Source organism: Stenella coeruleoalba (assembly GCF_951394435.1).
Source record: "Stenella coeruleoalba genome assembly, chromosome: 4".
In the NCBI taxonomy this organism is placed as follows: Eukaryota; Metazoa; Chordata; class Mammalia; order Artiodactyla; family Delphinidae; genus Stenella; species Stenella coeruleoalba.
The window spans coordinates 67742896-67809981 of NC_137149.1; the positions used below are offsets into that span (position 1 = coordinate 67742896).

The 67086-nt window shown below is 37.2% G+C and overlaps 1 protein-coding gene and 1 long non-coding RNA gene across 2 annotated transcripts; both read right to left on the minus strand.

Moving 5' to 3' along the window:
• Window positions 1-5248: 5248 nt before the first annotated feature.
• On the minus strand, window positions 5249-13531 carry LOC307185662. The gene is made up of 3 exons (XR_013828136.1): window positions 13481-13531; window positions 8775-8894; window positions 5249-6464 (listed from the first exon to the last, which is right to left on the minus strand). It is a non-coding gene; the product is annotated as an uncharacterized lncRNA (long non-coding RNA).
• A 17044-nt stretch (window positions 13532-30575) lies between these two features.
• On the minus strand, window positions 30576-50847 carry YIPF7 (Yip1 domain family member 7; the record flags this gene model as incomplete). The annotated part of the gene is made up of 5 exons (XM_079920526.1): window positions 30576-30841; window positions 33383-33564; window positions 37975-38120; window positions 44796-44956; window positions 50732-50847. The coding sequence occupies 5 exons, from the start codon at window positions 50845-50847 to the stop codon at window positions 30679-30681; spliced, it is 768 nt and encodes a 255-aa protein (XP_079776652.1). The 3' UTR covers window positions 30576-30678.
• Between the last annotated feature and the right edge of the window lie 16239 nt (window positions 50848-67086).

Sequence of the window (67086 nt, forward strand, 5' to 3'; positions counted from 1 at the left end):
ATGACCAGCCCTTCCACTCTAAGACATAAAACTCTTAGTTAGGTGCCCCCAAGGGAATCTCTCTGTTCCAGATCTGGTCCAGATATGCTTCTACTATTTTTACCTTCTTTTTTTTTTTTTTTTAAAACCACCCACTAACCCTGTTCTGCTCCCAAACTGGTTCATGTCAGGCTAATTACTTCCTTTTTATAAGAGCTTCTATACAAATCTCAAAGACTTCTCAGTCTCTGCTATAATTGATCCAAGCTGACTTTAATGTAGAAACTTTCTCAACTCTATTCCTATAACCCTAACACAGATTTGTAAGTTGGCAAATTTTCCATAGATGTGATTCTTTTCCAAATCCACTTCTGTCAAATATTTTTCAGCAGCTGCCTGAGAATTCCCAGAGATAGTTTTTCTTTTTACTTCTGGAGGCCACTCTGATATTTAGGAGAAGACAATAACTTCTAAGCTAAATAAAACTCTTCTCCCAACATTAGAAAGAAGAAAAACTCTATAGTTACGTGGCATTTTAGCATCCAAAAATGCCTTATGTTTATTAATGTTCCAGGTACATTTATGCACATTGCAATTTGCAGTACCTACATAGTGTACACAACTCATTTACAATGAATCATAAGTCTCTATTTAGATATAAAATTTATTCAATATTGGAGTTTATTTTAATATGAGAATTTGGGATAAATTGTAGATATCAGCTAAAATAGGAGCCAACTCACATCATGCTTGAGTCTTCTGCAAACTTTTTCAAAACACAAAACCTTAAAAAATCTCATTTTTTTTTTTTTACAGAGACAGTAGTAGCAGCACTTAAAATAGCAATTACTTTCCACTTCCATCACAACTATTCATGTGGATATTCACAAGATATTGCTCTCAATGCACTGTAAGCAACAGTTAAAAGAAAGTATGTTCATGTCACATTCTAAAAGGCAAAGAGAAATGGAAAAGTATATGCACTAGAATATCTCAAAACAAACAGTAGAAAGATAATCTATAGGCAACTAAAGGAAGAAAAAAGTTAGAATTTTGAGGTGAGAATTTTATGTTAAAAAAACACATGATTAAAATAGGAAACAAAGATCTTTATGAAGCTTTATTTTTATTGGGGTAAAGCTCTTAGCCAGTTATATGTTCTTCTTTTAAAATGAACTCAAACTCTTGCATCAAATAAAAATAAATCTGTTAGATTGAATTTGCAAGTAAAACTATATTCAAGCACAGAGAATATTTGTCAGTAATAATATTGAGGAAATAACAACATTCATAATAATGGAAAAGCTAGGTTTCACACAATTTGATTTAAAGCTTTTCTGACTATAAAAATAATAGAAGCTTATTGTAGAAAATTTAAAAAGTCTCTAAATAAAAATACGTGTAATTCTATCTCTCAGAATTACATTTTCACATTTTTCTTTGCATACGCTTTACAACCTGAAATAATATTTGAAATTAAAAATTATGTGGCTTTTTACTATTTAATATTACTATTTAAGTATTATCTGTGTCTTTGATTTATTTGCAGAGAATTGAGACACAACTGAAAATGGCTTAAGCAAATAAAGGTAAATTTTAGCTGGTATGAATAAAAAGGTTACTGAAAAGGCCAGGAGTAAGCTTGCTTGGGCTTTTGTGCTCATATGAATTAATCAAAAATTCATCTGTATCCACCTCTTAGCAGTGGATTTTCCTGTGTTGATTTTATTCCCAATCAGTTCTTCCTACAAGATGGCAAAAGAATCCTGGAAGCTTTTCATTTAGAAACTCCCATGGAAATTTTCTGCCTCTTCAATAATACTCCCACGGAGGGTTCTCAATGGAGTCCTTCACTCTACCTAGGGGGATATAGCATTATTACTCAGCCCTTAATTGCCTGGGAAATTTGGGAGTCATTGGCATGAAGCTGAATCCAAAGTTCTGAGGCTGGATGATATGACTGCCGAGGGAACAAGTAGAGATCCAGAAGAGAAGAGTCCGCAAAATAAAACCTAGGTCACACAACTAGACTTGTAAGTAGATAAACATTTGATAAAGAGCAAGAGCAGTGGATTCTTTTTTGTATAAATTCCATAGTCTTGGTGAATAGTCAGAAAGGCCATGGACTAAAATGTTCATGTATTCTAACATATACCAATGTTAGTCCCAAGGTGACAGATTTTCAGAAGGAAGTATTTCAGTGAACATCACCAGAAAATCAATATCACAAAATCCAATTAAAATAGTACAATTAAAATTTACTACATGGGTTCAATGAAAGCCTACATTCAACTTTAAAGAAAAAATTCATTGCTCTGTACCTAACGACTATAAATTCCTTCATGGTCAAACAGTTGAATAAGACAGCCCAGCCTGCTCATCTTCCAAATCAAGTTCAACAATACCTGGGAAGCCATGACAAAAGACAAACTGTCACCCAAGATTAACATATATTTTTTCACTTGATGTAAAACTGCCACTTCTAAGGGTATTCAATGTCTTTGAAAATTTTATCATCAAGACCAAACTGCACAAGACTAGAATTTTTTAAAGTAATTTATACTCTATAACAATTTGCAAAGAATTTGGCATAACAGAAAATAAAATACGAAGCTTTACTACTATGTTACGCTCATGTTATAATGAATAATTTGTAATATTTCCTTTAGAATCTTTAAATAATATAAAGTAAACTACATTAAAATTTTTATATGATATAAGTATATATAAATATCCTTATTAGCTTTTGAACATAGCATGGTACATAATCTACATTATTGCTGGAGGAATCCTAAATTGTACAAAAGAAACTATATTTCAATGTTTTGTTAGATTTCTCTGTTAAAATAAGAAATTATGGAATAAAGATGCAGACGTAGGGCTTCCCTGGTGGCGCAGTGGTTGAGAGGCTGCCTGCCGATGCAGGGGACACGGGTTCGTGCCCTGGTCTGGGAAGATCCCACATGCCGCTGAGCGGCTAGGCCCATGAGCCATGGCCGCTGAGCCTGCGCGTCCAGAGCCTGTGCTCCGCAACGGGAGAGGCCACAACAGTGAGAGGCCCGCGTACCGAAAAGAAAAAAAAAAAAAAGATGCAGACGTAGAAAATGGGCTTGAGGACATGGGGAGGGGGAAGGGTAAGCTGGGATGAAGTGAGAGAGTAACATTGACATATATACACTACCAAATGTAAAATAGATAGCTAGTGGGAAGCAGCCGCATAGCACAGGGAGATCAGCTTGGTGCTTTGTGACCACCTAGAGGGGTGGGAGGGAGACACAAGAGGGAGGAGATATGCGGATATGTGTATATATATAGCCGATTCACTTTGTTATACAGCAGAAACTAACACAACATTATAAAGCAATTATACTCCAATAAAGATGTTAATTAAATTTAAAAAAAGAAATTATTACATAAGTTTACAAATTAATTCTTGGTCTACAAGGTCATATAGTTCTAATTTGTAAGACAATCAAAACTTCACTGTGATAGAAAGCATGTTCTGAATAACTCAAAGCAAACTTATTAATAATATTCTTTATCCGCAAAGAAGAAATTAGAATATAACGTTCACATTTATTCTATATACTTCTGTTTTATAGGACTTTTTCAGATAATAATCTCTTCTTATAATTATTTAAAAGCAATTTGTAGTCTTAATGAAGTACTAGAAAAATATATCAACTATGTCAAATTGTAATATGCACAAGGATCAACTCTCTTTCCTAATTAAAAAAAAAAATACAGATTATTTGGGCCTCACCCTGAAAAAAAATCTAATAAAATAAGTCTGGAGTGGGGCATCTGGTTTCTACATTTTAAATAAGCAAACCCAGGTGATTCTGCACAGGTGCTCTGTAGACTACAATTCAGAAAAACACGGATAACGAGGAATAATTTCGTAATGTTATAGAGGAAGAGAACGTTCTGAGCCTGTTAGCAAAAGCAAAATCTAGGAAGAGGAGATAGACAGATCTGACAAATAAAAATTTAAGACTAAACTGTATCAGAAAACACTGATCAAAATTTAAAAGCAAATAATAATTTGTTAAAACTATCTTAAAATAAAAAATCACAGTTAACTCTGATACACTAAAATGTTTAAAAATCAATTAAAACAATGCACATCCTAATAGAAAAGCCCTATAAGATTCTATATCTCAAGAATTTTATGTGTTAAATACCAAAAAAAAGAATTAAGCAATTAACTGAATATAGCTGTGAAGAAGAAGAAGCAGAAGAAGCCAGGAGGATTAGAAGGGGCCAAGAGGAGTTTAGGTTTGGGGGCACAAAGGGTCAGAGCAAGCTGAAGCTTTGAGGAAGTAGAGTTAGAAGGCAGAGTAGCGGAAAGACTACACAAGTCAATACAAAGAACACAGCACTGCTGTCAAGCTCCTGACAATTCATGAACCTCCGCTGCTGACATGATTAGTGCTTCCTTGGATCAGGTTCCATATGTATGATGGCCAGCTGTACTATGGTTTCCATTCTTGGAACCCTATTCCATCTCTGTCTCTCTAATTGCCCTAAATATTTCCTTACTATAAATCCCTCATTATTAAGACAACTTGAGTGAGTCTATGTTTCCTGCGACTAAAAGATTATAACTAGAACATCTGCTGAATTCTATCTAATGCAGCTATCTCGGTGAATATACTAATACACATTTGGCCTTGAAAGTCAGAAGAGTGTTCCTGATTTTTCCATAGTAACGGGTAGCAGCAAGGTCATGATACACTGTTATATTTCATACAACCAGCTAAATAATTACATTCTATATTTATAGGTAATCATCCATTACATAGATTGTAAGTCTTTTGTGGGGAGGAGCTGTGTGTTTTTCCTTTTAAGCCCCCAGCACATACATAGTACTGTATAGTCAACAGACTGTGTGCCTGGATTTATTGTGATCTCTCCATATTCTCTCTTGTCCTGTCTTCACTAGACTCAGAAACACACAAATTATGAAACTGAGATAAAAGATTTGTATAGTTACCTTTTCTCTTAAATAAACTACTGTTATTTCAAATTAATACTCTCATTTTAAAAATGTTTTTTAATGACATAATTAAAAGTAACTTGGTTCTATTACATCCATCTATTACATTGGTGACACTCTACTTCATAAACAATGTTCCAAAAAATTTCCAGCATGCCCATGTTTTCTTAAACAAGTTTAAAATATATATATATATTTTTTAACATACATTTATATTTTATATATACAAATTGCTATTGGTTGTTCATATCACATTATGTGGCTTTCACTCTGTTCTTCAGTATATGACCTGGTAAAAGGATGAAACATAGCAGACCGACTGATAGATAGATGATAGATAGATAGATAGATAGATAGATAGATAGATAGATAGATAGATGATAGGTAGACACACAGACTTTTACTTGCTGTTCTAAACAGTTGAACTCATATCCAGGAATTAAATCAGAAGCCACTTGAAAGTGTTATTTGAAGGAAGTGTTCAACTGACAAAAACAAAGAAACTGAAAGTTAACTGTACACAAGCTAGGACCCTCTCCTCATGAAAGCTCCTTTTAAGAATTATTTAAGGAAGTTTATAAAGTATTTTTCCCAAGTATTCCAAGTTAAATGCTTGGTGTAGTTTTATCTGCCTTAAAATCACTTGGTTGTTAAGATTTACTGATGAGGTTTATAGGGTAATGTTGATCCAGATAATCTTTTTTCTGATAATAAACATGATTTGGTCAAGTTCCACTATTAATTCACACAAACACAAACTTCTAGCAAGGAGAATAAAATCACATAAAAATAAAACTAGATTATAGAAAAAGATCAAACTGAATATTCTCTCCATTCTGGAATCTGAACAGAATCTGTGCTGAAAATAACAGTTTGGGGACATATTGAAGAGTTTAATATCAATTGATCTATTTCCTAAAATTCTATGTTAAGAGTCTCTCAGTCCATCTTAAGACAGATAGAATAAAAAACACTGAACAGAAACAAGCTGTTTTAATGTTTGTAGGTACAAGGTCCAAATATACATTGAGATTAGGCCTCATTACCATCTCTGCTTCATCTAGAACTGAAACTTTGATGCATACATGAACTATTGAAAGTATACTTCTTACCAGCACTATCTGGTATCAACAGTGTATAGACGATATGAGAATCCTTTGGCAGGGGAGCACCATGGACACCAAACTGCAAATTCTGGGGGAGATGGCACTCTGTATCATCTCAACAAAACACCACATATGACCAAGCCAAATCCCACATTTGTAATAGCCCCACTGAAATGCAACTCAAAAATTAGGGAAGCAGTTTCTCATATAAGTACTATTCATAATTCAAAAATAGGGATACCTTGTAAACAGGGTCATCAGGACACAGGAAATGCACTCTAAAAGGTGTGCTAATGCATACAGACACTTTAACTCTCATTCAGGCTTCAGAAGTTTCCATCAACATTCAGTTTGCTAACTCAGGGATATAGGTAGACATTCTGCATGAAAGAGAAACACCTAGACTGAATGTGGTAGTCAGAAAGTATCAATATAGCTTAAAAGTCAGAAAATATTATTGTTCACATAGCAGGGAAGTCCAGGAATTGATTGTTTTCAGAGAAGGGAAGATGGCTTAGGATATAATGGTATTTAAAATAGTGTTTACAGATAGTAATTACTGCAAAGTGGAGGTTGGTAGATGAATTTTTAAAATATTTCCTATAAATTTTAAGAATTTTTGTCAAAGTTGTTGAAACAAACTTTCTTTAAAATCACAACAATCGCAGAATTGATATTATTGTGAAATGTAATGTGGATTCAATTCCACTCAAAATAGGTTTATTGAGTCCTATTAAAGAAAACCCAGAACTGGACAGCAGTTAAAACAGTAAAAACATATTTTACTCAGGAACTACTGCAATAGAAGAAAGGAGACCTCATTTCCAAATACAACAAGAACAAGTAGGGATTGATAGCCAAGGATTGGGGTGGTGGTCAATGGATGGAAAATTACTGAGAGGAAACATCAGGGATAAGGAAGGATTCTGGCTAAACCAACTTAACAGGAATCTTGCTGAAGGCAGACCAGGCTGATCAGATATCACCTGGGAGATAGTGGGGGATGAGGAATTTGATCAGCTATTGAAGGTGATCAGATATGGAGGGTAAAGGTTCTGGCTAAACTGACAGCATGATTTTTGCTAAAACTTGGCAATGCAAAGAAAAACAAGGAAGCCCAAATGTTGGGACTAGTTGAGAAGATGACTCACAGGATCCTGTCTAAAATTTAGTCAAGGAGAGAATCTGTCAATACATACCAGATACAATATAATAAAACAATTGCAGTAAGAGGTAAGAAGAAGAATAAGTTACGATTGCTGTACAAAAGAATCTAACACTGAAGCAGGGGAGATATGTCACTTATTTAAATATGGTCATTAGCTCTGGACAAAACTATCATTAAAATCATGTTGCCATGATGGTATAAATCATGAAGGTCCTAAAACCCCACCAAGTTGGATGGCAAGCTTGAGCATGACCCTCCAAGGATTTCTTCACCATTGTCTCTAGTGAGTCTCTACTAGAGGTGGTCCCTGCAGTTCATGAATCTACAGAGCCCCAGCATCAAATCTTTTACTGATGGCCTCCAGTAGTTCTGAGAGCACGTGATCTTCTTCAAGCCTCTATTATGGTCACTACCTAGCTTGGGAGGGGTGTGAAGAGTCTACACTTATATTCCCAGAGCAGAGCTCAGCTTAACATTTCGTGAGACTTCAAGGAAGCTTTAATACCAAATGTAGATATTCTCAAGCCCGCAAGCCCAGTATTCACACAGCACTTCCAGGCTTGGCTAAAGGCTGACTCCATGTGGCAGGGACCAGTGTAATTCTACCCCAGGTACACCTGCATGTACTAACATCTTTAATGAAATGTCAGATCATACCTTCCACATTTATCCTTCCCACCTGAAGGTCTGCCTTCCAAGTCCTTATTTCTTCTCCTACCTTATGCTTTTTCCAGGAAAACTTACAGAGGACTTATTTGCTCTATTCAGGCAAAATTCCACCCCTCCCATCATCAGTAGTGTGTCCTGATTCTCTCTCTACAACTGGATAATTGCTTGAAAAAATGATTCAATTGTCCATTTTCCCAATGCTGATCTCCCTGTGCTATGCAGCTGCTTCCCACTAGCTATCTATTTTACATTTGGTAGTGTATATATGTCCCTGCCACTCTCTCACTTCGTTGAGGACACAGGGAGGGGAAAGGGTAAGCTGAGACTTAGGTTCTTAAACATGCCTGATATTAGCTGGTGTGGTATTTAATCCCTCTTAATATCCTTCACATCCCTGTGTTTTAATTTTGACATCATAACAGGCAAAAGTTGATTCTCATGGTTATCAGTGACTCAGGCACTGCCTGAATGGAAAACTATGGTCTCTCCCTCCCTATCTCAATCACACTGTATACCTTAGAACTGGAACTCAGGTCCACCAGACCCAAAATCCATTTGTTATTTCCATAACTACTTGTCATGTTACCTTGGCCTCATTTCCCAAAGATATTTCAGAAATATTCACAATGGGCCCATAGGATCCCAGGTACACTGTTCTTCCTTCAGTTGTCCAAGCTCGTCAAGCTCTTTTCAGCTTCTTGGGCTTAGGGCCTAATGTTTTTCTCTCCCTGGAAATGCTCATCTCCCTACTCTGCACATAGCCACCTCCTCGTGACCTTCAGGTTTTTATTAGTTTACTGTAACAAAATACCACAGCCTAGAAGACTTAAACAACAGACGTTTATCTACTCACAGTTCTGGAGGCTAGAAGTCCAAGATCAAGTTACCAGTAGGGTTGTTTTCTGGTAAAAAAAAAAAATTCTCCTCAGCTTGAAATGGTGTCTTCTTGCTATGTCCTTGCATGGTCTTTTCTCTGTGCACAGAGAGAAAACTTTGGTGTTTCTTTCTCTTTTTATAAGGACACCAATCCTATGCAGATAGGGCCCCTTTATGACCTCTTTTAACTTCAGTCACCACTTTAAAGGCCCTCTCTCCAAATACAGTCACATTAGAGGTCAGGGCTTCAACATATGAATGGGGGGTGGCACAGTTCTGTCCCTAACAAGATCTCCAGTTAAAACTTACCCGGCCAGAGATTGCTGACCTGCCCCTGCCTCTCTAAATTTAATCTCTTCTGTTTTTCTCTCACAGTTCCATGTTCATTTACTTCAGTGTGTTTGTGTGTGTCTCTGTGTGTATATACATATGTACACATATACATGTAGATTTTATACTGTTCATTTACTGAGTCTGTCTTCACCACGATAGTATAGACTATATCATAAGGGTAAGAGACAAGCCCACAATATTCAGGATTATATGTTCAGCATATTAGCATAAGGCCTGGTACATACAGGGCAGGTAATACATACTGTGTGGTTTTCTCACTCATTTATTTATTGCCTGAGAACATTTTAAATCAAAATGCAAAAGAAGAATGATTCCTAACATTTACTGAACTCCTCTATATCCTGGCAGTGTTACATGCATTCTTTAAGCACTATCTCAAGTATTCTTCACAGCAATATAAGCTGTTGCCATTTTATCTTCCAGTCGGTAATGATAAACATTATCTGCATTTATGATCCACAAGAGTGGAATGACTGGGTCAAAACATATGAGCATTTTAAGGCTCTTGACAAATGTTGTTAAACTGATTTTTAGAGAAATTTGTAGTAATTTACACTACTACCACTGCACACCCACACAACTGTTAACATTCATTTTTATCTTTGCTAATTTTAGGGGTAGATGTAGGACAGTATGGCTATTTTAATTTGTTAAATGTAATTTATTTGGTTACCAATGAGTCTGAAGGCAAGGTCCTTGGCTATCTTCCCTGCGCATGTCTTGTCTCATATGCCTCCATATGCCCCTGCTTCTTCGCAGGAAGTTGCCAAGAAGCCTCCAAGAATTCGTGAGTGTTTCAGCAGCATGTTACAGAAAGATCTTAATTGTGATGGGTGCCTTAAAATTGCTCAGGAAACTCATTTTATTTTTGGTTAAAAATTTATTTGCACAAAATTCTTCAATAACTCCTGATGACCTTCAAAAGTAAGCCCAGACTCCCTCTTACAGTACAGAAGTCACTACCTTTGCTGGCCACCACCTCACGTCCAGGGTCATCTCTCCCCATCCCTGCTTCACATTTTATGGTCCAACAACACCCAGCTGCCTGCAGGTCTCTACACGACAGTACTTCTCATTCCTTTCTCTTGGCTGACGATCTCCCCTCTCCCTTGGCTATGTTAGCTTTCCTGCTTTTCCCTTTCCTATTTTCCTCAGCCTCGTTCCATCTAACAAGACACCATTTCTATTCAGCATTATTCAACAAATTTTTATTGTACTATTTTTCTGGGCCAAGATATCACCCTCTCTGTAAGTACTTCACTAGTGACTAGATTGAGTGATCTTCCTTCCTCTGTTTCCCTATAGCAGCCTGTGATTACTTCTTAATTAATTATCCATCCGCTTGTGTCTCAATGTTAAGGCAACGAACTCCTTAAGGGCATAGACCAAGTCTTCATCTTGTATTCTCAGGAACACAGTACCAGTGATAATAACATGGTATAGATGTTTAACAAATATGTTTAAATAAATAGGTGAATTAATGCCTGAGTAAATGAACAATTAACCTTGAGCAGGAAATATAACATTTCTCCCTGGGAAATGGAAGGGAAAAAAGAAATACTAAAAAAAACAAAACAAAACAAAGAAGAAGAAATACTAAGTATGATGAGTATCAGTGAAGTTTTGGAAGGAACAAAAGAAAAAACTCTCAGAATTTAATGTGGGAAGGGATTTAACACAGGGTATTAGATCCCAGAGAAACAAAGACTTGGGGGGTCGGGGTAGAGTCAAGCAATCAGGTGATCAATTACGACAAGAATCAAACTGAAAATAACTGTCAAGACTTTATTCACTTGCTGTGACAGTGTAAGAAAGGGACAAAACAGGACATTGGCTCCCCAATGTTTCCATTTTTTTCCCCATGGAATGGCACCAGCAGGGGTCAGGCATGGACAGCAGGGATCACATCACCACTGAGGAGTCCAGAACAAAAAGCTCATCCTTCTTTATGGGTCCATGAGCTGGCAGGAGGGACTCAGGGAAGAGGGCAAAGTCAAGTAGAGAAGTGCCTTAAGCAAAGTTCCTAATAAGGAACAGGAAGTGCCTTGCAGTGTGAAGACCCCAAAGCCCCTGATAAGGTGACCTGTGATATGTATATGAGTGTGGCTGGACCTGGGTCCTTTGCCTGTCACTCCCTACAGAGAGCTTCAAGGCCCTGGCTGTGCAACAAGTCTGTTGTGTAGAGTGCTTCCCCTTAGGAGGCCCGCTGGGCAAAACCTTGTAGTTGCCTGGGGATCAGCCTGCAAGATCAGCTAGGATTCTGACCTGGAGCTGAACTCCTCTGAGGGAAGCCATTAGCATTCAAGAGTTCAGTATATCTGGAAATTGTAGGAAAATACAAATGGTAATCATTTGCCTGTAGCATCAAATTGGAAGATGGGTGAGAGAATATCCAGAAGGTGAAAAACCTCATATTTGCCTTCTGCCTAAGCCCTTGTTTGCCCACCACTTAGGAGGAATAATGGTTTCTGCTTCTCTTCCACCTGCTACCCCTTGCATGAAAGACTTATTGGAATCTTACTTGGAATTTTGGTAAATATAATTCCCAGGTTTCTATGCCATGTGATACAAAGTAGCACACAAAAGGAAAGAATGATTCTGAGTTGTCAATAAAAAAACAAACACAGGGCGGAAGACAAAATGTTGGGATGGAGGAATATTATTGCAAGATAGACTCATTTGTTGTCAGTTAGACAAGTATAGAAATAAAAGTTAGAATGGGTGACCGCTAGAGGACATTGACAATTCAGAGTGACTGGGAGGAATGGGAGAGTGAGATGACCAGGAAAAGTCCAAGTGATCACTTCTAAAATGTGAATAGGAAATTCATAAAATAATAGATAACAGAAACTTATAAAGTGAAACATTTAATCTTATTAGTAATCAAAGAAATGAAATAGACACACAAAATTTTTGGCCATTTAAACTTACAAAAGCTTGTAAATGCTATCAGTGATACTTTTATATAAGCTATTCAAGGTACCAAGTAAGTTATACTTACTTCCACTATTATTGGAATCTATTCTCAATTTTCTCAAAGATTATTTGTCAAAGTACATGCAGAACCTCAAAGCTTATTTTCTTTAGCTCCCAGGTTCTATCTTTATAAATTCACTCTCGAGGAAAAAAGTTTGAGTTGCTGGTCAGTAACAACCTAAATATCCAGCAATAAAGGAAAGTTAAAAATAAACTGTAATGTGTCTAAAAGTGGGAATGTTATGAAGCTACTAAAAATTAGGCATTGAAAACAAATACCATGACGTGACTAATTTCGTAATAGTAAGGGGCATTTTCCAAAATTTTTTCTGTTATTTATATAGAAATGAGATTAGAAGGAAAAGCACCAAAATCTTAATGACAGTTTTTTCCGTGATATTATAAGTGTCTTTTCCCCTCACACTGTTAGTTTTTGTTTGCTTTCATGAGTTCTATAATGAACATGTTTTACTTTTATAAAATTGAGGTGCTTTAAGAACCCATTTGAGGAACTTCCGGGAAGATGCCGGAAGAGTAAGACACGGAGATCGCCTTCCTCCCCACAGATACACCAGCAATACATCTACACGTGGAAAACTCCTACAGAACACCTACTGAACGCTGGCAGAAGACCTCAGACCTCCCAAAAGGCAAGAAACCCCCCACGTACCTGGGTAGGGAAAAAGAAAAAAGAATAAACAGAGACAAAAGGATAGGGACGGGACCTGCACCAGTGGGAGGGAGCTGTGAAGGAGGAAAGGTTACCACACACTAGGAGCCCCTTCGCGGGCAGAGACTGCGGGTGGTTGAGGGGGAAGCTTCGGAGCCACGGAGGAGAGAGCAGCAACAGGGGTGTGGAGGGCAAAGCAGAGAGATTCCCGCACAGAGGATCGGTGCCGACCGGCACTCACCAGCCCGAGAGGCTTGTCTGCTCACCCGCAGGGACGGGCGGGGCTGCGAGCTGAGGCTCGGGTTTCGGTTTCGGTCGGAGCGCAGGGACAGGACTGGGGTTGGCGGGCGAACACAGCCTGCAGGGGTTAGTGCCCCACGGCTAGCCGGGAGGGAGTCCGGGGAAAAATCTGGAGCTGCCGAAGAGGCAAGAGACATTTTCTTCCCTCTTTGTTTCCTGGTGCGCGAGGAGAGGGGATTAAGAGCGCTGCTTAAAGGAGCTCCAGAGATGGGCGCAAGCCGCAGCTAAAAGCGCGGACCCCAGAGACGGGCACGAGACGCTAAGGCTGCTGCTGCCGCCACCAAGAAGCCTGTGTGCGAGCACAGGTCACTCTCCACACCCCTTTTCCGGGGAGCCTGTGCAGCCCGCCACTGCCAGGGTCCCAGAATCCAGGGACAACTTACCCGGGAGAATGCACGGCGCGCCTCAGGCTGCTGCAACGTCATGTCTGCCTCTGCCGCCGCAGGCCCGCCCCGCACTACGTGCCCCTCCCTCCCCGCCGGCCTCAGTGAGCCAGAGCCCGCGAATCAGCGGCTCCTTTAACCCCGTCCTGTCTGAGCAAAGAACAGACGTCCTCCAGCGACCTACACTCAGAGGCGGGGCCAAATCCAAAGCTGAGCCCTTGGAAGCTGTGAGAACAAAGAAGAGAAAGGGAAATCTCTCCCAGCAGCCTCAGAAGCAGCGGATTAAAGCACCACAATCAACTTGATGTACCCTGCATCTGTGGAATACACAAATAGACAACGAATCATCCCAAATTAAGGAGCTGGACTTTGAGAGCAAAATTTATGATTTTTTTCCCCTTTTCCTCTTTTTGCCGTGTGGATGAAAGGCTCTTGGTGCTGCAGCCAGGAGTCAGCGCTGTGCCTCTGAGGTGGGAGAGCCAACTTCAGGACACTGGTCCACAAGAGACCTCCCAGCTCCACATAATATCAAACGGTGAAAATCGCCCAGAGATCCCCATCTCAACACCAGCACCCAGCTTCACTCAATGACCAGCAAGCTACAGTGCTGGACATCCTATGCCAAACAACTAGCAGGACAGGAACACAACCCCACCCATTAGCAGAGAGGCTACCCAAAATCATAATAAGTCCACAGTCACCCCCAAACTCACCACCAGACGTGGACCTGCCCACCAGAAAGACAAGATCCAGCCTCATCCACCAGAACACAGGCACTAATCCCCTCCACCAGGAAGCCTACACAACCCACTGAACCAACCTTAGCCACTGGGGACAGACACCAAAAACAACGGGAACTATGAACCTGCAGCCTGCACAAAGGAGACCCCATACACAGTAAGATAAGCAAAATGAGAAGACAGAAAAACACACAGCAGATGAAGGAGCGAGATAAAAACCCACCAGACCTAACAAATGCAGAGGAAATAGGCAGTCTACCTGAAAAAGAATTCAGAATAATGATAGTAAAGATGATCCCAAATCTTGGAAATAGAATAGAGAAAATGCAAGAAACATGTAACAAGGACCTAGAAGAACTAAAGATGAAACAAACAATGATGAACAACACAATAAATGAAATGAAAAATACTCTAGGTGGGATCAATAGCAGAATAACTGAGGCAGAAGAACGGATAAGTGACCTGGAAGATAAAATAGTGGAAATAACTACTGCAGAGCAGAGTAAAGAAAAAAGAATGAAAAGAACTGAGGACTGTCTCAGAGACCTCTGGACAATATTAAACGCACCAACATTCGAATTATAGGGGTTCCAGAAGAAGAGAAAAAGAAAGGGACTGAGAAAATATTTGAAGAGATTATAGTTGAAAACTTCCCTAATATGGGAAAGGAAATAGTTAATCAAGTCCAGGAAGCACAGAGAGTCCCATACAGGATAAATCCAAGGAGAAATACGCCAAGACACATATAAATCAATCTGTCAAAAATTAAATACAAAGAAAACATATTAAAAGCAGCAAGGGAAAAACAACAAATAACACACAAGGGAATCCCCATAAGGTTAACAGCTGATCTTTCAGCAGCAACTCTGCAAGCCAGAGGGGACTGGCAGGACATATTTAAAGTGATGAAGGAGAAAAACCTGCAACCAAGATTACCCAGCAAGGATCTCATTCAGATTTGATGGAGAAATTAAAACCTTTACAGACAAGCAAAAGCTGAGAGAGTTCAGCACCACCAAACCAGCTCTACAGTAACTGCTAAAGGAACTTCTCTAGGCAAGAAACACAAGAGAAGGAAAAGACCTACAATAACAAACCCAAAACAATTAAGAAAATGGTAATAGGAACATACATATCGATAATTACCTTAAACGTGAATGGATTAAGTGCACCAACCAAAAGACACAGATTGGCTGAATGGATACAAAAACAAGACCCATATATTTGCTGTCTAAAAGAGACCCACTTCAGACCTAGAGACACATACAGACTGAAAGTAAGGGAATGGAAAAAGATATTTCATGCAAATGGAAACCAAAAGAAAGCTGGATAACAATTCTCATATCAGACAAAATAGACTTTAAAATAAAGACTATTAGAAGAGACAAAGAAGGACACTACATAATGATCAAGGGATCGATCCAAGAAGAACATATAACAATTGTAAATATTTATGCACCCAACATAGGAGCACCTCAATACGTAAGGCAAATACTAACAGCCATAAAAGGGGAAATCGACAGTAACACATTCATAGTAGGGGACTTTAACACCCCACTTTCACCAATGGACAGATCATCCAAAATGAAAATAAATAAGGAAACACAAGCTTTAATAATACATTAAACAAGATGGACTTAATTGATATTTATAGGACATTCCATCCAAACACAACAGAATACACATTTTTCTCTAGTGCTCATGGAAGATTCTCAAGGATAGATCATATCTTGGGTCACAAATCAAGCCTTGGTAAATTTAAGAAAATTGAAATTGTATCAAGTATCTTTTCCGACCACAGCGCTATGAGATTAGATATCAATTACAGGAAAAGATTTGTAAACAATACAAACACATGGAGGCTAAACACTACTTAATAACGAAGTGATCAGTGAAGAAATCAAAGAGGAAATCAAAAAATACCTAGAAACAAATGACAATGGAGACACGATGACCCAAAATCTATGGGATGCAGCAAAAGCAGTTCTAGGAGGGAAGTTTAGAGCAATACAATCCTACCTTAAGAAACAGGCAACATCTCAAATAAACAACCTAACCTTGCACCTAAAGCAATTAGAGAAAGAAGAACAAAAAACCCCAAAGCTAGCAGAAGGAAAGAAATCAAAAATCAGATCAGAAATAAATGAAAAAGAAATGAAGGAAACGATAGCAAAGATCAATAAAACTAAAACCTGGTTCTTTGAGAAGATAAACAAAATTGATAAACCATTAGCCAGACTCATCAAGAAAAAAATGGAGAAGACTCAAATCAATAGAATTAGAAATGAAAAAGGAGAAGTAACAACTGACACTGCAGAAATACAAAAGATCATGAGAGATTACTACAAGCAACTCTGCCAATAAAACGGACAACCTGGAAGAAATGGACAAATTCTTAGAAAGGCACAAACTGCCAAGACTGAATCAGGAAGAAATCGAAAATATGAACAGACCAATCACAGGCACTGAAATTGAAACTGTGATTAAAAATCTTCCAACAAACAAAAGCCCAGGACCAGATGGCTTCACAGGCGAATTCTATCAAACATTTAGAGAAGAGCTAACACCTATCCTTCTCAAACTCTTCCAAAATATAGCACAGGGAGGAACACTCCCAAACTCATTCTAAGAGGCCACCATCACCCTGATACCAAAACCAGACAAGGATGTCACAAAGAAAGAAAACTACAGGCCAATATCACTGATGAACATACATGCAAAAATTCTCAACAAAATACTAGCAAACAGAATCCAACAGCACATTAAACAGATCATACACCATGATCAAGTGGGGTTTATTCCAGGAATGCAAGGATTCTTCAATATATGCAAATCCATCAATGTGATACACCATATTAACAAATTCAAGGAGAAAAACCATATGATCATCTCAATAGATACAGAGAAAGTTTTCGACAAAATTCAACACCCATTTATGATAAAAACCCTGCAGAAAATAGGCATAGAGGGAACTTTCCTCAACATAATAAAGGCCATATATGACAAACCCACAGCCAACATTGTCCTCAATGGTGAAAAACTGTAACCATTTCCACTAAGATCAGGATCAAGACAAGGTTGCCCACTCTCACCACTCTTATTCAACATAGTTTTAGAAGTTTTAGTCACAGCAATCAGAGAAGAAAAGGAAATTAAAGGAATCCAAATTGGAAAAGAAGAAGTAAAGCTGTCACTGTTTGCAGATGACATGATACTATACATAGAGAATCCTAAAGATGCTACCAGAAAACTACTAGAGCTAATCAATGAATTTGGTAAAGTAGCAGGATACAGAATTAATGCACAGAAATCTCTGGCATTCCTATACACTAATGATGAAAAATCTGAAAGTGAAATCAAGAAAACACTCCCATTTACCATTGCAACAAAAAGAATAAAATATCTAGGAATAAACCTACCTACGGAGATAAAAGACCTGTATGCAGAAAATTATAAGACACTGATGAAAGAAATTAAACATGATACAAACAGATGGAGAGATATACCATGTTCTTGGATTGGAAGAATCAACATTGTGAAAATGACTCTACTACCCAAAGTAATCTACAGATTCAATGCAATCCCTATGAAACTACCACTGGCATTTTTCACAGAATTAGAACAAAAAATTTCACAATTTGTATGGAAACACAAAAGACTCCGAATAGCCAAAGCAATCTTGAGAACGAAAAATGGAGCTGGAAGAATCAGGCTCCCTGACTTCAGACTATTCTACAAAGCTACAGTAATCGGGACAGTATGGTACTGGCACAAAAACAGAACTATAGATCAATGGAACAGGATAGAAAGCCTAGAGATAAACCCACGCACATATGGGCACCTTATGTTTGATAAAGGAGGTAGGAATGTACAGTGGAGAAAAGACAGCCTCTTCAATAAGTGGTGCTGAGAAAATTGGATAGGTACATGTAAAAGTATGAGATTAGATCACTCCCTAGCACCATACACAAAAATAAGCTCAAAATGGATTAAAGACCTAAACGTAAGGCCAGAAACTATCAAACTCTTAGAGGAAAACATAGGCAGGACACTCTATGACATAAATCACAGCAAGATCCTTTTTGACCCACCTCCTAGAGAAATGGAAATTAAAAAAATAAACAAATGGGACCTAATGAAACTTCAAAGCTTTTGCACAGCAAAAGAAACCATAAACAAGACCAAAAGACAACCCTCAGAATGGGAGAAAATATTTGCAAATGAAGCAACTGACAAAGGATTAATCTCCAGAATTTATAAGCAGCTCATGCAGCTTAATAACAAAAAAACAAACAACCCAATCCAAAAATGGGCAGAAGACCTAAATAGACATTTCTCCAAAGAAGATATACAGACTGCCAACAAACACATGAAGGAATGCTCAACATCACTAATCATTAGAGAAATGCAAATCAAAACTACAATGAGATATCATCTCACACCAGTCAGAGTGGCCATCATCAAAAAATCTAGAAACAATAAATGCTGGAGAGGGTGTGGAGAACAGGAAATCCTCTTGCACTGTTGGTCACAAATCAGTGACCAATGTAAATTGATACAGCCACTGTGGAGAACAGTATGGAGGTTCCTTAAAAAACTAAAAATAGAACTACCATATGACCCAGCAATCCCACTACTGGGCATATACCCTGAGAAAACCATAATTCAAAAAGTGTCATGTACCAAAATGTTCACTGAAGCTCTATTTACAATAGCCTGGAGATGGAAACAACCTAAGTGTCATCATTGGATGAATGGATAAAGAAGATGTGGCACATATATGGAATATTACTCAGCCATAAAAAGAAACGAAATTGAGCTATTTGTAATGAGGTGGATGGACCTAGAGTCTGTCATACAGAGTGAAGTAAGTCAGAAAGAGAGAGACAAATACTGTATGCTAACACATATGTATGGAATTTAAGAAAAGAAAATGTCATGAAGAACCTAGGGGTAAAACAGGAATAAAGACACAGACCTACTAGAGAGTGGACTTGAGGATATGGGGAGAGGGAAGGGTAAGCTTTGACAAAGCGAGAGAGAGGCATGGACATATATACACTACCAAACGTAAGGTAGATAGCTAGTGGGAAGCAGCCACATAGCACAGGGAGGTCAGCTCGGTGCCTTGTGACCACCTGGAGGGGTGGGATAGGGAGGTTGGGAGGGAGGGAGATGCAAGAGGGAAGAGATATGGGAACATATGTGTATATATATAACTGATTCATTTTGTTGTAAAGCAGAATCTAACACACCAGTGTAAAGCAATTATATTCCAATAAAGATGTTAAAAAGAAAAAGAAGAACCCATTTGATATTTTAGTTTATAAACTTGAAATCAAACAAATCAATATTGTTATATGATTCTCCAGTTTTCCACCAGCTCCCATCAGACCACGTATGAAATTAGGAAACCAGGAGTTTATATTAATCTGAGGTTATATGCAGTTTAGCAAAACAAGTTGGGAGAAAGGCAAAGGGCTTAGAGAGTTGAGAACGTGAGACACCATGATATCTGACCTGGATAGAAACAAAAGTTAAATGTCTTGGGGGTGGGAAAAGAATACTGGGGAAAAAGGAAAGAAATAACTGAGGAACAGAATACTAATGAAAGTTTTCTCTTGAGATGGATCAATTCTCGAAAACAGCAACGTCCAGAGTGTGGCTATGGTAGTAGAATGGGAATGGAGAAGAAATAAAAGCTGCTGCAGCCATCAAGGATCTCAGGATGGAGTGCAGGTTGCGCCATCCACATAGATAAGTAGGACCCTTGAGAAAACAGCAGGACACAGTAAGGACCCTATGTCCTCAATGGATCCAAAGGTGTTCCCTGGAGGAGGGGTGACAAGGAAGAGGGTACAGACATGGCGTGAGAAGCATGAGGAAGTGACAGTGGGGGAAAGATGAGAATTACAACATTGCCTCCAAGTTTGAAGTTCTCAGAATGTTTCTTTTTTTAATTAAAAAAAAGAAACTTTGATTTTTACCATTTTTAATTATCATCACTCCTCACAAAATGTGTTCAGATGTAACCAATTTTCCTGTGGTACCTTTATGATTACTTAGCTTCTGAAGGGGAAAAGGTTATAGTATCAGTTAATTTACTTCCCAGCTATCATTGCAGTGATTAATGACTGGCCACACAAAGAAGTGTGCTTTTAATTTTTTTTCTCATTAAAATTGTGCAAGGAATGTTGACAGTACCAATTGTACCTTAACAGGCATTTCAGATTCAAGAATAGTTGAGAATCATTCTGTGGATGGTTGCTCCAGTGAATAGATTTCAAATTATGTGAAATTGGTTTCATGTTAAAAGTGCAAGAGTTTGGCCTAAAAATACATTAATTTTATTAAATTGTTTAGTGGCTTGGAGTAGCGGCTTGAAGTTCCCTTTGGACAGAGCTAGATAAGGGTAAGGACAAATGAGAATACCGCTCTCACTGCCTACGCTATGTCCTGGGATAATGCAAAGGAATTCTCTAAGGTAGTGCTCCCCAACCTTTTTGGCACCAGGGACCAGTTTTGTGGAAGACAGTTTTTCCACGGACCCACGGACCGTGGGGCGGAGCGGGAGGGCTGGGTGTTCAGGCGGTAACGAGAGCGATGGGAAGCAATGGGGAGCGGCAGATGAATCTTCACCCGCTTGCCCGCTGCTCACCTCCTGCTGTGTGGCCCAGTTCCCAACAGGCCGTGGACCGGTACCAGGCCGTGGACTGGTACCAGTCTGAGGCCTAGGGGTTGGGGACTCTGCTCCAAGGTTATGGTAAACTATCCATCCTCAAGGTGGTAAAATGGGAACAGGGTTTCACTGAAGCCAAAGGAGCATAAAGTTAGCTGATACTACTTCTAGTTAGAGTTCCCATCAACATATTCTCAGGTAGGAGCTCTCTATCCAAGACGTCTTCCTCACTAACATTTCTAGCCCCTCAGTGTTCCTCCGTGGGCTGTCTTATTGCAACCCAGGAGCCTGGACTTCTTACACAGTGGCTCAAGGCCTCAAAACCCAGGGAGCAGAAGTAGCCAGTCCTCTTAGAGGCTGGGCTCAGAACTGGCACAGTGTCATGTGCTGGCCAGATCAGTCAAAGCAGCCCAGATTCAAGGCAGGATGTAGACACTGTACAGAGAGGGAAGGAACTGTTGGCAGCAGCCATATTTCCTGGGAGTGGACGTGGGAAGGTGGAGGCTATGTCATAAGGGGTATAGAAAATAGTTGTTCTTAGCAGATTGAGGAAGAAATTACAAAATTACTTGGAAAAACAGGTGGTATGATATAAACAAGCATTAACGCTGTGGTGAAGATATAAAAATGATTAGACATGAAGAGTGCTATGAACTAACTCCACCCCCCCTTCCAATTTATATGATGAAGTCCTAAACTCCAGTACTTCAGAATATGACTGTATTTGTGTATAGGATCTTTAAAGAGGTAATTAAAGTAACAATGACGTCATTTGGGTGGGCCTAATCCATTATGACTGGTGTTCTTGTAAGAAGAGGAGATTAGAACGTAGAAGACACAGACTAAGGAAACAACATGAGAGGACACAGGGAGAAAGCGGCCACCTGCAAAACAAGGAGAGAGGTCTCAGAAGAACCATAATTTAGTGACACCTTGACCTTGGACTTGTAGCCTTCAGAATTGTGAGAAAATAAATCTCTGTTGTTGAAGACACCCATTCTGTGGCAATCAGTATCAGTAATACAATCAGTATCCTCAAGATACTTAACTCCACTGAAGGTGTAGACAGATAAATAGGGGTAGACACACGATGCTATGGGAGCATATGAAATAGGCATTGTATTCTCTTGGTTTGTATTTTGTACTTGCATAATGTCTCATTGCTTTTTCTGATAGTAAAATGAGACATTCTACATAAAACCCTGAAACATAATAGATGCCCACTATATATTGATATTAGTTCTTAGATACTTCCTTCATGCCTATTGTATAAACACATAATGTTTTTTCTCCTTCTACCCGTGGAAGGAAAAAAATGTAGAACGCAAGAGTGGAAGAGTCTAAAAAAAGAAATTCCATTGACCCACATCTCTTGGCTTTATACCCAGAGTATGGTGACCTGGCCTGGGCATATCTGGCTCATGTAAGAGAGAAGCCTTTCACAACCAAATGGCTGCTAGTTCTGAAGTTCTATGAAACTGTGTGCATGATCCAGAATGATTCTGATGATAATCTTAAAATATTCTGGATTAGTTCATTCTGCTCAAGTTAAAAAGCACCTTCTCAAGATTAAACTATGAAAACAAAGATTAGTAAATAGAATTTCTCATTATTTTTAAATAATATGAAAATATAATGTTTAAGGAAATTCTAACGGCTGTTTAAGGAATCTATTTCATCAAAGTTTATAAATGATGAAAGGTTTACTGAAAAGAGTTTATGCCGAAGGGAATTTATCCTGGGAAATCTTTCTGGAAGTGTTATATCTGATAAGATTAAGTAAGTATTAATGCATATCATTCATCAAGGAGAAGTTATTTATATTTCTGATTTCCTGTTTTAATTTAACATTGTTTCTTAATAGTACTTATGACTCAGGGCAGATAAATAGGCTACAGGTTATAGGCATGCAAAATATCATACCAGGCTCAATGACTCCTTACAGAAGCACAGGCCCAGGGTCATGTCCAAAAAGATATAAAATAGATGCTTCTGTAGTCAGTGTTTACAAAAATTATGCTAGGAAAAAAATTCCTTGTATATTCTATATATTTTTGGACTTGCTCCAGCAATCTCTCTGGGCAAATGAAGAATATAAACACAGAAATGCTAAACAGCATTTTGAGGCCTCCACAAACAATCACACTCTGAGAAAATCCAAGGAACCTGAAAGAATTCTATAAAAGTTCCTCTAATACACTTTTGATCTAAGAAAAACATTGCTTGTACTCGTACTGGCTTCTCTCACCCCGCCTATTCAATAAATTACCCCTCCAAGGGAAGTTCAGAATCGCTGTTTATCTACAAGTCCCACACTTTTTATTAAGTAAGAATGATTTCCCTAGTTACCACATTTTAAAAGGCAAGACAGGCTGAGGCGATGTGCACTCTTCACTGCTCAGTGAGAGGACTTTGGGCTGTTGTTGTTCCCCTCTCCGTCTGCCCCTGCCTGCATTCTGCCTCTAGGAAATATTTAACGTGGTCCTCTTCACGTTCTGCATCTATTCTAGCATGGCTCCTCCTTCTCTACCACATTACACACCATCACATACAGTCTCAGAAGGTTTGCTGGCGGGACAGATAAAATCCATGTTCTTAATTTATCCCCAGAGTTTGGGAATTATACTTTAGTTACCAAAATCCTCTCCTCAGATTACGTTCAGTTTCAAGTGCCATTTTTTTGGTATTGCTTTGTGTGATGATACCTCCACAATGACAGTTATGTGCTAAGTGTTCTACATGTGAGAGCTACATACAGTACAGTCATCTTCTTAGACAGTGTAGAGAGTACATTTATTTAAACCCTCCATACTATGATAACCTAATTTATACTCCAAAGGTTTGGTAATACTGGGAGGAAATACTCACTAGTTTACTAATTCCTTGGAGTTCTTGATTGCAAAGAGCAGAAATCGACTCTGGTTAATATAAAAAGAGAATGGGATTTATAAGAAAGACATAGGATTGATCATAGAACCAATTTTAGGGCAAGAGAACCAAGCTCGTGAAAAGAGCATAATTCAAAAGAGACCAGGCAGAGAACATAGCTCAGGTCTGGTCAGAGAGATAGTCTAGTCTAGCAGGTATAACCCCAGCTACGTATTCCCTGCTTCTGTTTCCATGAGTATTTCTAAGTGTCCCTCTGTCCTTGTATCACTTTATCAGGATTCCAAGTACTGAACCAGAGGATCTAACTGGCTGACCTTTGTTCACATGCTACTAGTTTCCAAGAATCAACTGCCTACTTTGTTTTCTGCTTTGGGAGATAGGGAACACCTTCAATATAATAAGGATGTTCAGATGCTTGGGAGCCAAATAATGAAACTTCAGCAAAGACCCTCTTTCAAATTCATAAAATTGTGTTAATATTGTAATAACACAAAAAATGTTTAGCTGGCTCTGACGTGATCCCCTCACCAGTTATACTACTATGCTGAAAAAAATGTTTTCCACTAAGTATGTATATCAGTTAAGGTCATCATTCTTTAGTTATAATTTCATTCATGATATATGGAATAGCAAATAGTATTTCTTATAATCTCATTCCAGAGGATCTATTACAGCTGTGGTAACTTTCCATTTATTGAGTAACTACTATATTCCAGGCACTAGGCTAGGTAAGTTATCAGCAGCATCCTATTTAGTCCCCAAAAGGACTTTGCAAGCTCTGTATCACTCACTTCATTTTTTACATGAAGAAAATGAGAATCAGAAAGGTACATAATGGTCTCAAAGTCACCAAGCTCTTTACAAGTAGAGCCAGGACTAGAATCTGATGCTGAAAGCTCGACCTCTGTGCACTGGTGCCAAATCAGATCTTGGAGACAGTTTTGGGTGAAGCAGAAAAGAATAGCTTTATTGCTTTGCCAGGCAAAGGGGAACACAGCAGGTTCCTGCCCTGAAAAATTATGGGTCCCAACCTGGGAGGATTTGATGAGGAGTTTTATAGCAATAGTTCAAGGGTGGGGTTGCTGATAAGATTAAGGTGTGTGCAGGGCCTCCACTCCTCTAATCTGGTCTCAGGTAATCTTACTGATGAGCTTGTCTGCTTCCTTTAATGTAGCCTCAGGAGGTGGAACCAGGATCCTGCCCCAAGGCTGCACTATTGTTTCCTGGCTGCCCCTCCCTTGTCTCTGCATCCCTTCCCTTCTCAGATTAGTAACTGTTAGAATCTGCCCTTTGGAACTCAGGGAAGGTCATGGGGCCTGGAGTCAAGAAACAGAGGGGCAGAAAGGCTTCCACGCCCAGGAGCCCCACAGGGTCCTGCTCGGTTTCAAACATAGAATTTCCTTCCTTCCTTCCTTCCTTCCTTCCTTCCTTCCTTCCACTTTTTCTTTCTCCTACATCAAAGTCCTTGTTCATGATATTTTCACTGCTTTGCAGTATAAAAGCCTGTGAATTCCACCTTCATGAAAGAAGTCCTTTTTTTTTCCTGAAAATATATATTTGGTTACCATAATCATGGTTACCATTACTGTTCTGCGGCCTGGTAGGAACCGGGCCACACAGCAGGAGGTGAGCAATGGGTGAGCGAGCAAAGCTGCATCTGCCGCTCTCCATTGCTCCCCATCGCTGGCATTACCGCCTGAACCATCCCCCACGCCCCCACTCCCGTCTCTGGAAAAATTGTCTCCCACGATACTGGTCCCTGTTGCCAGAAAGTTTGGGGACCACTGGTGGACTGCACCCCACAGACCTACAAGCCCTGTGCTTGCCCAGCTCCAAGACTGAAGAAAGCCTAGAGTCCGCAATAGAGACATTAACGGTTTAATGAATCAGGGGAGCATTCATGTCCGAAGCAAGGTCGTGGAGCAACACCCCACCGTGTGAGGTGGACGGCAAGCAGGACATGGTGGCAGTTGTTGCTTCTGGGGGAAGGGGAGATTGCCAGTTACAGTGGGAATTGACATCAGGTTGGCTCATTGGTTACCAGGGAAACTAGCAGAGGGGCACACCCCTCACAGCGCCTTTAATAGGAACAATTACTAGCTGGGCCCTGGGGCAAGTATGTAGGAAGGTCAGTCATGTGATTGGGGTGTCAGTGAAGCAGGCACTGGTGGAGCAGGGGATGTACAGAAAGCAAGAGAACAGCCATGTTGAGTGTCCTGACTATACATGTCTAGTCTGGTGGGCTTTTTAAACTTTAAAAAAATCTATATTGTGATTTATAAGATAGAAAGATAGATAGATAGATAGATAGATTTGGTCTTCATCCCCATTTTTAACACAGAGCTCCTGAAACCTTTGGAATTTATGAGTGCAATAATAATAAAAAAAAACTTTGGAAGTGATAAGTGCAATTTGTTATGCTAATTAGGTGACTTTTGGACCTCACCTAAGCTGGTTGCCAGGAGAACCAACCATGTAATTAGAAGGGTGTAGCTTTCAGTCTTACCCTCCCACTTCTGGGAAGGGGAGAGAGGCTGGTAGTTGAATCAATCTACAATGGTCAATGATTTAACCAACCATGCCTATGTAATAAAGACTCTATAAAGACCCAGAAGGATGGGATTCAGAGAGCTTCTGAGGTGGTAAACACGTGGAGATTTGGAGAGAGTGGCACACTTGGAGAGAGCATGGAAGCTCCTTTTCACCATACCTTGCCCTACACATCTCATCCATGTGGTATTTATCTGCATCCTTTATCATATTCTTTCACAGTACACCAGTAAGTGAAATGTTTCTCTGAGTTCTGTGAGCCGCTCTGGTAAATTAATTAAACCCTAGGAGGGGGTCATGGAGCCTCTGATTCATAGCCACTTGGTTAGAAGTACAGGTAAGAACCTGGGCTTGGGGCTGGCATCTGAAGTAGGGGAAGGGGCAGTCTTATAAGACTGAACCTTTAGCCTGTGGAATCTGATGCTATCTCTGGGTAGATGGTGTCAGATTGAGTTGAATTCTCAAACTTCCTGCAGATGTTCAAGAATTACTTGTCGGTGGGGTGGGAAACTACCCCTCCCTCCATACATAGAAATTTGGGTCCCAAATCACTCATTTAAAATCATTCCAGACTTCCACTCAGAAATAAAAACTGATTTGAAAAGCTATAGATCCTTCATTACGTCACTGAAAAACAGAACAGACCCCACTGTACTCTAAGAAAAAGTGGAGCAGGAGATTGTCCGTATGGTTTTATAGTTGGCTTTCTTTACTGTGAACCAGATCAGAGTAGAAAGGCATCTGTCATCAGACATCGCAAAGGCCACTGCCCTAGTTAAACTGTTGTGAACTGGAGCACTTGAGTCTCAGTAATTCAAGACTTTTTTTATTTTCAGCACATGTCCCCATTCATTCTTGTAGAAATGAAGGCCATCTCTTGACTCCAAATATGCCATTTACCTTTCACATATAATCTGTAACTTTTGTCCAACCAGTAAAAACAGAAAAGTGAAAAAAATGTTGCCTTCTCAGATAAAAGAAGTTGAAAGTGTTTGAGTAAAAGGGAAAGGGAGAAAGTTTGCTAGGGTCTATTCAACCAAAAAAAATACATTTCTAGTTGTGTACCCTAAATGGCTTCCTTTCACTTTATCATTTTTTCTGTAACGCATCCTACTGACCATAAACAGATATCACCATTAACAAAGGAAAATACCTCCATTCCATACAAATGCATATAATGCAAACACTACTTGCAATGAGGGAAAAAGCCTATATTTTGCAAGATTTTTCTATTCAAGTGCCAGCTAGATCTGAATCAGCATAGCTTATTTCAACTAGAGTTCAGAAATGGACCCAGGATTCATGCAGGTATCTCTTTAGTCCTGTTAGATACTCTGGATTCGTCTTCTATCTTATTATTGTATTATTTTTCCCTGGCAGGTAAAACTCTTTGCCTCTGTCCAGTATTGACTAAGGTCAAGGGAAAAGGATGATCTGAGTAGAAGAGGTAGTAGACATGTTGACGGCCATGAGAAGATGCAATTAGGTTTTTGCTCAGTAACAGGAGGGTTATGTTGTGGTTATGGACACTGGAATCCAGCTCTCCTGATTCAAATTCTGTTTTTTGGCTGAATAACCTTGGGCAAGTGATTTAGCTGATCTGTAACTAGTAGCCTCATTTGTAAAACAGAGGTGATGATAAGAGCACTTCATAGAGGTATTGTGAGGATTAAGTGAGTCAATAAAGCATCTAGGTCAACCCCTAGTAAGTCTTGAGTAAATATCAAAATTATGCAAATTTCATGCATACATTTTCTCATATTATCATTCTTCCAAAATATTTTCATGTAGTTACCTAGCATTCAACCATAGAGATAAACAATAATTGATTTAACTTACTGCCTATAGTAATATATTTTCGGATTGTTTCAATTTTTCGCAGTTACACCTTTGCCTATTTTTTCAGATTAACGTTAAAGTCACTTTGTATCAAAGTATTTAAAGAAAACTACTCCTGGAATTTTAATTGGAATTATATTAAGTCTATACATTTATTTGGGGCACAATATTTTACAAAGTCCAATTTTCTCATCCTGTGATATAGGATGTCTACATATCTAGTCTTCTTTAAAAGTGCCTCTAATATTTTATAATTATTTTTATAGAGATCATCTATATTTATTTTTACATTAATACTTAGGTATTTCATAATTCTGCCATTATGAACTATTAAATGAATTTATTCCTATTTCTTACTCTTATGAAATATTTAGTATTTTGTTTATGGGGCTTTTTATACAGATGTTATAATTTTTCATAGTAAAAACATCAAAACTTTTTGGGTATAACTGTTTTTATGCACAGAAAAATAATGTCAACCTACATCCTGAATTTAGAGCAATATTTGCCTATACTTTTTTTTAATTAAAGAACTTTCTAAAAGATAAAAATTTAAATCCATAATGTAAATGTACCTCTAAGAAATAGGACTATATACCATAGAGAAATCACTATAATAAACAGCATTCTTGCTTCATCTCCCTTAAGCAAAGGGTAAGAAGACCATCTTAGTCCAAATAGAAAGAGCAAGAACTTAAGGAAACTCCATGCTTTGTTAACAGGTTAATTAATGAATTATAAAGTACAGAAGTCTAACATTTACCACAGTGCTGCCTTCTTTTCAACATATTCCTCCTTAGCATTCTTCTCATACTTCCGTAATTATCTTGTTTATTTATTGTTTACTTGTTTATTGTCTTTTTTTTTTTCCTACTCCCAAAGTAATTTCTATTAGGGCTGCAGCCATGGTTGTCTTATTTACTACAATTATCAACACCCACTGCACAGGAGGAAAAATTTTTCTTTCTTCCCTTCTAGGTTCTTTGGCTGACCAAATAATTAAATTGACATAAGATAGATTAACAGGAGAAAACAAATTTAATTTCATACATACAGGAGCCCCAAAGATATGAGACCTAAAGACAATTTGAACAATTGAGGCCTATATGCCATCTTGAGCTAAGGAATGGGATAGGGGTCTGGAGCTTCAAAGGGGAGGAGGTAATTCACAGGACAATCACAAGAGCAGTTGTTTGGTAATTAGATATTTTCCTTGCCATATGGATAGGTCTTTCAAATAAAAATTTATCTCTGATAATAACTCCATCACACATTCCCCCTTGTCACTGTCTCTTTTCTTCTCCACATGCAGCCCCTGCACCTGCATAACCAGTGTTTTCCTCTTGACCTATTATTCATAGCAGCACGTAAATATCTTTCAATGTTTCTTACCTTAAAATAAAAATCCTTTGATTCAATATCACTCTTCATTTATGGCCCATTTCTCTGGCTTTTATAGGGGGAATGTGTGTGTGTGTGTGTGTGTGTGTATATATATATATATATGCACATATGCATACACACACGTCTTTATAGATATATACATGTATCTATAAAGATGCATGTAGGTTGATATATCTGGTGATGGGAAGACATACTTTTTTTCTAGATGTTTCTTTCTTTCAATAAAGTAAGAAAGGTCATCAACTAACAGTATGAGAGGAGTATTGGAGATTTGAGCAGTGAAGAAATGATGTGAAACAATCAACTCAGAAAGTGCGAAAGTGAATTTATCAATAGTAGGGTAATGTAATAGGACTCAAAAGGTTGTACTGAGCAGCCATTTAAGATGTAGTCATATAATAAAATAGAAACAAGTGACATTTCCTCCAGTCACATTCATCTATTCAGGGAGCAAAATGGCAAGGGTACTGAGGATATACATATTCAAGGGAGAAATTATAGTAATGAACCATGGCATCTAAACCAAGTAAGAAGGAAGTTAGGGCTTGAAAAAGTGGTGAGTGAATGCATTGTGCAAATGGGACCTAACAATAGTTGTGAAAGTAAATGAATGGAAAGGCAGGAGATTCTTTGACTCTCAGGTGAATCAAACCCTAAATAACACCTCCCCTGAAATTCTCCAAAGGTCCTGGACAGTGTGACTTAAACAACTTGTACACAGCTTGAACTGTCATGAAGATTTCTCAAAAGGCTCACTGTAGATTTCCTCTACCCAGTCAGCATATGATTTTATTTACTTACAATTTCTCAGAAATACATCCATTAAGAAAAGCAGGGTCCATCCGTACAACAACTGTATCCCTTTTTATTTTAAAGTATTTTAAATTGTTTTAATGCACCAACCAATAAGCAAATCATCATTAAAACCAAACAGCCTATTAGAGCCCCATCCTTAAGTGCTGTTTTGTCTCTCTGCTTATTATTCTCTCAACAGCGATAAAACAGAAATCATATGACCAAATGTGAATGCCAATACATTTCCAGGATAATCTGAGCGACAAACAAATAGAATCCTGTAATGCCATCTCAAATAATCTTCAGAAAACTGTTAGGAGGGCAAAAAGCCCATAAAGTAAGGCACAAGGGTAAGCAATGAGAAGCTGCTGTCCTTCCATGGCCAAGGCTGAAGTGAAAATTTTGGAGGCTGAGAGACTACACCAGCCAATGATGACCAGTGCCAACACAGTTCCAAAGGTGCCCCTAGAGCAAAGACAAAGGAGATGGTTATCTTACACCAGGAGAAAAAGAGGTTATTGAATCACAGCTGCCTCTGAAATGTCCTTGGTACAATATTTATAACCACTTTCTCAATTTGTAAAAGGAGGATGAGGAACCACAGGAACTCAAAGGCCTCAGCTATTTAGAAAATTTTTGAATCAAGTTCACCATTAGAAGCTAAATATTTTATAGGGTGGTAAAAACTCAGATTATTGGAAACAGAAGAATTGACCTGCTGTCACTCTCATGAGTCAACATTCAAATCCCAACTTCCGAAATTCTTTTATATAAGCTATGTTTAGAGACTTCTTTTATAGCTACAGATTTCTTTTCCCCACTTTCTTCCTAAATTTACCCCCAGTATGAGCAGAAAAATGACTGGACTCGCATTCCAGTGGGGTTCCTACTCCCCAGCGCTCCCAGGTCCATGTCCTGGGTTTTTGTCTAGGACAGCAAAGCCTGACACAGCTCAGGGAGGGAACAGATGCAGCAGTAAGGCACAGATGTGTGTGGCCTCCCACCTCATTGCTGAAGATCACTTTGGCAAATAAACGTGTGGATTTTTATAATATCAAAATGGATTTGTTCAAATTGGTATCTTCAAAAAGTAACTGTGGAGACAATTGGTTCTTTAGGAAGAAATGGGAGTGAAGTGACTTAAAAAAATTGCAAAGTGAAATGGTCATTAGGTCAAGTGCTGCTAAGTACCAGCATATTGTTCTAGCCACTGTCAAACTATACTGCCTCACTTGATCCTGGCTGAATCTGAAATTGAGAATTGTGTTTATTATTTGTGAGAATGACAGAAATACCTACTTTTAATAATTGAACCAAAGCAAAACAAGTGAAAAAGTGTACAATATAGCTTATGATGCCTTAGATTATGAACAAACCAAAAATATTTTAAAACACTCTAGTAAATATTACATTTGTAGGTTTAGTTAATATCTATTAGAAATAAAATTTAGAGTGATTCAATTTACAGGTTTTGGTGAACAAAAATGTGAGATTATATATAATTCATTTGAATGTTATAGTAATATGCCCAAAAAGGCAATTTCAGTTTAATGGTCTTAGAGATCAGATAGCTTATTCCCCATTAATATAATTTAAAGGATTTCTAATTCATCCTTTACATTTCAGAATGAAAATCTAATGAAAAATGTCCAAACCTCTGATGAGTCTCAAAATTCAAGAGTTGTAGTTTTTATTTTCTTTCCCTAATAATCTGGAGTCATTTAAGATACCCCAAAGCTAAACTTTGATGGAAATAATGTCTAAAACCTAGAATTTTTAAATGGTTGATCATTATAGTATTCTTTGGCAAAAGCATCTGACAAAATGGAAGTTGTAAAACTGAACTCTGTAGTAACTTGTCAAACATCTGTACCAAACAACATAGCAAACAGAACAGCTTGCTAAGGAACATGATATACAAAAAGTGGAATTTTTCCATGGAGAAGACTCAATAAATACACCTTTAACTCACATTGTACTTATACATTCAAAGTTTCCATTTTCTGTTGTATTCCTCTCTTTTACGTGTTAAGCACTCGCTGGTAAAGTAAGAGTTTGCTCTGTTATTCTCAAGACTATTACTTTCAAAATGAAACCATATTAAAACAAAAAAAGCATTTCCATCTATGTCATTCTCAATAACGTTATGAAGAAAATATCTGAGATTATATCTAAACAAAAATATTAAAGTCTTTCTAAAATGTTTATCTGGCATTGGCAAAATTCTGTATGTAATATCCTATCCAGTATAGTGTTGATAACCTAAAACTTGGATCATCCAAGAAAAAGAAATGTGAATTGTGTCTCCTTTGGATGTGGAAGAATGAGCACTGATGGCAAATGTTTATTTCTAATTGGATTTGGAGCATGGCAGGTGACAAAGGACTATGTAATTACTTACTCTTCCCAACCAAAGTGGTAGTGATATGCACTGCCCGACAGAAGCATATCTACTGAATCCCCATTAATATTTTTGAATTGCAAATACTATCTGCCCAGGAAGTAAAAAAGAAAAAAAAATATTGACTGAGCATATATGCTATAAAGTTCTTTAGCAGTAATATCCTCATTAGGCTTCCTGGGAATTCTGCACTGCAAGGAGTCCAGCTGAGAAAGAATACTTGTTTCCTGCCTAGAAGGCAGAGTGTTTGGGAGCTGAAGCAATTTGTCAGTGTGCACCAGGCACTTACTCTTCTTAATTCAAACAAGTGAATTTTCTGTTGTTGGTTATATTACCCATGACAATAGTTCATACTGAAGGATGTGACAACTTACAAAGTGCCAATTTTAAAGATAACTTCGTTTAATTTATTTTTTAAATCATCGAAAGGAACAGCACCTGAGCCAAAACCGACCTACTTTCCTGAATCTGTATGTAGTTTTTAATAGCCAGTTTCCCCAATCCCACTACTAACATGATCAGAAAGAGGCTAACTGTTGTACTGGTGTGGCAAACCCTAGCGATGATTGTGCAGGTGGGGTCAATTAGCACACACAGACGCTTACTGCAGTGAAAAGAAGATGGCACAGCTGGACAGGATGACCATGGGTATCAGGCAGTAACCCAGAACACTCGCCACGCAGCCACAGGACACCCCTGAAGAGCTCATCAAGTTTAGTAAGGCGTGAATCCCTAAGCAGCCAATGGCACTCGTGCCATACACGTAACCAAACTGGACTTTTCCTGCCTGAAACAACGGGAAGAAAACGGTTTGAACATAGAACAAACATCAAGAAGAAATCAGATTGTCAACAAAGCAGAGAGTATTTTCGAATCAATCAGCTCAATGCTGCTCATGTCTTTGTAGTATAAGTCTCGAGACTGGGAGTTCTGGAAAAAATACTGCCTGTTATACGGATTCAGGTCATGAAAACAAACACCACCACCCCCCCTCCTTGAACTATACGTGAGATGGCACAAGCGTGCTTATATTTCCAGATTTATATTTTTTATCATAGATTGCCTATTGGGGTACTAGGCATAGGTAAGGATATATTTTTCTCCCCGTATCTGTTGAACAATTAAATGGATGAATAAGTTAATGAAAACATTCCAATTTAGTCTTGGAGATTTACAAAACATATTAGTAATATTAGCAAACATCTGTCAGATTTACTATGTTCGGTCCTATTCTAAAGATTTCACATATATTAATTTATTTAATCCACACAACATAATTAGTTGGTACCATTGTTGTACCCATTATACACATGAGGAAACTGAGGTGCAGAGAGGTTAAGGAACTTGCCCAAGGTAAAATAATGGTAAGCAGTGGAGCTCAGTTTTGAATCCAGGCAGTCCAGCTCTAAAATTTAGGTCTTTAACACCTGCAGGAGCTCTAACAAGTCGTAAACAAGGGGACTTATTTAACCTTATTTAAGCCAGTATACCCCAAACTTATCTGACCCCAGAATCCTTTGTTTTCATAATGCCTATTACCAGCTTAACTGAACAGACTTTATGAAAAACTGATTTATATAAACCAAATCACAAAAGACGTATTGTTAAAGGAAGTCAGTAGTGTTCAGGATAGACCACTGACCTGAGGATTCATCAAAATAGCCATCACCCACAGAGCACGAGAGACTTGTTCCTGAGCCAGCACCGTTAAACTCATCCAGGGAAAGTCACAATCTACTACTGATTCAACCCAGGATATTTTAATGTTTGCTACCCGAGGGTGCCAAAGCTCCAGTAAAGAATGCATGTCATTTTTATATATATACATTAAGCTGGTTAGAAATTCTAGATAAAGATTGAGGAGGCTGACTCCAGTTTTCATGGGAATTATTTGAAAACAACAAAGGATCTGGTAAGTTGATTCAGGGAGAGAGCTTTTTAGCTGTCCTTTTTTCTGCTCCATAGCTGTCCTTATGTCTTACAGAATAAAGAGATATTTATTTTGTAATTAATTAATGGAGAATATCATGACCGTTTTAATGTTTAAAATTGTCCGGCTATTTTGAAGTTTTCTTCCTCTGCAGTTGGGGAAGTTGATCACTACAAAGTTCTTTCACAAAATGTCCCTGGGCTATGCTGCAGAATTCTTTGCTGCATTAGTCATAATAAGTCCTCCTGGCTATTTTGTGAAATAATGCCAATAATGCTAATGGGCATGCTAAAAGAAACACATCAGTTATGTACTGCTCTATTGGGTGAGTTTGCTCCACTTGGAAAATAGTGACAATTTCAAATCACTTTCATGTATTAGAGAAACATTCTACTTAATATTTTAATTGGGTGGGATAATTCTGAGGTAGGAATAGTTGTAATGGTGAAACACAACTTCCCTGTACCCAAAGGACACATAGCTGGTCCATGACCCTAACCAGTTTTGTGCATGGGGTAAACAGAGGGTGGATAAAACTAATTTGGTAGTAAAATTGTCCTTTTCCATATCAGTTACTGACCTCTCTCCTTATCTCTTACTCTTGTTAGTTTATCTAATTTGAGGTACAATTCCATCTGGCAGGGCCAGTCCCATTTTTTAAGTTGTTTCAAATTCTAACAAGGACTTGTAATTGAAATGGAAAATAAATGTTCGATTTCTTTTTAAATTCAAAAATTTTTAGGTCAGCCTTGTACCACCCTTATTACTACATCTTTACTTGAAATACTTCTTATTCTTCTGATTATGCTTTTATATTGGCTGTGCATGTTCCTTTTCCAGATCACACTCTTAGCTCTACTAGAAAAATTAAATGGAGCCATAGCTTTAAAACACTTGTGTTCATGGTTTGGGGGGTGAAAATAATTTTAAGAGGAAGAATAAGTAAAGTTAAATTTGTGTTGAGTGTTTGAAGCAGTTCTTTTTAGTTTGCTTCCTTCAACATGAAGAAAGTCCACTGAAAGGTGTTGTGCCTTATATAATTATAAATCATAAAAATGATGAGTATGTGACTATGAATCTTACGCCTCCAGAGATAATGAACAGATTTGAATATTGTTTCTGGATTTAGTTTTGCTTTCTCTAGTACAATGCATATACCAGCCCATAAAATCATCCTTTACATTTTAATTTTAGATATCCAGGGCAGGGTTAACAGCCTCAAATGGACTCTGAGTTAAATTTGGCTTTATTAATATCCAGTGGAGTTTTTCGGTCCTTATTGTTCTACATGTATCAGAATCAGTTCTGAAGTGACCACATCTAATGGTAAAGGTGAAGTGAAAATATTTGCCTAAAAAGTTTGAGAAAATACGCACTTTTACACATTCCCTAAAATTTCACAACTGAAACGAACCTTAAGAACCACTTATATAAACCTCCTTTTTGATCTTCAAAATGAAAAAAATGAAGGCCAAGAAATAGGAAAACAAAAAACAAGGTTCAGGATCACACCTGGAGGCAAAGTTAGGGGCAGATCCAATTTTTTCCACTTTCAGTTGAGTTCTTTGCCTGTATTACTTTGCACTTAAAACAAAAGAGAGGATATTTAAATAATTCCAACTAACATTATGTACCCAAAAATGATCTTAATGGGATTAATGCTTTCCTTTAAGAGGTGGTAATAGTAATATTTTCTACAGAAAAACAAACAGCTGTTATATTACAAATTACCTGAAAAAGAAAGATGAGTTAATATATTAAATTGATTGTTTCTGACAATTTGATTAATTGACATGGTCTTACTTAGCAGCTTAATCTAAGATTATCAAATTACTATGACAAAGACAGAAGGGACGTTAGAGACTAAATTAAAACTCTGGTTGATATAGTGCTAGATTATTTGAGTATTTGCATTTGCTGTAGTTCAAAGGAAGAAATAAGATGCTATAACTAAGTACTATTGCATTGGGTAAATATGATGTGATTATTGACCACACTACAATGCAGAAATTAGATTTCTATCAGAATTTCGATTAGTATTATGTAATTAATAATGAAAAGTGAAGACTCATTTAGTTGCAAATACATTTTACAGCTAGTTTTGAGAAGTATAGCTGCATTAGGGAAGTGGATAGCTGTAAGAAAGGAAAGTGAAATGAGTAGTTATTTTAAGGACTTTTCTTAGAATCTTTAATTTCCTATATTACCTCTCTTGCCAAATTTATCTCTTTGTGCCCTAATGAAACTGTACTTGTCAGACTGGCTTGACCATCTTTTTCATCCTCTGTTTTTAATGTATTGTCATTACCTCCTTAATACAAAATCATAGACCTTTCTCATTTCTTCTTTTTCTTCCCTTTTTTGGGTGGAGAAATCATTTTTCTAAACTATAAGCTAGAATACCTTCTAAACTTAACCTAGGTGGAAATATGTTTTTCTTTTCTGATGACTCTGAATATCATTACTCCCAGATTTAAAGAACGACAGAGGCCCATACACAAGACAAATAGAGATGTCAGGGGAAAAATTGCCTTCATAAAAAAGAGAAAACTAAAATGATAGGGGAAATATACAGGTTGAATAAACAAATCACTGCTTATCGTTGCAAGTCAATTTATTCATAATAGCCTAACCAGAAACAAGGAGACTCATCTCATACCTAACAGAATATTTGAAATAGTCTAGAGATAGATACACCCCAGCAATGAAAATGATGAGTAAATAGAGGGGATTTGTCCAGTGTCACAACAGAAATCTCACAGAAAACAAGAAATAAAATTTCAGCCCTCTGTTTCCCAAATCCATGTGTTCCTCCAACTTTTTCAGATCGACAGTCTTTTCTAAACAACAAAAAAGACTTAAATTACAAGCAAATCATTTATATGATTTCCTGCTTTGTTGAAAATCTGTCTTGGTGATTTGATTTTTGAAATTCTATTTAAATTTACATTTTTTATCTGTTGTAATACATGATGGCAGTTTCTCTGTGTCATTATGGTTCTATTAAATATGTCTCTCTCACCAAAAAAAAATGTAGTTATGAATCAAACAATTTTCACTTCATAAAGTGCTATACTTTCTTCCGTATTTACAAAGACCTCTTCAAAAATGACATTTGAAAGGACGTGCCTTAAAATCTGGTACTTGGCTGTGGTGTATGCAGAAGTATAAATATAATGCTGTAAACATGAAACTTAGATAAACCAATATTAGCTTAAAAAAAGGAAAAAAAAAAAAGAATATGTAATGCTTGCTGCCGTCCATTACCAGAAGTAGGGAAGCTCCTAGGACCCCACAAAACAGGATGGGCCCAGTGAGGTCTGTTTCATTCATAAGGCTGCCATCTGCTGGCTTCAGTGGGTTTAACACTGTCAATGTTTTTTGCCGTATGTGATCAAAATTAATTCCAAGTTCTATAAAGAAGAAGGGGGAGGAGATAATATAAATATAGAAAAATAAACATGAGTAATATTCTTTAATTAAAGTTAACAAATATTATTAATTTACTTAGCACTTTAATCTGATTGTTATACCTTCATAGTTTAAAGTTCTACGTAATATATAGCAACCTTGAAACAAAAAAAAAAGACTTTTTATTCCCACACAATGAGCTGAAAGATATATTTTAGAGAAATAATTCCATCAAGGAAAAATTTCCCTGCCTTCTGCAGCAAATAGAAGCTTAAAATGCAGCCAAAAATGAGGAAATGGACATTATACAGTAAAAACAAAATATAATGGTAGCTAACAAATGAAAAGTCCCATCTTAATGCCCATTGAGATATTTCTTTTTCCTGCATTTTCTATTGCTTACACTTCTGAAACTTGTCCTACCAAACATGCATAATTTTCAATTAGCAGTATTATCTAATCTAAAGACACTTAGCCTAGGTCTGGGATTTTACTTATACTCCGCCTGATGAGAAGAGCAATACCATGCTAACTGCCTGAAACTCCACAGAAGAGAAAAGGCAATGGCTCATTCAGCAAGTAAAAGCAATCATGGCGTGCATACATATTTTAATAAGGTCAGTGCTGTGTGTTGTTGAGTCTGTGTATTCAGAGATTAAATTCTTGAGACAATTAACCTTTCCCTTTTATGAATGGTGATGCTAGAATAAAATATCCAAAAGCAGTGGGCTCAGTGTCCATGAGTCTACACTCAATTAGTAATTTCTAATTATTTCTCCAATGCCTTGTTTTTCAAAGAATTCTGACTGTCCCTTTACAGACCCCGCTGCTAGATTCTGCTCCTCTTATATCTTTTTCATTAAAAAAAAACAAAAAAAAACAGCCATTTGACATCCACTGAATATAGAAATAAATGCCAACATCACACCAGTTACTTTCCTCACCACTCCTATAAAGCTAAACTTTAAGATGCATCTGGAGTAGAAAAAAAAGGACATTCATAAAGGAGAATATAACGTCACCACTTAGGAACCAGTAATCAAGCTGGTTACCCTCCTTCTCTCATTTTAAATTTGAATATGGGTGAGGTGGAGGTTAGGAAAAACTGGAGCTAAACTACTAGAAAGTACATACATTTGAGCTAAAAAGAGTGGAATTCTTTTTAACTGAATATTTTTACTGAATTTTGCTGTAAGCCTTACAAGATTTACATGTGTTGGTCTTACTGACATGCATTGAGGCTGGTACTGTTATTTTATTCCTACTTTGTGCATCAGATGGCTGAGGTTTGGAGTGATGAACTTTTCCAAAGTCACAGAGCCAGTAATAGAAAACTAAATAAATAAAATAGTCCAATTAAAAAATGGACAGAAGAACTGAACAGAAATTTTTCCAAAGAAGACATACAAATGGCCAACAGGTACATGAAAATGTGCTCAACACCATTAATCATCAGGGAAATGCAAATCAGAACCACAATATCATCTCACACCTGTTAGAATGGCTAACATCAAAAAGACAAGAAATTAAGTGTTGGCAAGGATGTGGAGAAAAGGGAACATTTGTGCACTCTTCGTGGGAATGTTTATTGGTGCAGCCAGTATGGAGAACAGTATGGGGGTTCCTCAAAATGTTTTTTAAAAATAGAACTACTGGGCTTTCCTGGTGGCGCAGTGGTTGAGAGTCTGCCTGCCGATGCAGGGGACACGGTTTCGTGCCCCGGTCCGGGAAGATCCCACATGCTGAGGAGCGGCTGGGTCCGTGAGCCATGGCCTCTGAGCCTGCGCGTCCGGAGCCTGTGCTCCGCAGCGGGAGAAGCCACAACAGTGAGAGGCCCGCGTACCGCAAAAAAAAAAAAAAAAAAAGTAAATAAAAAATAAAACTACTGTATGATCCAGCCAGGCCACTTCTGGGAATATATCTGAAGGAAACAAAAACAGGATATCAAAGAGATATCTGCACCCCCGTGCTGAAAGCAGCAACTGCCAAGACATGGAAACCACCAAAGTGTACACTGCTGGATGAATGTGTAAAAAAGTTGTGGTATACATATATATATATATATATATATATATACATATACATTGGAATACTATTCAGTCATAAAAAAGCAAGGAAATCCTGTCATTTGTGACAACATGAATGGCCCTTGAGAGCATTTTTCTAAGTGAAATAAGCCAGACAGAGAAAGTCAAATACTGCATGGTATCACTTGTATGTGGAGTCTAAAAAAATTTTAAGTCAAACTCATAGAGTTGGAGCCGAAAAGTGGTTGCCAGGGGCTAGGGATAGGGTACAAAACAAGAGGGTACAAAAGAAAAAGAGAACCCATGCTTTTAATCATATAGCTGTTGTTGAGTCAACATGCATCTAATCTCATAAGGTTTGTAGTTTTTTGAAGTGAGCCCAGTTCTCCCATGTGAAGGATTGTCTCCCTAAATCATTGGTACCTGCCATTCAACTTCCCTTCCCGGAATTTAGTAACGCTCTTTGGTCAGAGACAGGGTATAATTCAACTTCTTTTATAGTTGTGTATACCACCTAAACACCTTGCAAAGCTGACATTCTACACACAGAATACTAGATGAACTTTCAATGATCGCCATGACATACAGGGACCTTGCTCTAACAGGAGCCTAGACATTTTTAGAAGGTCAGCCAGACATTGCCCGAACTAGGATAGAAAGTGTATCTTTCACTCTTTTCACATCCAGGTTGACAATTGATAGCCAACCCAAGCTTGAAAAGAAAGAATTTGAATTTAATTTGAATTAAATAAATAGTGAGCAAATCATTTACATTTCAACTTCCCTTTTTAGTTTCACAGTGTATTTATATATTTCTTAATGAACATACACTTTGGAGTATATGAGTAGTTCACCAACTTAAAATAGGTTAGAATGTCCGATGCGATTTTTAAAATAGCAGAAGATTTTAAAAATTGAGAAATACTATAGTTTAAATGAATTTCACCTGAGGCTTATGTTGTCTTCAAACTTTATTTTCAATTTATATATTTACGTTAACAATATGTTTTCAGTATTCACCACAATAAAGTGGCCTTTAATTCAAAATGCCTTTCTCCTCTAAAAGCATAATCATTATTCCTGAAGAAACCCAGATGAAAATGCTTTATGAGACATTATTACTGATATCAGCCATTTATTTGATGGCATAATTAACTTTTGCATGTTTCAACATGGAGTCATGAAACAATGAATGAACATAGGACCTACTAAATATTTTCATAAGAAAAAATATTTTGTGTGTTTTTTACCAAAATACATCTCCATAATATTTTGTTTTCAAATTTATTATAAGGTATGCAAATGAGATACCTATTTATCAATTGTAGATACCCTAATATAACAACTTATTTTACAAGATAAAAAAAGATGAAACTGCTGTGAAATTTGAATGCAAAATTTATTGTTTTGCTGTCATCTAGTGGTAGTAAAGTATACAATATATATGTTATAAAAATGAATTAATATCTTTGTTTACTATGCAAATTGTGGCACTGGCCTTTCAAATGTAAACATCAGGCTATGCTACAAATGTAAATATCACAGTAATTTTTCTAGTCTGACAGATTTGAATTGACTATTATTCTTCAAGTTGCATTTGTTAACATTGATTATACATGATCAAATAGCAACGGTTATTATTCTTACATAAAACGAAACAAGTCTTTTAGACAACTAAGTGTTTAAGGAATAAATGAGTGCACTTTCAAATAACATGTTTTTGTGCAAGGGATGTTAATTATTATAACTTCATAATTTTATAGGTTGTTTTGGTGTACGCTCAATAAAAACTAGCAAATGTCTTTTATCATCTTATCCTAGAAATCCTGCCTATGGTCTTTTTATATCTTTTAGACAGATGAGGGTTGAGGCTTTCACAAAGTCACCCAGCCTGAAGAACATATTGGATCAGAGTCTAGAAATTTCATAGACTCAAAATGCAAAATTATATCAGATACTCTCTCTTCTAATGTACAATATATTTGGTGGAGATAATCACAAAGAGAAAACAAAACAATCTAGGAATTTCTCTGAGATGTAGTAGGAGGGGAAATTTAGTATATTTCCTATTTGAAATTTAAGAAGACATCATGGGAGAATGTATTTGAGTTTAGAATATTAGAATGGAGGCATCTGAGACAAGTAAAAAAAATTATTTTCAGTAAATGTTACAGGAAAAATTGATTAATCATTAAAGAAAAAAAACAAAGTTAAATTCTACTTCATGTACTAACCTAAAACAATTTTCAATGAATCAAAAATTTAAGTGAAAAACAAAAAGATAATTTAAAAATTTAAGAATCTACAAGAGGATATAAGCAGTATCTAGAGCTGGAGAAATATATTCTAAACAAAAGAGCAATTGGAAAGAAAAGTTACCAAGAAAAATATTGTGGAGTTAAAAACATAAACATGATTAATAAAATGACTATATGCCCTAATATCCCACAAACAAATTAGATGGCAAACACAACCTAGGAAAAAAAAGCTTGAAATACATATTCCAGACAATAATTAATATCTTTACCATATAAATATCTCTATAAATAAAAAAGGAAAGGAAAAATCTTAAGATTCCAATAGGAAATCTGGCAAAGAACTTGAAAAACAGAAAGAAGTAAAAACATGTAAAACAATAAACATACAAAAAAAACATATAAAACAGTCAATAAACATATGAAAAAAATGTCTAACTTTTCTAGTAACCAAGAAATAAAAAGTATTCTTTTTTGCCTTTTTGCCTATCAACTTAACAAAGACATTTCATATTCTACCATGGAGGTCTGTTGGCTCATTATTTTTCTAGATGAGCCTGACAGTATAAATGACTTTTGACCCAGTAATCCCAATGTTATAGTTCCATCCTAAGGACAGATTCTGTACAGGTCAAAGTTTTTACTATGATATTCACCAAAGCATTATTGATTATAAAGAATGACCTCTATGGTAGATTTAAAATATAGTACTTGTATATAGTAAAATATTATGAAGCCATTACATGTCATATTTTCAAATAACATTTAATGACTTTAAAGAATGCCTGTATAGAAATGCTTATGATATAAAGTAACTTTAAAAAATATAAAACTTTATGCCCATAGTATGATCCAACTTTTATTTTTAAGTATTTACCAATATATTCATAGTCAAAGAAATATAGTATTTCATTTTTTAGTGTATATATGTATATATTCATAGAAAAACAGAATAAAGGATGGAAGAAATTACATCAAATTATTAATGATATGTCTCAGAGACAAAATTTTTGGTGATTTTTAAATATTTTTATTCATATGTTTCTATATTTTCCAAATTTCTATTTTGAATATAGATTAATTTTATAATTAGTCAATTGATAGTTTTTTTTATGTAGAGATGTTGGTGGAGTCAAGGAAAATTCTTGATGAGAATGGCTTATAACTTTCAGGTGTTAGATATCAGATGCAGAGGCAAATTAGAATGAATTGGTTAAGCGTAATTGATCCAAAAACTTAACTGGCTTCTAAAGAGCCAACAAATCGATTATATAAATCTCTGTGCTTTTCTGAATGGTTTAAATCTTTCCTCCTTTCTTAATTTGAAGGCAAAGAGAGAAGAATGTTTTACTATCAGGGGGCTGGCTGTGTTCATAAGAAGCAAACAATGATCTTTTGATGTGAAATATTGGGAATTTTAGCCTATCCCTTTTCACTGGACTACATACAAAAGAGTTAGAGCAGTTAGCCTGTGAATATTTCTCCTTGGCTTCCAAATTTTTTTTTTTTTTTTCGGTACGCGGGCCTCTCACTGCTGTGGCCTCTCCCGTTGCGGAGCACAGGCTCCGGACGCGCAGACTCAGCGGCCATGGCTCACGGGCCCAGCCGCTCCGCGGCATGTGGGATCTTCCCAGACGGGGGCACAAATCCGTGTCCCCTGCATCGGCAGGCGAACTCTCAACCACGGCACCACCAGGGAAGCCCGTTGGCTTCCAAATATAAATCTCCTTGAACTTTAGTTTTCTAGCATCATGTTGATATTCCTTAAGAACAAAAGTGGCAGATATAAATTGACTGGATTAAAAAAAAAATCAATGGATGGAAGATGCCTGAAATCTTTGGGGGCCACTTTTAACTGCAAGGGTCCCTAGGTTTCCTTGCCACCAACAGTGCTATTTACTGGAATCATATTCCTTCCCACTTAGTCATATCTATCTGAGATGTGCAGGCTCACATGAGCCAGGAAGGGAAAAAAAACCTGTCTTTTCTCCATGACAACAAAAAAAGAGTACTGAGAAACTACCCACTTTGCTCCCAGGCAAACATAGCAGAAAATAGTAAGATATGCTTGTGGTTACTCTGATATAATCACTCTGCCAAAAGATGTCTTCACTGTTGTCTAGATATGGTCAGGGAGTCCACATTCAAGAAACAGTGAAGAAACATTTAAAAACTGCAAGACTAGCACAGCAATAGCTCGTATCTACTTCCAATTGTCCCCACACATACAGGAGACAAACAAAGGTTTAAGTGTGTTGGTCTGGCAGACTCTTGTTTATATGTGGAATAATCACATAAAACACTGTGTGCGGCATGCTGACAGCGCACATTAAGAGCTGATTATTGCTATTGTTCTTTGAGCTGTACACACATTAATAGCACTTCCTTAACTTATCTTCTAGTAAAGGAGGCTCTTCATCAAAACTGTCAATGTAAGAAGATGGTGAATAATAATCCTGGTTGGATGCTGGCTGAAAGAATTGTCCCGCATAACTGGATGACACGAGCGTCTCTGGTGGGACGAAGGCAGCCTGAGGCTGCTCACTGGCTTGTTGTCTAGAAAAAGGAAAATACTGATATTTACACATCTAAGAAAGGGCTATTATGACAAATCAAGGAAGGAAACTACAATTTTCCTTTTATGATTTCTCCTAGTTTTTATGACTATTTACCCATGAAAGAATTAACTTGCCTGACGTTTAAATTTAATCAAAAAAAGTGACTAGTTGTGAAAAAACTCTCTAGAAGAATGATCCATATTGACTAACATGTATTGATAATTTACAATGTGCTGGACACTCTCCTTCACATTTTCTCACGTAATTAAAATTCTGCAAGGTAAAAACCGTAGTTTTAATCCCATCTTACAGAAAAAGAAATACAGGTTCATGGAGACTGAATGACTTGCTTGGTAACACACGATAACATTCAGGTGCTGGACTGTGAACTGAAACTGTCTGAGCAGTGCCCTGATCCCTACACAATGCTGCTTTTTCACTGGTTTTCAGGGACGGTCACCAAACAGGACATTCCCTATAAATCTGTGGAGGCAGCAAGTAAAAAATCATAGTCATACTAAGTGAAGTCAGACAGACAGAGAAAGACAAATATCATATGCTATTGCTTATTTGTAGAATCTAAAAAAAAAAAGATACAAATGAACTTATTTACAAAACAGAAATAGACCCACAGACATAGAAAACAAACTTATGGTTACTAAAGGGGAAAGAGAGGGAGGGATAAATTAGGAGTTTGGAATTAACATATACACACTACTATGTTTAAAATAGATAATCAACAAGAACCTACTGTATAGCACAGGGAACTATACTCAATATCTTGTAGTAACCTATAATGGAAGAGAATGTAAAAGAAGAATATATATATATATATATATATATATAACTGAATCACTTTGCTGTACACCTGAAACTAACACAACATTGTAAATCAACTATATTTCAATAAAAAGTTTTAAAAATCAAAATTTTAATAGTAGTCAATTCATAGGGAAAAAAAAAAACACCTAAACTGACCGTTGTCCATCAAGGAGTAGACTTTTTAGCTCTGGCTATTCCCAGACAGTTATTGACAATCAAATTATCTTTGAGAACCTGACTTAAAAGTCTTCCATAGCTGACTTCACTGTCCGTCTTTTGAAATGTGCAGTTTAGTTTTGTTGAAACACCATATTACAATATTTCCTTGATTGTGCTTTTATTTGGTTTTTATTTCACCATTTGTGTGAGAAAGTTGGAAAACAATCTTAGTAAATAACTTCTTGCAGGAAGAGAAAGGAAGGAAGAAAAAAGGGCTCATCCATGAGGTTATTTGGTCATTTCAAATTGTTTTTACCGAAAGGAAAGGAAAGGGAAGGGAAGGGAAGGGAAGGGAAGGGAAGGGGAGGGGAGGGGAGGGAAAGGAACATAAAAAGTGGTCCTTGATTTCCTTGATTACAGAGCATCTTAATTAGCTCTTTGAGAAGGTAAATACTGAAACTTTGATGATTTCTGACTCAACACATTATTCCAAATTTCAACTGAATTAGACCAGAATAAACACTGGACTCTGGCTGCTAGGATTTAAATATTACCTTTGTTAACAGGCATCTCCTATTCCTGTAAAAATCATTTCAAACAACTGTGAAGTGAGTGCAAAAGCCTCCTTTAGAACGACTGGCAACATTCTTGGTCATTTTTCCCTTCTTTTGCTTTCCAACTCTATGTATTATATTTCTGCCTGTAATGCTAGTCCCATCGTAGGATGTATCCTGAACCAAGTAGAGTGCTTAGCAAACAGGACTCCTGGAGTCTGACTGCCTGGGTTCAAATCCCAATTTTATAATCTTAGGCAAATCATTTCACATTCTGTGCCTCAGTTTCCTCATCTGTAATATGAAGACAATAATAGAACTCATAAGGTTATGATGAATTAAATTAGCTGAAATAAATAAAGCACTTAGGTTAGCGTGGGGCACACAAAAAGTGATCAATAAGCATTAGCTAAGTATCTGCATGCTGTTCTCTTCCCGAGACTGACACTGAAGCATTCTAGACACCTTCCTCACACCCTGAAACAGCATCTTCTCTATTTGCAAATTGTTGTCTCCCAGTCTGCCACTTCCTCAGAGAAAACAACATTAATAGGAAGTCAAGAGTTTGTATTCCTTCTGTGCTGATCATCTCTAGCTTTTTCCCATTTTGGTTTCCCTGGAACACCCAGACTGACTTCGACAACATCCCACCCACCCTTTGTTTTCCTACCAGGAGAATCTCCACTACACCCATGCCTGGCTTGGCTTTCCGTCTCTAAGCCATGAAGCAATGGCCACACCTTGTCCATATACAACCCCTCTGAATGCTCACTAATTCTTCAACATTCCCCTTCTCACCACCTATACATGGGGTTATACAGTTCCAACCAGCCTGAAGAGGCTTGTCTTTACTTAGATGATATTGTGTTAAGATACGGCATGGCCTCCAGCTTGGGAAAAATATTTAACTGTTTCTGAGACAACAGGACTTAACATTCACCTTCCAATGTAAATACAGAAGATCACTGTTAGAAGACTCAGTTATACTTTTGGTGGTTTCAGAATTATGTCTGTTGCACAGAGTCAGTTTTCTGTCGCATCACATAATCAATAGGTACGTATTTTATTAGAGGCTTTGTTTTTCCAAAACTGTATGGACTTCCATCATGAGGGTCAATTGATGTTCCTTTCCTTTTTCAGTCTGATCCCTGGGGGAATGGGCTTGTATGACATTCCCAGATCCTGGCTCAGCCAGCGGGTACACATAATGATGTGCCATTAACTATGCTTGAAACACTAAAGGAATCGCAGGTCTAGAGACTCAGAAAAGCTGATAATTCAGTATCTATCTGTTCAAGTCCTGCTGAAACATTCAAAGGGAGTTTTCCAGTTGTTGTCACCTTTCTGCAGAAACAGCTATTTCTTACTCTAAATAATTGGAATAGATTTCCCATTTCAAAAGCTGGAAACTGCAGTGGGAAAATATAGCCTAGAAAACTGGCTGCAGTCATTGGAAATAATGCCTATCTGAATGACTGGATAGTTAAGTTGTTTTTTTAATGAGAAAACTCCATCTTGTTCATCCTAAACTAAGAAAACTTGGTTAAAAATATAAATATCTTCATTCATAAGAAGCACATTCAACCAGCTTTCAGATCACTACGCCATTCATTGAGCATAACAAGTGTTTTAAAATGAGCTCTCATACTGAGGAGGAGGGAATGGGGCAGGGGACAGGGAGAGAGAGACTGATTATAACTAGCTACTGGATTCCTATGTCTTTTGCCAGTATGATGAACATCTTATTCTGATTTGGGGTACATTTTAATTGAACTATTCACTGTATGAATAAAAGATCAAGTTTCTGGAGTTATTTGATGCACACTTGTAAATCACTGACCTGACTCCATGTTTTATGTACCTCATAAAAGTACCACAGCTAATATGCCCTTTTCTAATTCCTGAGACTTGCAGTGTGGGTTGGAATTTACCACATCCAAATCAGGACTTGGATTTAAATGCTAAGCATCTGAAGTAGGCCAGGCCATCAACCTAATGCAATATAATCATAACTTGCCCTCACTTGGTTATATTAATTTCCATCTCCTTGTCATCTTGATTTCTGGTCAACATTGATATGTGCAGTCAAATGGAGAAAGAAAATTGGGTGGGCTGGGGTGGGGGGAGAAGGCTGTGGTTTGAGTCCCTGCTTAAGGAGACAGCTTTGTCTCTCTTTTACTGGACTTTTCAGTTTCGTTTAGTCTGAAAATGTGGATTGCGGATGCTGCCCAGGTGCTTATTCCATCTGGAGAAGAGAAGGGAGAAAAGAAACAGCAGACCACTGGATCCCTTCAATAAAACAGGAGCACAGAGCTGAAAAATCCTATTAGATAGCTTTCATGTGGCTTATATATTTTGAGTTACCATCCTGTAATACCTTCATGCTCAAACTACTCCCTGGGCCATCATACACTTTTCTGTTTTTTCTCGACCTTCCAAACTGTAAATCATAAATGAAATAAAATTAACTTCTTTTTCTGTTGTTGGATTCAGCAATGATTGAGCCAATTCTAGACAGCTTTATCCTTTTCCCCCATTTTTCTTATAAATATTTTAAACACATTTAAGTTGCCTGGTGATAATATTCAGATAGATAGGTAGATAGAGGTATGGATTGCTTTTCATGTTAAGATGTTCTTATGGCAATTTGACTAATGCTAGACAACATAGACTAGGGGCATGAATGAGATAAAATTCCAGATATTTAATTTCTACAGTTTTAAAAACATTGGTTACCAATTCCTTTCCCTATCGCTTTAGAGCAGTGGTTCAGCACGAGTAGTAAGGATGTAGCTTGTGAAAACGGCACCTATCTGCTTGTGTCTGCAGGAGTCATCAGCCCATAAAAACAACATCCAAATTGTCTTGGGTGTAGTTGAAACGGAAGAGTTCCCACTGCCTGTTGTATTTATTCTGTTTTTTCCTCCTTATTCTGGAGTTTTCAAGGTACTTACCTGTGTTCGAAAAATAAACTTCAAGAATTAATAAATTTGAAGTATTTCTTATGTGGTTATTTGCCCTAAACTTGTTGGGATGGCACAGTAACCACACATCCCAGTTTGCCTAAGATGATCCCGTTTATTCTTATTGTACCAACATTGTTATTAATAGCACACATTTTACTGTCAAAAATGTCTTGATTTTACAATAAATTATATGCCCCTTAGTCTAATCCAACAACCTTGGACTAGTAGCCTAACCCCATTTTTTACGAGCTGTGTGACCTTGGAAAAATTCCTTAATTTCTCTGTCCCTTCTCACAGTTCACTAATGTAAAAGAACATCTAAAGAAGCAACTGTGTAACCAAATGCATGTTTAAGTGACTCGGCAATGGTGTCCATTGCTTCTGCAAACTATAGTTATATGAAAAAATAACATATATATTATAATGGTTTTACTTTAACACACACTTTCCTGCACGTTATCACAATTGTTCTTCGGACAATTCTCACGAAGCAGGTATTATTAACATCCTTATTTCTCAGTTTAACACACTCAGTTGAGGAAGTTGTCTTTCCCAATGTGACAAAAAACAAATACCAGAGCCAGATTGAACCAAATTCTTCTCATTCTAACTGCCCTATTTGGGGCACTAGTAGAGGGTAAATACTAAATTCTTAATCATTTTTTAATTTATTTTCAACTCAAGTTGAATTGTCAACTCAAATAACTAACACATTCTGAACTACATTTATCTCGATTTCAGTTAGGAATTGCCACACTGTATTATAATAGCGTATTTAATTGTCCCCCCTCCAACATAAATTTTTTAATTTTGTGAGGGAAAAGATTATAGATTTCTTCTTTATCTTTGGGTTTATAGTGCCTTTCTTAATTTCCGACACACATGCAGGCACTCAGTAAATGTTTATTAAGTTGAATAAAATCGGTTTCTTGAGCAATATCCTGGGAAATATCAGGTAAAAGGAAAATGTTTTCTGTTTGTTCAGGGCCTGTATTCATGCTCCCGGTTAAGTGATGTTTTGAAAAGAGGAGACAAGTCTTTCACCTGAGGCGACAAGTCTTTCACCTTGATCGCCTGAGGCGATCAAGGCCATTCATGGGAAACTGAATTCATTTCTCTGCCCTTTCCTAACATTTCTTCTTGGGCATTTTACTGAGATACAGCGGGGAGAGGTTTTGCTTCCCTCAAGGGAAACTCCCTACCTGAAACTCCCTGTCAAAATATTATGACTTCTTAAAATGAGAACATATTTTCTCAGTGTCAAGTACTTACTTTCTAGATCCATAAAGATTTCCATAGGCATTAGAATCATTATAACTCTGCTCCTGATTTTCAATGTTATAATTAGATTGGTAAAAGTCAGAGTCAAATTGTTCCAAGTTTGACATCCTGAAAAATAAGAGTGAAAAATGCAGAAGTTTAGGAGTCAATAAAGTTTCCCTTGAGGTATTTATGAGGATTAATAGATGCTGTGATTATGGCAGGATTCCTATTAGAGAACAAGGTAGTCTTTGAATGGGGGAAGGGTGTAGAAATGTATGCTAGAAAGTCATTTACAAAACCTATATCTTCAATTCACTTTTCTGAAGTTTTCACTCAGTAGGACTGTGACTTTGACTAAATTGACTTTAACTGATCTGAAAAAAAAACATTCTTCACCTAATACCTTATTCTCAGCAGTTTAAGAGAAAAAGTTTAAAAGTTGGTATACATCTAGAAAGTTTTCCCTTAAACAATGTTAGTTCCCCACTATAAGAATATATATAGAGAGAGATAGATATACATATATATACATATATATGTGTGTGTGTATCTATATCTATATCTATATCTATATCTATATCTATATCTATATCTATATCTTGTTGCAAGGCCAGAAAGCAAACAGCTAATAATAATAATGTTTGATTTTCTCATAGAGCTTTAAAGTGTGTTAACAGCCTCTCTTCTCCCCAAAACATAGACAAAACTCTAAAAACTAATCTCCTACTTCTACTTTATAATTCCTAAAAGGTGTTTGAAACATTTTCCTTTTCTCTTGCCCTGCCTGCTGCACTTAGGCTTATGCTAAGTCCGAGGGAGAAAGGCTCAATTCTGCTACAGGAACAGAGTCTTTCTTTCCATACACCATCTACATAGTTTTTATTCACTTCTGGGAATGAAGAGGAGTGCATGATCTTGATATAGACCTAACGGTTTAGAATAGCAGAGGGAAAAAGAAAGACTTGACAGGAGGAAAAGGTGGGGAAAGAAAACAATAGCAAAGTGGGTAATAGTGTCTCTTTGGATGAAAATTAGAGAATGGAGTAAAGAATCTTTTCAACCTGACAGATATGGTTTTCAACTCAACATTTTAACCTTTATTTTTTCTTTGAAAACCTTTCTATTTCAAAAGAATGAATTTAAAAATCACTAACAGTAATCCATATAATTATAATAAATCTATGGAATACTACTTACAATAAATTTCAAATGAAACTGCATAAACAGCCTTAGCTCTAAGGGCCTCATTAATCAGAAATATGCAAGTAACAGTTGTCAAATATATCAAATTTTTTTCAGCTCAGTAAAAATACAGAAAGCTTTTCTAAAATTAGATTCATACATCTGATACAAGAAGTCAAGATTTTTCATTAGTAATGTGTATAAAAGTAACTATGATTATATAAACTAAAATCAGGACTAGGAGAGTGTTAAATCTTTTAACAACTTATAATTTACAGAATTTAAAGTTTAAGAGCAGAACTTTCTCAGTCCATGAAAATATGTTATTATAAAGCATAGAGAGTAATTTTACTGGAAAATACAGTCAGTTTTCAGAACATGCAAAGCTTTATGTAATATGACTATAGGTATTAAAGTCCTTACATAACCCAGCTTTATATTTTGTTTAAATGCCAAATTTTTTAGAAGGATCAGACACATACCTTTATATTATTTTAGTCGAAAGATCCTCCAACAAATGTAGCTTTATCGGAGAAATTTTTAACAACAGCTCATGAAAAGCTGACCTGCTGGCTATATATATAAGCTTCTAAATTTGTACTCTGACACTCTGAACAGATGCTACAGCCAAAAAAAAAAAAAAAACAAACAAACAAAAACCTGCCAAAAGCCAAACACAGTATCTTGTAATACTTGTTAAAGTGTATAAACACAGTGAATGGTGTAGAGAAAATTTGATAAAGTAAATGGTGGATTCAGTTTCCTTCTGTGACTAATATACCCTTAAACAATGATTTAAAGTTATTTATTTGAGGCAAACAATAAAGAGGCCTTAACACTCCTTCTGCTTTTTAGCCTATGAGAGTAATTCACCCTAGACAAGATTTCCCAATAATATGCAGTAAAAATCAATATATGGTACATGATCTTAGCATGATGATCTTAGCAACAATCTGAAAATGAATGTTATCAATTTTATGCAAATATGAACCATTCAGTTTATATAAACAACGTTTAGGAAGACTACCCATGATCTACCTCTGATATTTTTCCTTACTTCTTACTTCTCCATCACAGCCCCAAATGGATATACTAATGTGATCTAGGAGCACTCCTCATTTATAGGGCATGTTCTCTCTCATTTTTGACCCAATCTTGACCACTGAAAGGCACATATGATATTTTGATTTATAAGAAAAATATATATATGGTCATCCAGTTGACCAAAATACATTTCTCATATATATATTTGGTCTTTGCTCATGGTTCCTCACTCATAGCTCCCAAAACCCTTGGAATTTTCTAAGTGTTGAGAGTGACAAAGGTGTTTTGGTATGTTAATGAGGTAATTTTGGGACGTCACCTACGGATGGGGGCTGGCTGCCAATGGAGCCAATAATGTGATTAGAGGGTTGGAACTGTCATTCCTATCCTAACCTCTGAGGAGGGAAGAGGTTCTAGATGTTGAATCAGTTGCCAATGGCCAATGATTTAATCAATCATGACTATATAATGAAGCTTTCATAAAACCCCAAAAGGATGGTGTTTGGAGAGCTTCTGGATTGGTAAACATGTGGAGGTGCTGGGAGAGTGACACCCTTGTGGAGAGGGCATGGAAACTCTGCACCCTTTCACCATACCTTGCCCTATGAATCTCTTCCATCTGGCTGTTCCTGAGTTATATCCTTTCAAAGTAAACTAATAGTCTAGTAAGTAAATTGTTTTCTCTGAGTTCTGGGAGCCACTCTTGCAAATAAATTGAATCGAAGGAGGAGATCGTGGTAACCTCTGATTTATAGCCCATGGGTCAGAAGTACAGGTAACAACCTGGTCTAGCTACTGGTATCTGATGGGGGTGGGGGAGACATTCTGTTGGGACTGAGCTCTTAACCTATGAAATCTGACGCCATCTCTAGGTAGATACTGTCAGATTGAGTTGAATTGTAGGACACCCACCTAGTGTCCCAAGAATTGCTTGGTGCTGCATGGGAACCACCCCCCTGCAACGTGTTGGAATTGGTACCACAAATAATTTAGCATCACATTAATTTCCATCCCAGGAAACTGCCTGAATTTGTTCCCTTTACATCTGAAGTTTACTTCCAGGAGGTTTCTCCCTAGTTCTGACCCAGGTACCCTGGTTAATACTCCCAATACCTATCTGGATCTGGTGGTTTTGTCCTTAATATCAACATCATGGCTGGAGGTCAAGTTCCCCTGCTATCTGCTTCTTGCTGACTTTCCTTTATAGAATGTGAGACTCCCCATGTATCCAGATCTCAGTAACTGAAATCTACTGTTCAAGGGTAGATTATGTGGCATTTTGGAACTTTCAACCAGAGCCAACGGCAGAATGGTAAAGTAAATTTTTCCACATTATTTTAAAAGATTTGGAATTTGAATTTCTTTAATCAGAGGTATCTTTTGCCAGGTAACCAGTCAAGTAATAATGAGTCATGCATTTTTTGAGGATCTATTGAATACCAGACTGTATTCTAGATGTCGTAATTACAGAAGTGGATGAACTAAATAGACCTGCATTTCAAGAGCTATGTTTTAGCATCAATTCTACTATATCTACAATAAATAACAATGACTAGCCAGGTACTGTTCCATGAACTTAAGGTTTAAGTTATTTAACTTTCACAACAACCTTATGAAGTATTATTATCCCATTTTACAGAAAAAGAAGTAGAGATTAAATAACTTGCCCAGGTGGAAGCTAGTTGGTGGAAAAGCCAGTGTTCGCAACCTCATAGGCTGAGTCCAGAATTCACAATTTATCCAAGACAATTTCATGAATTAACCAAAATCTATCAAGAAGTGATCATATACTGTTAAGATGGAGAGTGCAAAAGGGAGAAAATTGGAGTGTTCAGTGAAGTCCTCTTAAGAAGGTCATTTGATTTGAGACCTGGTTGATGAAAAGAAGCCACTTGAAAGACTATGTGAAGAGGATATAAAGCAAATGCTCTGAGATGGCAAGGAATTGGCAGTTTGTAGCTTAGGGAAAAAACCACGTGGTTGTGATTTTGAATCAAAGAAAAGTTGACGGAGATGAGGTAACAGACGTAGGCAGAGGCCAGATCATAAAGGCCATGGTAAGGAGTCTAGATTTTATTATGATTGAAATAAGATGCCACTGCAGGTTTTTAAGCATAGGATGATATGATCAATCTTGTGCAGAAACTGCAGAAGGAGACTTGTCAGGAGGATGTTGTGGCAGTAACACATGCATGATATACAGGTGGCTTGGACTAGGGTAGCAATGGAAGTGGGAGAACTGGTAGAAAAGTCTTGGCAGCTGAGGGAAGTGAAATGGAGCAGGACCCTATGGTCCTCCCCCCACCCCCTGTGTCCTGCCTGCTTTTTGTCTGTGGAAAAACTTTAGCCAAAGAATAAATTTAATCAGAGAAGTGAGAAAATGCAGAAGCAAAGGAAAACAGTCAAAAGAGACCAAATAATAATTATTTAGTCATTAAACATAGTCAAGGACTTCTAGTTCCTCCTCAGCGGCTGTAGATAATATTCTGAGCCATATCCTGTGAGCTGTCTTACAGATACTGAAACCCACACCCGGTGGAAGAAGTTAACTACATGATGACCAGATGGTAGCCATGACATAAGCTGCCACAATTCCAAGAACTGGCCTCAAAGAAATGAGAACAAACAGACCCTCAAACTGAAGACTAACTGTACCTAAAGCAATCAAGATGACGCTGGTTTGACCACTGCATGACCAATTTCAAGATGGCTGTCAGAGCTGAGTGTGCTATTTCTGCAGGTAGTCCCTCCCTCTGATTGTCAGGGGTTGGGGGGGAATCGGCCTTTGGACGGGAGTGCCCCCTCCCTACCACCATGCCAGTTGCCGGCATCCAAAATAAAGCAAACTTTCCTTTCCATCAACCAGGTCTCTTTATTGGCTTTTGAGCAGCAAGAAGCAGGACTCCACTTTCAGTTACAGAGGGATGAATTGAAGGGGTCAGGACCAGAGCAGGTGCCGAAGTAAGGAAGAGAGTTCATTCCAGGGAAATGGTGTGAAGTTGTCTGAACTGGGGAGGGTCCAGTGCAGGTGGAGAGGACTAAACAGGTACAAAAGATATGTGGAAAGAAGATTTTATAGGGTTTAATTTCTATTGCATAAGAGGGAGAAGAGAGGGATAATTATTGAAGATGATTTCTAGAATCCTGACAACTTCCCCATCCTAGTGTATCAACATTATGGAAAAAGGCCAAGTTGCTATACGGTAGCCAAATTTAGATCATCATGCTTTCTATTCCTCCTTTCAAAGTTTTTTATGTGAGAATGTAAGTCTCTCCCTGTAACAGCAAGGACTCAGAGTGCATTTTTTTTTCTGATGTACAAAGTCATTGAAAAGTTTGCCAAAGATAATATTTTCAATCTTAGTCCATTTAGTTAAATTTTAAACTTACTTTGTGGTTTTGTACTTTTCAACTTAGTTTTTCTTCATGAAAAACCAGCTTGATTAAATGAATTGCAGAAAAATGAGAAGCAAAAATGGCATATAAAAATGCAATTAATCTAAGCCTCAAGTGAACTGTAAGGCATGAAACATTGAAGACCAAATGACTTCATTCTCCTGACAAGTGCTTTAATGGACCATTAATACATGCCAGAATACTTTGAAGCTACTCTTATACGTGTAACACTGTATATGTATAAAACATACATGTAAATATTTATTTCCATTAATGAATTACCCAATTGTTATAATGTATAAGGACAGAGTTGAAATTGATATTATAGTCAGCCTGATCAATTGATTAATTTAGCTCATCTACTTAAATAATTATTTCTGGGTTCTGAATGATCAAAAAGACTGGATAATATGAATAAGGATTCTCACCCGATGTAAAGACCACCATGTTCTACTCACAGCCACTTTCCTTTTCTTTCCCTTTCTCCTTCCCGCCATCCTTTCCTCGCTTTTCTCTGTCCTCTCTCTAAACTCTCTTCTGAGGTCATCTCATCCATTCCCCTGGCTTTATAGACCATCTATATAGAGAGAGTTTCTGAAGTCACATATGTAGCCCTCACATTTTTTCTCAGCTCCAAACTGTTTATATTATAGACAATTCAAACTTGACATAATCCAAACTGATTTTTTTTTTTAAATTTCTACCTTCCCCAACCCAACTCTCTCTTCTCCATTTCAGGAGATGGCATTACAAACCACTCATTCAAATCAAAAATCATCTAATCCTTCAATGAATTGTATTGATTCTATCTGTAAAATATATCTCCCACTAACTCTCTCCATCTCAACTGCTGTCACCCTGGTGTGTGCTCCTGCGTTCTCCCACTTAGACTTTTGTTTGTAACTATTCAATAAAGTGAAATACTCTTTTTAAAGTAGCAGATCCAGTAGGTGGTCATACAAGTGTACGTAATAAAGACTGTAAAAATCATACCATTAATGGACAGTGACTTGCCAAATCAGGAAAAAGTTTCTTTTGTGGTTGCTGACTGCAATTTGCAGTGGGAATAAGAAGAATCCCCATCTGTAATTTCTTAATCTCCCTCTGGTGATCTGTCAAGTGTCGAAAGATTGTAAGTTGATCAACAGCTGTATCTGAAATAATTTGCCCTGTACCTGACAATTACGCATACATATTTATGTTAAATTAAAGGATTAGGGGTTAGATGGTTGGGTGAATAATCACTACTATTAATCTCGCCTACTCAGAAACCAGTATTTCAATTGTGTAAGGCTCTCTAAGAATCACATATGATTATGACATCCATTACTGTAACCATTCGATATAAAAATAGAGGCTCCAAGAGGCGGACTTCTGCACAGTCACACACCTAATATGTGACAGAACCTAATCTGGAAAATCAGTTCTCTCACTCAGCCCCATTTCCTTTCATAACTCAGACTGTTTCCCCAAAAACACTATCAATGGCTGTCTGAAACACTAGTTTTGGGATGTACCGGTTTGAAAATACTAAACGATATTTATTCACAATCTCCAACAAATTATTTTCAGCTGAATAGAGCTGCCAATGAACCAGGAGAAAAATATGTCATCATTTTCTACCTCTGCCGAAAGACAAATGGGTTGTTTGCTATCAATGTTTATGAAGTAATTATTTTGGCAGTCTGTATTGCAATTTAATGTGCATTATACTATAAATTACTACTCTTATTAAGGCAGAAAAAATAATACATGTTGTGTTCCATTACTTTTTAAAATACATTTTGCTCAGTGTTCTCTACATGCTCCTTTTGTTAATACCACATAAGATTTGTTTCTGATCATCTGCCCTTTAAAGACCATGCTGCTTCTATTTTATAAGCCTGAAACTGCAGCCCTGAATATTACACAGTCATATGAAAGTGGACATAAAATTCTGTTTCGTTGCATGCATTTTAAAGAGTTCAATGTGTCCTATGACAAGAAAAGAAAAGAAAAGAAAATTACAGGGTTTTCTTTCATTAATGCTAACATAATTATCCCTGACTTTTAATTTGGCTATTTCTTGTTAGCTTCCACTTTTGTCTTAGAAGAAAAAATTGGAATCTGGCAGAATTATTACTGAACACGTACAAGTTTTTAGTTTGATAGCAACTAACTGTTAGCAAAATATAATTTACACCTGAAATTATGAAAATTGATATGAGTAGTAGTTAATTTGTACATTCTTAGTAGCCGTATTATTATAATAATCATTTTTAAATATAATGAATTAAATTTACATACAATATAAATTTAGCATACTGATATAACTAATTTTATAGGAAAATTTTCCTAGGAATTACATAAGTTCCTCCACAGGTTATCTAACCACACGGATCCTCAGCTCCCTCATTCATAAAGCAAGAATAAAATTTTTTCCTACCTCGTAGCTACTATGTATTTTATCTTTATCTCATGAACTTAATTTTATTTTTCCCTGTGTTTCATAATATACCTAAATTATTAATCAATCGATACATGTATATAATTTATATGTGTGTATACATGTACATGTATAAATAAATTTGTGTATAAAATATGAGGATTAAACAGGATTTTGAACAGGAACAATTAACACAGGCAGGGGCGAGTTGCAAATGCTCAATAAATGTTATCTGTTATGATTATGATGATTACACTTATCAACAACAACAACAAAAACACACAAAAAGCTGCAAATAAGAGAAAGTTTACTTGAGATTTTTTTTTTTTTTTTTTGCGGTACGCGGGCCTCTCACTGTTGTGGCCTCTCCCGTTGCGGAGCACAGGCTCCGGACGCGCAGGCTCAGCGGCCATGGCTCACGGGCCCAACCGCTCCGCGGCATGTGGGATCTTCCTGGACCAGGGCACGAACCCGTGTCCCCTGCATCGGCAGGCGGACTCTCAACCACTGCGCCACCAGGGAAGCCCTACTTGAGATTTTAAGTATTGCAATTCAGGAGGCATAGATTGGAGTAGCAACTCAAAGGTGCTCCGAGGTAAATGGAAAATGGCGGGAGTTTATAAAGGCAACTTACAAGACTTTCCACAGAAGGTTATTTTTACAGAACTATGATTGGTGTCGCAGGCATTCAGTCACTTGTTGGCAGCAGGTTGGTTGCTAAGCTGCTGTCTCTAGAGCGTAAAGAAAACAAGTCCCAGGTGGTCTCAGGATGGCCTGATCAAAAGTTTATGTTGCATCCAGATGTGGACATGTGTAAGTTCCTCTTCCCTAGTGGTCTCCCAGCTCCATTTTGACATAAATGACTCCATTGTTTTTTGTTCATGGCCCATAACTTCTAGGTGGGAAAGAAGTTGGATCAATAGAAGGTGACTGTGTTTACTCTTGTGTTCATTATTCACAGTCACTCAACACATAAATATTTTTAGCAAACTCTACTTTGATAGTATACAAATTTGTATGAAAAATCCATTTTACCCAGAAGATGGTGGTAGGTGGGAAGAGTACTTACATTGTCATGTAGACAGGTTGTGATTACTATAGACATAAAACATCTCTTACATCTTATTACTATAGACATAAAACATCGTGCATCTCTTATTTTTTAATAAAGAAATAAGATTTCTAACAACAGAAAGGCTAAGAGTGAACTTTATTGCCAAGATACCCCTTATTATTTTGACTAACCTCCCTTAGGCACCAATCAGTAAAGACACACGCATATACTGGCTATATTGCTTTCATCAGTGAAGGGCAAACTCTTTCCCAATGCTCTGCCATAATTATACCTTTGCAACTGTACCATTACTGAGATTTTTTCCAAGATATTCCAAGTTTAAACTGAATATTTTATTATCTTCACTGGGTGAAGGTAGTTACAGAATTTTTAAAAATTATCAGACATGGCCTATATCTAAATGTAACTGTCAATGTACAAATTCTATTTCATAAAACAATATCGCGACCTTCGTTTGGCATGAGGACCTCACAAACTACTTACAGCTTAGAGTTTTAACTTAATAGGACGTTTACTCAAACATTGCCTTGATACAGAGGAGCCCTATCATGGAAAACTCTCTTCTTTGCAGTATTTATATTTTCATTCACTGATATGAGCTGGGGAAAGTAGCGTACAGAGTAACAAAATAATATTTTGAATACAACTTTATTTTCTTTAAAAAAAATCTGGAGTCTCTTGTTTAAAATGGCACTAGGCTACAAAATTACTTCACAATTCCCAGCAGAATACCTATGGTGGTTTAGAAAAAAGATCAGTATTCCACTATCTGAAAATACTTGGAATCACCTGTTGCCGGAGTCTGGGCAAAATTTCTATGATAAAGCTGAGGACTCTGTAGTGAGAAAAATGTTATTTTTGTTTTTTTTGCCCACGCCGTGCGGCATGTGGGATCTTAGTTCCCAGACCAGGGATCGAACCCTGGCCACCTGCAGTGGGGCACAGAGTCCTGACCACTGGACCACCAGGGAATTCCCAAGAAAAATGATTTTAACCATTGAGGAACAAGTGCACAAGGACAGCCCACCCATAGAAATGACTTAGGAAGATTCCTGAGACCCTTGGAGATCTAGATTTTACACCAATGCTGTGGCTGGACTGGCCCTTGGCATTCTTATGTTGCCAGATGCCCTCAGCAATAATCACAGGAAACTTTGAAAGAAACAAGGTTTATTACTTACAAGTTCTGGAAATTACATAGCACAACTGGGGCCGCACAAAGAGGTAGGAGAGAGAGAGAGAGAGAGAGAGAACGTGGGCCTGGGGTTCTACCTTTATTAGGATCAAGGGTGGGGGACTAAGGAGTCATGAGCCCACTTTTTATTGGTGAATTTAAAACATCAGAGCAGGACTTTAAAGTGTGGGAGGAGAAAAAAAACAAGTGGTCCACATGGTCAGCTATTAAAACCAACTAAGGTCTCTGAAACAAAGGAGGGGATCAGGCATGGCCTGGCTCTTGAACTAATCCTGTGCCTGGCAATATGTTTCTTTGAGACAGCCATCTTTGACGTGGAGGCCTCTGCATGCAAAGCTTAAGTCAGGCGCTTGCATTACAAAAAAGAAAAGACCCTACAACTAGTGACTTAATGTGTTTCTCAGAAGAGAAAGAATAGAGGTGACCAATGCTCATCTATAAATGGCAATGAGTAATGTGAAAACAAGAGCACAGATAATATACCTGTTAAGGGTTTCACAAATGTATAAACCACAAAAATGTTAGATTCATAAACGAAGTAATCAAGAACATCTTTTAAACACTGTTGTCCTCCTAATTTTTTTTAGGTTTTATGAAATATATTACATACATAAGTAAAACCATAATGCAGACTTAAGTGCTTACTTAAAATGTATTTTTGGAATGAAATTGGGTCATTTGTGGAGACATGGATGGACCTGAAGAGTGTCATACAGAGTGAAGTAAGTCAGAAAGAGAAAAGCAAATATCATATAATAGTGCATATATGTGGAATCTAGAAAAATGGTATAGATCATCTTACATGCAAAGCAGAAATAGAGACACAGAGATAGAGAACAAATGTGTGGATACCAAGGGGGAAAGGGGTGGGGAGGGAGGAATTGGGAGACTGAGATTGACATGTATACATTACTGATACTATGTATAAAATAGACAACTGATGGGAACATACTGTATAGCACAGGGAACTCTACTTAATGCACTGTGGTGACCTAAATGGGAGGGAAGTCCAACGGGGAGGGGATATCTGTATGTGTATGGCTGATTCATTTTGTTGTGCAGTGGAGGCTAACACAACATTCTAAAGCAACTATACTCCAATAAAAATATTTTTAATAAAATTAAATAAATAAAATGTATTTTTGAAAAATTAAAAAAAAAAAAAAAAAAAAAAAGAAAAGACCCAAATGTCAGGGCTTACACTACAGTTATAGACCCTCTCAATTAAACTGTAGGGATTTTAGGAATGTTAATGTTCCACAGCAGCTACATGAGTGGCCCAAGTGATAAAAGGGACTGTAGTGGGAAGAAATATTGATTGTCGGGTTGTTTATAAATCGATCCATAGAAAACTCAAAAAGGGAGGCAGCATATTCGCTCAGCAGATACTTCGCTGTTCTCTCAGTGGAAGTTGGTACAATTTTTGGACAGTAAGAATTCTTACACAAACTTTGCAACTAGTACATGTTCTTTTTGTTGCAATATGTATATTTGTAGTCGCTTATAAAAAGTGCATATGTGTCTTAGTGTCGTCCCCTTAATCCTAAATCTTTCACACCAGGGAGGAGACATCATTCATGAGAGGTGAGAATTACTGGGCTTCAAATCTTAAACTTCAAACCTGAAAAGGTACATTTGACCAAGAATGTTGCAGAGAAATCTATATGCAAGGCAGAAGATAATTGGAAGATTAGTTAGTGAGGTGGAATCAGAGCCTGGGGACTTTATTTCAGCTCTCTATGCTTCCACGTCTGGCCAGCAGATAAAGTTCTTGGTTCAAGGAACTCACAGCTGTGGACCCTGTAAGGGCACTGTCAACCTTTGCTTCTTGAACCCTTTCTTCTTTTTTTGTTTCTTGTTTATCTTCATTCTGATGGACACATGTTTTTCTTCAGCTATACTGAAACCATTTATTAAGTTATACCAACCATTCTGACCTGTACACCATTCCTTTTTCTTGAAGTGGTTTTGGATATTCATGATCTCATCTCTTACAGATAGATTTTAGGCTTTAAGAGAGCAATGTTTTCGCTCTGATTTCCAAAACTCGGAAGGAAACAACAGAACCACTATTGTGAGCATCAAAGTGAGCACAGAATTTACTGACTGGCAAAGCAAGAGAACACACACCTGTGAAAAATTCAATGAATACTTTTCTGAGGGGAAACTGCAGGAAGCATTATGAGCTAGGGAAGTGGTGGGAGTCCATGGTGGTTTTGTTAGATGAGGATTGGTGTTTATTTTCTGGATAAAGCACAGGGGTACGTAAGTCTCTACAAGTTTAGTTAAAAATAAGCCCCATGGTACATTGGTCAGGAAAGGGTCTTTCAGTTGTGCCCAGTGTTAAAGAGAAAACCCCAGGCCCAAAAGTATATCACTTGTGCTATAGCTGGTGAAAGTTCAATGTACCTGATGGCCTAATAGCTTCAGTTGGTTAGAAGCATTTGTGGTGAAACACAGAATTTAGGCTAAATATATCACAGGCAATTACTGCTATAAGTTGAAAATCTTTCTTTTACATATCTCATTACAGCCATAATTTACCACTTGCCATAATTATATCCAGGGCTTATATTCTATCCTGGGACGATACTTTAGAGCTTATTTACATTTGTATTTCATCATAGTATATAGCACAGTACCTGGATATAGTCAATGCTCAATGAAAATTGTTGAATTAATGAAAACTAAATAAGGTAACTGAACATTTTTGTATCATTTTTTAGAATTTTCTCAAGATTAATGTATATGCATTATGAATAAAAATTGTGTAACAGGGTTTCTTAACATTTTATCAGAGTAACATACTCTAAAATATCACATAACATAGTGAAATCCCCATCAATTTTAACTTTTCTCTTTTCTCAGTCGTTTCCAATTTGCAGTTTATTAAAACTGTTTCACTTATATGTTTACTTCTCTGTGCTTCCAATTAACGGATAAATTGATTCAATGATAAGTTGAATATCCACTATTCTTGTTCACAGCATTTAACAAAGAGGACTAATAATGAATACACTCCCAAATTCATTTGACAGAATTGATTTTCAGGACTGACCATTTAAAATATATTTCTCACATCATGGAATGGCCTTTATAACTTACATGAGCTTGTTTTAGTGTATATATATATATATATATATATATATATATATAATGTGATATATAGAATCATGGAGTTAGAAACAGTAATAACTCATAGTAATTAGCAAAACTGATAAATTAATTGATAACAGCAAATATTAAAGACAAACATTTCTATTAAAAAATAGATGCATCACACTCCTTGGTATTTACCCAAAGGAGTTGAAAACTTATGTCTACACCAAAACCTACACATTGATGTTTACAGCAACTTTATTTGTAACTGCCAAAACTTGGAAGCAACCAAGATGTTCTTCAGTCTGTGAGAGGATAAATAACTGTGGTGTATCCACACAATGGAATATTATTCAGTGCTAAAAAGAAATAAGTGATCCAACTATGCAAGGACATATAGAAATATTACATGCTTATTACTAAGTGAAAGAAGCCAGACAGAAAATGCTATATCCTGTATGTTTCCAACTATACGATATTTTGGAAAAGGCAAAACTAAGGAGACAGTAAAAAAACAGTCAGTGATTGCCAGGGGTTGGGAGGAGGAAGAATTAATTAATACGCAGCACACAGAGGATATGGGAAATCTCTGTACCTTACTCTCCATTTTGTTGTGACCCTAAAACTATTTTTTTTTTTTTTTTTTTGCAGTACGCAGGCCTCTCACGGTTGTGGCCTCTCCCCTTGCGGAGCACAGGCTCCGGACACGCAGGCTCAGTGGCCATGGCTCACGGGCCCTGCCGCTCCGCGGCATGTGGGATCTTCCCGGACCGGGGCACGAACCTGTGTCCCCTACATCGGCAGGCGGACTCTCAACCACTGCACCACCAAGGAAGCCCATAAATCATTTATTTTGACAAAGAAGGGAGATAGGAGACATTACATTCATCCAACGAAATGATACCAGAGGACCTACATCATCTTTTTCTGGAAGAACAGAATCAAGTTTCTCCACTAAGACAGCCACTGAGTTTCATTTCCGAGATTTCCCTAGCAATCATTTCTGCAAACCTGTAGGCTTGCATCCAGTAACACAAGCTGCTTTCTCCCCACTGTTTGACCTCAGCCAATTTAATTAGCTTCTTTGGATTTCAGTTTTCTCATCAATAGAATGAAGTTTTTGGACTATATGATGTATAAAAACATCTCCTATAACTACTGAGATATTGCAGGTAAGTGTACTTTAAAAAATAAATAAATAAAAGGCTACACTCTTAATGTAGCCACAGCAGAAGCTTCTGATGGCAGACTATTACCTGTGATGCAAAGCTGTTTGATATACAGCCTGAATGTGCCAACAATTTCTGCTCACATATTTTATTGCAAACTTAAATCTACTGCAATCTGCAGAGATGCTTTTCAGTAGAGCCCCTAGGCATTTTTTTTTTCTGACAGTTGTTTACTTTTTTCATCTTCTTAGTGCAACTTTAAAAGGGTTTATTCTTCTTATTCTTTACTCTAGATGTGACAATTTCTTTCCTTGGGAGCAAGAAAGAAGTTCTACAACTGCCAAAGAGAAATAAGCACAAAATTTTGGAAATGATACTGTCCTTAAGGTAACTAACTCCCTTTCAAATAAATGAATATTTATGTGAAGAGTTTAATAAAACTAACATTAAGAATCAAAGCAATTAGAAGAGGCAAATTAATCAGCAAGTAATGATTCACAATGAAAGAATAAAAGATGTCAGAGAAGCAAAAAATAAAACAGGTAAGAACTAGATGCTAATGTGATTATCTAAGATGAAGTCACAGAAAAATTAATTCCCTTCAGGAATAAATATCTATTTTCCTTGGCAGTTGTACACTTAGAAATGCACTTCGCTGGGCTGTTTACGAATCCTTTCATCCCTGTAATGAACTTTATTGTTCCCCAGTATCCATCTTCATTTTTCTCTCCTATCAGCACCTAGTTTTTCCTTTGAAGAAGATCCTGCTGACTTTGTGTGAAAGCCATGTGATTCTGACTAGAATGACAGTACACCTTCTGGTAGAAACATTGTAAGAGCTAATGTGTCTTTTATTGCTGTCTCTTATTTTGCTACTGTTATACTTGTTGGGTTTGGATACTTTTTCAGTTTAAACACTTCTAATCCTAATGCCTCCGCCCATTTTATGAAGATAAAAATTATACACCAACATCCATATTAAATTACTTATAAGTAATTTAATTTTTTATAGCAAAATGCATCAAAACTCTTAATGAAGTCCTCTTAAATGAAACACAGTTGCTCACCGACATAGTTTTGGAAGAGGACATAACTTTCACCTTCTTCCTAGTGAAGCTGTGTGTGCCCAAACATACGACAGTCCAAAGAACATTGGGCTTTCCCTTGGGGTTATGGAAGTTAGTCGACTGAGAACCAAAGCTCTGGGCCAGTCGTGTGTGACTTAATTTGATGCAGGAGCACCCCATCGTCTCAGCAGGTCAAAGACTTTAAACTGGGGCATCAAATAGGTTTCTATACACCCCAAACAGTAAGAGTAAGAATGCCAAAGACAAGTCATTTTAGTTATTTCTAAATCCCTGAATCAATTTTCCATTGAGAAATTTGTGGACTTTGCTTTTAAGGATCTTTTTAAACCATAAAGACCTATATCCCATGAAGTTAGAAAGTAATCGGGTTGGTTTTCATCTGACAAGACCACCACGAAAGTTTCAAAAGTGCAAAATGGAACGAAATTGTTGCTTTTTCTCTTGTAGTCCTAGTGAGTTTTTGAAACCAGTAGATAATACCTGTGATGAGTGGAAATCAGAGACCAGTTGATACATTTCAAGTGTGAAACACGGACAATTATGCTAATCATAGGATTGTTTTGAGGATTAATTGAGGTAATATTTATAACATGCTTAGAAGAGTATGTGACAGATAGTTAGCTCTTTATAAATGTATATAAATAAATCATATCTATTTCATGTTTGCATCCTCATGGCTTAATACTGTATT